The following is a 71,108-nucleotide window of genomic DNA, read 5'->3' on the forward strand; positions in this document are numbered from 1 at the left end:
TTTCACTTCAGCAGTTTTAGGTTGGGAGTGTTGAGTGGTTTCTTCTTCTTCAATTTTTTATTGGAGATTCAAGAAATCTCTCTAGATTAGGAAGATTCAAGAATTAGGTGATTCCGAATTGGCAAATCCTCTTGTCTTTTTTGCATTGTGATTGTGTTCTTTCTTTTCCCATATCAACATTACCCATTTGCTGAAACAGAGGTAAGCAATTATTTTTTTTTGAAGAGTGTTTTTTTTTTATTCAGAACAAAAATCAGTCAAACCAGCACATTGCCCATTTGCTAGATACTTGTTGCAAAACAAAAATTAGAACTCAACAGAAAATTGAAGTAAAACCAACATAACAACTCAATTGTTCTTTGAATGCAACAGTCATAAACCTTAAAGAAAACCATTAGTTTTTTTGACTTAAAGATCAACATTATCCTTTAGGACGGAATTATTATGCATTATAAATAGGAAAAGTCTTAACACCTTCATTCTGCCATTAATTACTAGAAAATCACTTTGCTGATTGTTTGGAAATGGAAATTTCTGTATTGATTGTGATTTTATCTCTGTAAAAAATAATAGAAGATAATTGATTGGAAAGAAGATGGTACATACATACTCGTAACTAAATGGCACAATTGATTCGAAACAATAAAAAAGTCACACGTCAAAGAAAATAAATAACTCTGGCTATTCAAGCTCCTAACCTTTGTTCTAGAACTTCAAATTGATTTGATTCTAGGTTTTCTCTACCTTGGTTCCTAACTTTCTCTCATAGTAACTTATACAGGAAGTCTAATAAAAAAACTTTATTTCAGCAATGGTTAGTTATTATTTGTTTTTTCCATGACTCTAATCATGAAAATATCTTTATACCGTTCCAAGTCTACTATTTTTTGCATTATATATATATATATATATATATATATATATATATATATATTAAGTAGTCACCGATATATATGCTTCATTATAGATAATTTTATTGTCAAGCAATATTTTTCTCTCTAAGTGAATAAATTCTTACAAAAAATGAAAAAGGAAAAAGAAATAGTGTACATTTAGTTGCTATTTCTCTTAATTTGCTCTTGTTGTTAATTTTTCATTTTGAGGTTTGGGAATATTATATTTCTTTTATTTTTGGTAATTTTTGTTTATAGCCTTGAGGTGTTGCACAATAATGGACTCTGTTAGTTCTAATGAAAAATGATTTGACTCAATTTTAGTGACATTTAATATTTAATCTGACAATATCAATATTCTTGATGTTATTTATGTTGTTGATGTTTGCAGATGGAATTTGACAATATCAATATTTCTTTTGAATCAAATGTTTATTTTCTGAAAGAATCTGATGATTGTGTACAGATTGATCAGTTGAGAGCAATAGATGAAAAGAAGCCATGCCAACCCAAAAAACGAAAATTAACTTCAAAGATTTTGACATTCTTTGAACGTTTGCCAAAAAAAAACTCAAGTGATGGAAAATCAAAAGTAAAGTGCAAGTTCTGTGGGTATATTTTGAATTATGAAAGCAAGTATGGGACAGGTAATTTGAAACGTCATAATGATAATTGTGTTAGGAAAGACACACGTGATATAGGTCAAATGATATTTCTAAGGAACATAGTTCAATGTTAATGAGGTCTTCAAAGTTTGATCCCGAAAAGTTTTGTGAATTAGTGGTAGCTGCAATTGTGATGCATAATTTGCCTTTATCTATTGTGGAGTGTATTGGCATTAGGTCTATGTTGTTTTATTTGCGTGAAGATGTTGTTATGATATCTGGAACACTATTAAAGCTAATATAATTAAGATGCATAAAACAGAAATATGTAAGATACAATCCTTGCTTCAAGAATCACCTTATAAGATTTGTTTGACTTCTGATTTGTGGACTTCTATTGTTATTGATGGGTACATGTGTCTTACTGCTCATTTGGTTGACAAAAATTGGATTATACATAAAAGAATCTTGAATTTTTCCTTTATGCCACTTCCACATAATGGTGTTGCTTTGAGTGAAAAGATTTATGCATTGTTAGTTGAATGGGGAATTGAAAGTAAATTGTTTGCAATAACATTGGATAATGCTTCTATAAATGATACTTTTGTTGATTTGTTGAAAGTGCAATTGAATAAAAGAAAGCAACTTTTAGGAGGAGGCAAGTTTTTTCATATAAAATGTTGTGCTCATATACTTAATTTGATTGTGCAAGATGGTTTGAAAGAAGTTGATAGTGTGATCCAAAAAGTGAGGGAAAGTATTATGTGAAAGGTTCTCAAGGGAGAAAACAAAAGCTTTTAGAGTGTGTGAGCCTAGTGAATTTGAATGCAAAAAGAGGCTTAAAACAAGATGTTCCAACTAGGTGGAACTCCACATTTCTCATGCTTGAAAGTGCACTTTATTTTCGCTTGACCTTTTCTCATTTGGAAATTAGTGAATCAAATTTTAAGCATTCTCCATCTAGAGATGAGTGGGATAGAATTGAGAAACATAGCAAGTTCTTAAGTGTATTTTATGAGATTACTTGTGTATTTTCTAGAACAAAGTATCCCACAGCCGACTAGTACTTTCCTTCGATATTCATGGCACGCATGACCTTGGAAGAACATATGAGTGGAGATGATTTGTATTTGAAAAATATGGCTACATAAATGTTTGTTAAGTTTGAGAAGCATTGGTCTGAATTTAGTTTGATTTTAGCTATAGCTGTGATATTTGATTCTCAGTACAAGATTCAATTTGTGGAATGGAGTTACACAAAGCTTTATGGGAGTAATTCAGTTGAATTTAAAAAGGTTAAAGATCATTTATTTGCTCTTTATGATGAATATGGTGTCAAGGTTCTTAATACTCCATCTTATTTAAATGACACACCTTTTGATGGGAAAAAGGTGCAAAAGGGAAAAAATGATTTCTCGAAGGTAATTTTTTTTTATTTTTGAAGTATTATTTGTTATTAAATTTAATTTTCTTTTGTTGTTTTTTATTTTAATATTTTTTAATTGCTTTGTTTTTATTAATTAGGAGTTTGACAATTTTCAACGTGAGTTTAGTACTGTCAAGAACAAGTCTCAACTAGAGCAATATTTGGATGAACGAAGGATTGAAACGACAATTGAATTGGATATTTTACAATTTTGGAAGAAAAATCAATTTCGTTATCCTAAAGTTTCTGCCATGGCTCAAGATATATTGGCCATTCCTGTATCGACAGTGGCTTTCGAGTCTGCTTTTAGTGTTGGCGGTAAAGTTCTTGATCAATATTGGAGCTCACTTAAATCAGATGTTGTGGAGGCAATTTTATGTTGTAAGGACTGGCTATTTGGGGAAATTGGTAATACATTCTTTCATTTATTTTTGGTTATGTTTCTTGTGTTTAAATGCATGATAAGAGCAAGTTTGATTTATGTAACTGTTTTTTATAAATATTTTTTTATGTTGTAGCATATGTAGAAACAGATATAAACAATCTTACCGCGGATGTCATAAATTTAGAAATTAGTAAGGAATAAATGTTATCAGTCGAATGCTCTAATATTGTTGATGTCGATTAATCATCAATGAAAGGGAATGCTTTAAACTAAATTTGACATTTTATTTAACTTTTTCTATATTGATTTAATTTTATTAATATATTGTTTCCATTTTATTATTTGGTTTTGTGACGCTGGAATGATTTGACATTGACGAACGAGTTTTTGATTTTGATTTGTTCATGGTTGATGATGTGGTTAATGATACACATTTAATAACGATTGAAAATTATAAATGACTTTTGATATTATTAGTATTTGAAGGTTAGATGTTAATGATGTATTTTATCATATTATACGATAATAAATTTTATGTATATTATTTATATTAAATTTTACTATATTTGATGTTATTATTATTTTTATTTTGTTATAATTATTTTTATAATTATAGATTTTAAATTTAAATAATAAAATTATATTTAATTATAAATATTTTTATTTAATTGTGTTAAACGTGTTACTAATCGTGTCGTGTCATATATTGACACGTTTAATAAATGTATTAATCGTGTTGTGTCGTGTTACACGTTTATTAAATGTATACGTATACATATTTTAAATTTAAGATACGAATATTAAATGTGTCGTGTTCTTATTTAGCCTTAACGTGTTTCGTGTCTAATCATGTCTAACATATTTAAGACACAAAAATACAAATTGCCAGGTCTAGCCATGAGATGTATGTGTTAAGTATATCATATACAATATGAGCTAAGCAAGTGATTTATGAGGTTATAAAATGTTTGCCACGAGATGTATATGTTGATATAGTCATATACACTATAGGGCAAGTATGTAAGTGATTTATGAGATATACCATAAGATGTATATGTTGAAATAGTCATATACACTATGGGTTAAGCATATAAGTGATTTATAAGGTTATGAAATGTATGCCATGAGATGTATGTGTTTAGATAGTCATGTACACTATGGGCTAAGTATGATGATGATTTATGGAAATATTATTTGTTCATGATGTAAGCTAAGGATGAGAATGATTCTAAAGTTAAAAGATCTTATGATGATCGTGGGTGAGGTTGAAGTGCCACTCATGCAGCTTTGGTGATTGTTCACGCTAGGTGAACTAGACTGTAGTAAGGACTTTGTCCACTACCCACCTGAATGAGGTGGGACCACTCGATAGATCGTGGATAGGGTCGATGTGCCATTCGCAAGAATGCGCTAAGAACCCAAAATAGTGGGGGTTAAACCACTATTCATTGGAATGGGCCAGACCCACTCATAGTTAAAATGTTATGATGAGTTAGAGAAATGATTGAATGAGTATTGCTTTATGATTTATGCTTAAATGCCTAGTTTATGATTAAATGAGTATTTGATGATGTTATTCACATTGTAATGTGGTGATATCAGCTTGGTTAGATAAAACCTTAGCTTAAGGGATGATCCTCAATGCTAGAAAGACTTATGAATGAGTTAAATTTAAGAAAGTGCCTAGAAAGATAAATTCTGTGGTGAAAGTATCGATACATATGAAGTATGTATCAATACATTTTCAACAAAATGCTACAGAAGACATTTTGTGTGAAATGTATCGATATATTACAAAGGGCATCGATAGATTTCTTGCATGTATCAATACATTCTAGAATGTATCAATAGAATTGTTACAGAATTGACCTCTCAAGTGGTTTTAAAGAGGTTTTCATGATTTAAGGGTTTGTAATGATTTATACAAAGATGTTTTCCATGCAATGTTGTTTAGAGGATGATAAAATGTTATGTTTCATGAACATCATGGAAGTGGGAAAGGATTTATTAATCATATGTATTTATGCTTATATGTTTACAAAAAACGTTTATCCCCTGACTTGTCCCATTCCCGTATCCATTCACGGAGTTTTTATGACTCACACATTATTTTTCCTCACTATTTTGTTATAGATCAGTGATAACTCTATTACTAGTAGCTAGTATCACGGAGATGTGATCCGTTCATTTTTTATTGGCAGGTGTTTAGTAGCCTCTTGATGCCTAGTGAATAAGGTCATATTCTTTTGATGAGTCCGTCTATGTCATGTTTATGTTTACAGACTATGAATGTGTTTTTAAAGGATTATGAACATGTTATGTTAATGTAGTCAATATTTAGGCACTTTATATTACAAATGTTATGTTAAAATGTATATAATGGCTCAAGAGCCCATATGAACGCACAAGGGTGTTGAGACACATAAATATTATAGTGCACTAGGAATGTGCCACTCTAATGATGAATGAAATGTTTGCACTTACACTAATATGTTGAGAGTTCCATATAAGTGTAATGTGGCATACGACAGTATGCATGAGTTGATATTGTATGCCTATGGATGTTTATGTATGCGTCCACATTGATGTATGTTTAATAATGTATGTTAATGAGACTTGCTTAAGTCTAGCAGGGTATATTTGCCTAGCTTCATGCGCTAGTCATGTTCCATCACAAATGGGATGTGACACAAATGAAGGACATGTACCATTCTCTTAGCATGTACGACAAATGGTAAAGAATTGCTTGTCTGTTTCATTATACTACCTTTTATTTCTGTTAGACGGTTCTTCTTGGCCTTCTAGATCGATTCTACCACTCATCGATGCCCTAAACATTATCGATGAGGGCATCCTAAACTTTTATAATGATCAGGCGCAAGACATCCTTTTGGTGTGGATGATGTTTGAAACCTTAACCTCTTTTTATGCTTTGAGGCATTTGTCCTCTAACAGATCCCTTAACTGATCTTTGCTACTTTTTGCCATATTTTCTAGACTGTTGAAGTATCCTTAAGGGTTCACGTAAAGACTCCTACATTACAAATATTAATATATTAGTGTTGAAACGAAAATATACATACATACATATGTGTGTGTGTGTGTGTGTGTGTTAAGTTATCCATATGAATGTTAAGTGGGAAAAAGAGTGCTTTAAGCCTAGGTCTAATGCTAGCTAGGATAAGAATGCTTTTGATTTTTCACCTCTCAATGAATGCCAAGTTTTCTCTTTAAGCTTTCTTATGTGTTCATATTTTCAACCTAAAGACATATATTTATAAGCAATTGAGTTAATCCTAACCCTAATAGGAAATTTTCGTAACTTTTATACTATTTATAAAATTACCCTAATCTAATTGAACCTTTAAATTATATTCTTGAAATTCGAAACTTCTTTACAATTAAGTCCAACTTAATTTCCCATTTTAATCTCTCACGTTGTCATTCTTTGTGTATGTGACCCATCAGATTCTTAATATGTTGATAATAAATAAGCATTATATTTCTAACCCAAACAAGATTTTCAAAACTCTTTGACTCTTTTTAATATTTAGATCGTCATGATACATTATTAGATGTCAATCTTGACTTATAAATATGAACTAATCAATTAGAAAATTGGTGATGAATGTTAATTGTTTAATTTTTCTAATTTTTATCAAAGTACGATTATAGTTTTATATTTATTGCTAACATTAAGCATTTAATGGGAGACACATTAAGGATTGCAAGTAAGAATGTAAAATTGAGGATTACGTTAGACTTAATTGAAAAGAAGTATTGACTATAAGGACATAATTGAAAGGGTTCATTTTGTCGAGGCAATTTTTTAAATCCTAAAAGGATGAGGAATAACATGTATGCCAATAAATAAGATGTTTATGCTACACTTTAGAGACATAACTTGAGCACAAAAAACCTTGAGAGGCAATTTGGAACTGTGAGGAGAGATTTTAGCAACCACAAGTCCTCCGCTTGAGTATCGACGACATTTGGTAGTTAACCCTGGTGATCAATTTTAAGAAATCCTAGCCATAAGAACCAACACCTATTCATCTTCCTCTTCCCTTTTTTTGTGTTTTCGATTTTTCTTAGAAAGTAAGAAACCTACAATGCCTCATTCTAGGTAGCACTAGACTTAAACAATAAAAGTAGACCCCAAATCACCATTGGTGTTATTCTAATTGTAGTTTGAGTGGATCACCATTAGAAGTTGGACAATTGGACAGCTTGAGATTTTTGACAACCTAAACTTTATGGGACGAAGATCTTGATGCTATTACTAATCAAGTCTCTTGATTTTGACATCAAATCTTAAAAGTATAAACATCTTCTACAAACTAGCTAGGATTTATCTATATTAAACAATCATTATTGATCTAGTTTGAGAGAAAAGTTTTCAAATTTTTTCTATGCATGTATATATACTAATTTGCATGACTTTTTTCAATAGTTATAATAGTGAAAGATGTCATTGTTTAATAGGCATATGACAATTTTCACAGAAGGTTTTTCTCCAACAACGTTTAAAGGTATGTAAAGTAGGAGCATATATCTTCTAATTATTACATTACAATTAACCAATAACAATCATGAATTGTATAAGATCCATCAAAATTTTAAATAAAGCCCATACTTATAAAAGGTGGACCTCTACATAATTCTTATAAGTAGATATTTGCAATATTGTAGTAAAAAAAAATTGTAAATATTCCCCTTAAAACAAAGTCTTGACTCTTCACTTTTGGGTTGATGGAGTAAAAACCTACATAAAAATATCCCTATGCGCTTGATAATTGCAACATCTATTAGATGCAATATGAAAATGGGAATCTAGGTTTGCACCTACTATCTCCTACTTGAAAGAGAAATTCATGTTCAAAGTACTTTTACTATGGTATTAGTAAGTATATATTTCGAGATTTACTAAGAATTCTCTTCTTCCTAGTACCACACACATAGGACACTGTGTCATCCTTAATATATAGCACCATACCATTGGGAAGAACTGAAAATTTTGATAAGGTGCAATTTAATAAATAATTAATGATATAACATTTAATTGTTTTAATTGAAAGAAGAGGAATTCGAACTGTGTTCTTTAAATCATGTATCAATTATTGAGTTAAATGTTTGGTATAAGTATTTAGTTAATTAGTAAGTTTTTGTATTTTTTTTTTTTTAAAGTTAAGTTGGAAACTTGATTAAAAAAATAATAAAGAAGAAGACAAGGGGTAATGTGGAGAGCCATGTAAATTGTTGAAATAGAAATTTGTTGGCGTGTGGGTTGTGAAAGGTGGCCCATTTTCACTCATCACATGCGGTTGCAGGCTTTGGCTCGCACACACCTCAAGACGGCACCAATTGCGCCCCCTCCCACCCTTTACATCCATGCCACAGCTTTCTCCTCCTTTATTACACCGTTTAAGGACACTAATCTATGCCTTACTTCTTCATTTCATTGCGTTTAATTTATATAATAATGTACCTACTTAAATTAAATATTTTATAATGCTCCTAAAACAATACTTTTAAAAAAATTAAATAATACCTATGATGTTCTACTTAAAAAGAAAGGGTTATTTCATGTTTAGAATCATTAAAAGTTAGGTTGATCTCTCTATTGTTTTACTTCAATAAAAAATTACACCTTTAAGTTTCATAGATTAATACATTTGATGTTATATAAGGATGTAAATCTAACAATTTTTGGTACGAAAGAAACAAATGTTGATCACCCATTCTTTGTTGTTTGTATAGTTGGCAAAATAAGGGATATCAAAGGGTAAAATACTTCTTTTTTAATAAAAATTTGGTACCTTTTTTCAAAATAGTACCTGAACTCTAGAAACATTCGATTAAAATTTTAAATTGTTACTTGAACTCATACCCAAATACCCTAAATACTACCCATTAAATATTCGTACCCGTTAAATACTCAATTAAAATAAATTAAAAATTAATTTATATGTATATTATTAATATAAATTAAATTAATAAATTAAAACTAGTTCATGAAAAATAAATTAAATTAATAAATTAAAACTAGTTCATGAAAAATAAATTAAAATTTAAAATCAAAATTAGCACCATCTTGATCATAAGAAGTAAAATTGAGGAAATGCCTTTTAATGCATCAATATTTGCAATTCCTAACTTCTAGATTTGGTTCCCCCGAGAGAGAAGAAGTCTGTGTTTCTCCAATTGGACTCGGATCAAGGTAAAATTAGCCATGTAAGGCTAAGGCATCCACTCTTTTCTCCACACGTCACGCGTCCCTCACACCGTTTCGTATTCTACTGTCCCTGCTCAGACCCCAAGCGGAGGACCCCTTTCCTCACTTTCCATGCGGGCGTAATTTCAGGAATTTTACATCATTCAATCAATTTCAACACGTCCTCTCCTCGTCCCACGTGGCCAGATCCCAGCGGCTACCGACAACAGACAACCCCTCGGCGCACTCTCTGCTAATTTGCGCCGCCCTCCCTGCTCGCCCTTTAATACGCGCTCTCCATCCCCCCTTCCATTTTCCAGCTCCCTATTTCAGTCAAAATATTTTCCAAGAAAGTTCCCACCCAAAAAAGAAAGAAAGAAATAAAGAAAATCCCCAGCCAGTCCTTGGCTCCAAATCCGAGTTATCTCTTCTATATTTCTACTTCGTTTCGTTGATTAAGTTCATCCAAAAGATCCGTAACCAGATCAAGATAATCTCTCATTTTTGACTCCTTCTGATTCTTGCAGATAAATTCCCTCTCTTCTCTCAACTCTAAATATTCTTTTTTTCCCCTTTTTTTTTAACTATTAGATTCAATTTCATGCCATTTTAGTGTATTTATTAAGTTCTGCAGTTCCAGTCTTTGGGGTTTTTTTGGTGATCTGTTTTCAAGCTTAGGACTTACTGTAGCTTTCATTTTAAGCCGAAGAATCGAGATTTAGGGTTTTGGGGTTTTTAATTTTCTTTTTCATTTGATAGCCTGAAATCAAGTGAGAAAGTTGGGTTTTTTTATGTGTGGGATCTGTTGATTAGCGTTTGATTGAACTCTGATGAGACGCCGCCCAGTGGCGTTGGTTACTTCAGAAGCAATGGAGAAGGGTTCCCCTAAGAATCAACAAACCCGGCTCTGTTTATTAGCTTCTTTATCAGCTTTTTTCTGGATTTTGCTTTTGTATTTCCATTTTGTAGTTCTGGGAGGCAGCACTGCAGTTGAGGAATCAGTTATATCAGAACCAGTCAAATTAGAATCTCCTTTTGTTAATGTTGATTCCATCCCTGCTCGGGTGACCGATGCCCGTATAGAGAAGGAGAAACCACCTGTGGAACCCGTTAGGAATGCAGCTGGTGAAAGGGTGGTGAATTACCCGTTTATGAGAGCTTTGAGGACGGTGGAAAACAAGAGTGATCCATGCGGGGGAAGGTATATTTATGTGCATAATCTTCCTCCGAGGTTTAATGAGAACATGCTTAAGGAGTGTAAGAGTTTGAGTCTTTGGACTAATATGTGTAAGTTTACCAGTAATGAAGGGCTTGGTCCCCCACTTGAGAATGTGGAAGGGGTGTTTGAGAATACCGGGTGGTATGCCACAAATCAGTTTGCAGTGGATGTGATATTCAATAATCGGATGAAGCAGTATGAGTGCTTGACGAATGATTCTTCGATTGCAGCTGCGATTTTTGTGCCCTTTTATGCGGGGTTTGATATAGCAAGGTATCTTTGGGGATACGATATCTCGAGGAGGGATGCTGCTTCACTTGATTTGGTTGATTGGCTGATGAAGAGGCCTGAGTGGGGTATAATGGGAGGGAAGGATCATTTTCTGGTGGCGGGGAGGATTACATGGGATTTCAGGAGATTAACTGATGAGGAATCTGATTGGGGTAATAAGCTTCTGTTTTTACCTGCTGCAAGGAATATGTCGATGCTTGTGGTTGAGTCAAGTCCCTGGAATGCAAATGATTTTGGCATTCCATATCCGACCTACTTCCATCCTGCAAAGGATGAGGAAGTGTTTGTCTGGCAAAATCGGATGAGAAATTTGGAGAGAAAGTGGCTGTTCTCTTTTGCTGGTGCACCACGTCCTGGAAACCCCAAGTCAATAAGAGGGCAGATCATCGATCAATGTAAGAATTCAAAAGTGTGCAAGTTGTTGGAATGTGATTTTGGGGAGAGCAAGTGTCATTCCCCTAGCAGTATAATGCAGATGTTCCAGAGCTCCCTGTTCTGCCTACAACCCCAAGGAGATTCATACACACGGCGATCTGCTTTTGATTCAATGTTGGCTGGTTGTATTCCTGTCTTCTTCCATCCTGGCTCAGCGTACACACAGTATACTTGGCATCTTCCTAAAAACTATACTACATATTCAGTGTTTATCCCAGAGGATGATATTCGTAAAAGGAATGTTAGCATAGAGGAGAGGCTTAATCAAATTTCTCCCGAGCAAGTGAGGATCATGAGAGAGGCGGTCATAAATCTCATTCCAAGGCTGATATATTCAGATCCTCGCTCTAAATTGGAGACTCTTCAAGATGCTTTTGATGTTGCTGTACAGGCAGTCATTGACAAAGTTACAAGGTTGAGGAGGAACATTATCAAAGGTCGTACAGAATATGATAACTTTGTGGAGGAAAATAGTTGGAAATATGACTTGTTAGATGAAGGACAGCGCGAGGTTGGAGCTCATGAATGGGATCCTTTCTTCTCAAAACCAAAGGATGAGCAGAGAGATCAATCTGCAGAAGCTGCAAAAAATTCTTGGAAGAATGAGCAGAGAGATCGATCTGCAGAAGCTGCAAAAAATTCTTGGAAGAATGAGCAGAGAGATCAATCATAATTGGAAGTCATGAAGCAGTATATAAATTGAACTGAAGCTTAATGCACCCTCCGAGTCTCAAAGCAAGAGTTACTGTTTTGAGTTGGGTAGATTGCAGGTATAACCTTGTGAAGGCCTTATTGTGCATCAACTACAGATACTGCCACCAAGCATATCAGGCCCGAATCCTTGTTTCAAACTATAACATAGATAAATATTCTCTGCAGCAAACACAGCCCTTGATAAAGAATTTTCTCCTTTCGAGCTACCATTTGCGTAGTGATTCTTTAAAACGTATTGTTGTAGCTGAGATTTTGTCAGTTTGTCTGTCTATGTTCCTGTCTTATCAATGCATAGAAGAAATAATAACTAATAACTGGTGGTTTTTGCTTCATCGTGGGTATTTGCGAATAAACTTTTCTGTACTGTCAACCATTTTATTGAATTCGTTTTGCTGCAAAGCTATAAAACTAAGCATTGGCTATATGAGTTAATTTTTACAAGATTATTATATTTGTTGACCGTTAAGCTGTTGAAGTACATCAAGTTAATCAGGATAAACTTCCCCATGTTTTCTTGGAGATTGTTCATCGTATACTGTCACTATTTTTGACCTTGGCATTCTACCATGTGGGATATCTTGTTTTGAGTAACTGAATTATATTAACCCGGAAAAAGAACACAAATGAAAAATGCATGTGGTTTAGATGAAGAAATAATTGGAGCCAGCAAATCCACATATGGGCCTTACGCCCCACATCTTCCCCAAGGTTTAGACTTGCTTGAGGTCTTTTGTCTTTTTTCTTTCCTTTATTAAATAAGAGTTTGCTTGCTTGCTTGCTTACAGCCTTGAAGGTTCACTTGGGCGTCCCACCGAAGGAATTATAAAGAACAAAAAAACAAATGAAAAAAATGTGGGTTTAAGCTGTGATTCAACTGTCAATGTCCAAAGCTGACAGCACAGCACACTGCTGAGCCTCCCCGTTGCTTCAACTGATGAATTCACACCCAAGTTTCTTCTCTGGTGTCAATAACCTGGACTTACGTATTTTACTGGTATTCAGTTTGAAGGTAGCATACCTTATTAGGACATTAGAATTTAAAATAAAGGAATTAACCACCCAAATAAAACAAAAGCAATAAAGACAAAGGAATATAAATCCTGGGCAAAAGAGAGGGAGCCATAGATGGCGTCTGCTAGCATTTAATGGCCTTTATCTACGTTTTACTTAAAACTTTCTCACTCTGTTTCTTTATATTTTCCCCTTTCAAGAAGGCTCACTCACTGATGGAATGATGTTGAAGCAATAAGCATATTGAAATGGTTCATAGTTTTAGAATTTAACGGCTATATGCGCAAACTAAATGTATTAAAACGAAGCATAACATCTCGTGAGGCCGAGATCTGGTGCTTCAGCTCCCTCAAAAAACCCAGCAGAGCCATCTCTCCCTGCCACAACAAGGGATCCTCGTGATGAAGAGCTCTTATATTTCACGAGTTTCATATTCTCACCCAGAGCTCAAGCATGTCTCCCAAACCAGGTTTGAACTCTCTTCTGCTCCTTCAAATACCCCCCACCTCCTCTGCAAGATCCTTCATCGAATTCCAAGTAGCATCGTCTCAACTTCTCCATGGAAGCTAAAATACAGCTTTTCTGTTCAACCCTTTTTCTCTACTTGGTTTCTGTCCGTGCAAACACTCTTCAGACTTACATAGTTCAGTTGCATCCGCATGGTGTAACCAGCTCACTGTTTCCTACTAAGCTTCAGTGGCATCTCTCATTTCTTGAGCAAACTCTTTCCTCCGAGGAAGACCCTTCTTCTCGTCTTCTCTACTCTTATGGTTCTGCCATGGATGGTTTTGCAGCTCAGCTAAGTGAAACTGAGCTAGAGTTGTTGCGAAGTTTGCCTGATGTTGTTGCAATCAGACCTGACCGGCTGCTCCAGATTCACACTACTTATTCTTACAAGTTCTTGGGGCTTAGTACGACTAGAGATGGTGCTTGGTTTAAGTCTGGACTGGGTCGGGGAACAATTATTGGAGTGCTTGACACCGGAGTTTGGCCAGAGAGTCCTAGTTTCAATGATCAAGGAATGCCGCCTGTTCCCAAGAAATGGAGAGGGATTTGCCAAGAAGGGCAAAGTTTCAATGCCTTGAATTGTAACCGTAAACTAATCGGTGCTAGGTTCTTTATAAAAGGTCATCATGTGTCCTCCGTGACGCGTTCAGCAAACATGATTCAGGAGTATATATCACCCAGGGACTCCTCTGGACATGGAACTCATACATCATCCACAGCCGGAGGAGTTTCTGTTCCAATGGCAAGTGTGCTTGGTAATGGTGCTGGTGTGGCCCGTGGAATGGCCCCTGGAGCCCACATTGCTGTCTACAAAGTTTGCTGGTTTAATGGCTGTTATAGCTCTGATATCCTAGCTGCGATGGATGTTGCAATTGCGGATGGAGTTGATGTGCTTTCACTCTCACTAGGTGGCTTCCCATTGCCACTTTTTGATGATAGCATAGCCGTTGGCAGTTTTCGCGCAGTAGAACATGGAATATCAGTAATCTGTGCTGCAGGAAACAATGGCCCAATTCAAAGCTCAGTAGCCAATATAGCTCCCTGGATTGCTACCATTGGTGCTAGCACACTTGACCGAAAGTTTCCAGCCATAGTTCGGATGGGTAATGGAGAATTCATTTATGGAGAATCTGTATACCCAGGGAACAGGTTACGGAGCGCCAAAAAGGAACTTGAACTGGTCTACGTCACCGGTGGGGACAGCGGAAGTGAATTTTGTTTCAGAGGGTCTCTCCCAAGGGCTAAAGTAGGAGGCAAAATGGTTATTTGTGACAGAGGTGTAAATGGAAGGGCAGAAAAAGGTATAGCGGTCAAAGAAGCCGGTGGTGCTGCCATGATATTAGCAAATACAGAGATAAACCTCGAGGAAGACTCAGTCGATGCCCATGTCTTGCCAGCAACCGAGATTGGTTATGCAGAGGCAGTACGTCTAAAGGCTTACATAAACACTACCAGTCGTCCTAGAGCTCGAATCATTTTTGGTGGAACTGTTATTGGAAGGTCAAGAGCACCAACCGTAGCACTGTTTTCAGCCAGAGGGCCCAATTTATATGATTCTTCAATCCTCAAACCAGATGTGATTGCTCCAGGAGTTAACATCATTGCTGCCTGGCCTCAGAATTTAGGTCCCACTGGTCTTCCAGAAGATACTAGAAGAGTTAATTTCACAGTCATGTCCGGTACTTCCATGGCATGTCCTCATGTCAGTGGAATTGCAGCTCTGATTCACTCAGCACACCCAACATGGACCCCAGCAGCTATCAAGTCTGCATTAATGACATCTGCCGACGCAAATGACCATAGGGGAAAACCAATAACGGATGGAAACAAACCGGCTGATGTTTTTGCTATTGGAGCTGGACATGTGAACCCTGATAGGGCCATCGATCCAGGATTGATATATGATATCAGGCCAGATGAATATGTTATTCATCTTTGCACACTTGGATACACAAGATCAGAAATTTTTACAATCACGCACAAGAACGTGAGTTGCAGTGAGATTTTACGTATGAACAGGGGTTTCACCCTCAATTACCCCTCCATTACCGTAGCTTTCAAGCAGGGAATGAAGAGTAAGATGATCACAAGGCGACTTACAAATGTGGGAAGTCCTCATTCCGTCTACTCAGTGGAAGTGAAGGCTCCTGAGGGAGTCAAGGTGAAAGTCAAACCTCAGAGGTTAATATTCGAGCATATCAATCAAAGTTTGAGTTACAGAATATGGGTAATATCAAGGAAGAAAACAAAAACAAAGAGGATAAGCTTTGCAGAAGGGCAGTTGACATGGGTGAATGCTCACAATAACTTCTATAGGGTTCGAAGTCCCATTTCAGTCACTTGGAAGTAGCAGCAGCTCAGCAGCTACTTTTACTAGTTCTTATTTTAATTTCTTATTGGGATAGCTTGAAAGAATTGATGTTTTATCAATACTTGAGTTGAGAATATACCATGTTTAAGTGGGTAGAAAATTGGAAAAAAAAATATTGGCAAAAGCCTCTTCATCATCAAAATGAAGAGTGAACTGATAATAATAACTTCCATTTTATAACATACAATTGGAATCTTCCTTAACTAAACATCTTCCATATCATTTTTGTTTCCTGTGAACAGTCATCTATCAAGAACTACTAAGTAACAACATTGTTACTTAGAAACATCCACACAGTGCATTTCTGGCTGTTATTTCCACGTTCATGTACAACAACTAAATCTGTCAATCAATAAGGAGGAAGAGAAATTGTTAAGAAATGCCTGATTGAGCTCCTTGGTGATCTGCAGTTCATCTAACAACAGCACAATATGTAACTGACCCGCAAAACATCTCTTCTGAGATATCCAGCTCTGATAACATAATCCTAGTTAGTTATCAAATGAAGAATTACCAGCAGTCATCTTGACACACATGAAAATGAAGTGTACAAATTGAAGATAGAACAGACCACAAAACTTTGCTGGCTAGAAGGAAGTGATAAGTTATTTTCATGAAACCTACATAGGATCTAACCCATTAAGGCATCCGCATAAAACCTACATTGGATTTAACCCAGGCTTCAAGTTATACTTGACAAAACTTACACAACACCAACGACGAAACTGAGGGAAGCAAAGAGTACGACAAGAGAAGAATATACATTGCCTCATTTTTTGATGAACTGCAAGCCGTTTTCATTAGAATATCGCTCCATGAATCTCATGAACCTGTCCCACTCTGGGGGAGAACGCATTATATACTTTGCTTCAATTCCTGCAGGCTTCCCATTTACAAATTTGGCATTCACATCAACTGACTGAAGAACCCCTTCCTCATCAATCATGTAAAAACCAGTGATGTCACCAACTTCACCTGATGAGTCAAAAACGGACGGTTGCTCAAATCTGAATATAGCAACGCCATTTGTACCATCTCTTGACTTGGTTAGCCTCACATCCGGTATCGTCTGCTCATCAGTTCCTTGAATGAACTGAATTGTTGGTTTAACAATCATTGTTATTGGTCCACATTTCTGAGAGTTCCATCTTGTTGGAGACAGCTGTGAATGGGCCAATTGTAAAGATTGCCCATTGAAGAGCGAATTCGCACTCCGGTGAACAATCCAAGATGGTATTCCTACATAATATTAAAAGGCCTTACACGAGTTACGTTTTCCAGTGCGCTACCAAGCATGTTTAAGAATCTTGCATTCTATACCCTTCAAGGAAATAAACAATTAAAATCTTACATTGTTAAATCTAAATATTCATCCCTTGCCAACTACTTTCTGTTTCTCAACATGAGCGAAAACAGAGTCAATTTGGAATTGGCCTACTTCTTGTCATTTTCACAATGAATCATCCATCTCTCCAGGCTTCAATTCTACTGGTTTGAAAGAATATGTTGCCAGTTGTAAATGTTAAACCCTCATTTTAGGATCTAGCATTCCTCAAATATTTCATTTCAGGTATGATAGAACCTTTTAAAATAACAAAAAATTATTATTTATTTAAGGAAAATTGATAATAAAAGTTCGACAAAATATATACAATAAATAGGATTACCCATTACTACATAAAGATAATTTTTAACAAATATGGATTTGAATCTCTTAATCTTATTAATCCTAATTTACTAAATTTTACCATCAAATTCTCTTAAAAAAATAAAAGAAAAAATGTTGCATTTTGTTCTGACAAAATAATAAGTCGCGGCCTAAGATGAAAAATTTGAGAAACTTGGATTTTAAGACCAGCATTTAACCAAACTTATCCATAAACATATATAACAGATAAATCAGTAAATCAAATTAACTGGCAAACATAACAGTTGAACTCAAAGAATGTATGAAATTTGTAATTGAAAGATAAAAGTTTAAAGGAAACAACGCTCGACAAGTCCTCGAAACGCTCATGCAACCACAAATCAAATTAAAGCATTCCCATATGCCAAGTCATCATTCATTGCATCTAGGAAACAAGAGGATAGTAGGTACCTGAAAGAGAACGCGGTTGGTTGAGCAAGGTGTGAGAGACAGGAGAGGCAAACGCCAGGGAATGAAGAGTTGCCATTGTGGGGAGAAGGGAGAGAGGGAAAGAGGGTATGGAAGATAGTTTAAAGAGATACTAGTTGGTGAGTTGGTGTGGTGAATGGACAGGGATGGTGTGTAGCAAGGAGAGCCATTCACTTGAGAGTTTGGATTAGTGGAAGCGACATCAGGCATAGTGTGTCCATGCAAAGCAATGCCTGGCACTGGCACTGGCACTGGCAGGCAACACAAATATAGCACAGCGCTCAGCCTCGTAGCCCAACTATTCGAAAAATCAGTGGGTCAGGACTTTGGGCTTCTTTTATTACTCAACAAAAGCCCATAAAAATATGCAAGCAATGCCTCCAATTTGTATGCCTCACACTCAAGAAGCCTCCAATTTGTTTGTACCCTTTTTCTTAGGGTTATGGAAACGGTTAATTCGGTAAAATTAATTTTTAAAATTTTAAAATAAAAAATAAACTCTTTTTTTAAAAAAATTGAAATCAAACCAAAACAATTGTAGCAATCGGAAAACCAAACACCAAATTATTTTGATTATTTCAATTTGGTTTTGAAAACGAACTCATGAATATGGTGGGAAAAAATGCAAGGATGTGGCAATTTTTTACCGGATCTCATGTTGAGATTTTTTTTTTGTTTTTTTAATTATTGAGATTTTTTGTTTTATTTTTTAATTGAAAAATAAAAAACGAAGAATGAAGAATTTTATTTTGTATTTTGAACTCAAAGCTCACTTATCTTCATCAAGTAAATATATTAACATAGTATCCGCCCTCAATATAATTGTTTCCTTTAAGTAAAGTATTGCCAATAAAAAATATGGAGTTAATATTATCTTCTTTGATCTTATACTTTAATTATCTAAGTTAAGAAAACCCCAAATTACCCTTCATAATACAAGTATTACTTACTTCAATTAGTTCGATTGGGAAAATTCCAAACCAAAAACCAAATCGATTAAACCGTTTTAACCGAATTTAATTAATCGAAATAATCGAATACCAAATTAACCAAACCGAAATAACCGAATTCATTTCGATTCAGTTTGATTTGAATTTATACATCCCTACCTTCGCCTTTTACACTACAAAATAGTAATACTATTATTATTATCATTGTAATTGCATTTAAGACATTTTAATCCATCATTTCGTTACCACTTAATTTTAAGTTCAAACTATCACTTGTTTAGCCATTTTGCATATATGAATACAAATTATTGAACTTGAAAATTCATTAACTCTTTATAATTGTTAATGAATGTGTATACACAAGAAACTTATATAGTTAAAGTCTCATAAAGTTTGACTACTTACAACTACAGATGCAAAATACTAAGTTTTAAAGTCTTATAAAGAACAAAGAAAAAGAGAAAAACCATTGGAATTGAGAAATTGAAGCAAAGATACCAAAAGATTGAAAACATAATACTTAAAAAAGTTTTTAAATTATTTAAAAAAATTATTTTTTATTATATTTAATTAAGTTTATCTATTTTTATTTTGAGTCAAATAACTCTTTATAACTAACGATTAACTAAATATCATTAATTAAAATGCTATTTGTCATTTTATACGTACCTAATATTAACATAACATTAATGTGAAAGACGAAAGATGTCATATGATCATGTTATCATATCATATCAATATGACACATCATCATCCATTTATAACATATCAACATATTATGTTAATACTTAACACAATATGATATAAAATAACAAGTAATATTTTGATTAATAACAGTAAATCAATCATTAATTATAAAAATTTATTTGATTTAAAATAAAAATATAAAAATTTAATTAATTATAATAAAAGAATATAGATTTATTTAAATTTTGTTATATAATTTAGAATTTTTTTTAAATATTATACCAAAGCTGAAAAGAGTTGTATGTCCTTTGTGTATTGTGTCCCTATCTACCAGTTGTCTACGACATAAGACAGCTGCGAACACGATGTATATTGAACCATATAAAATAGAGTTAATGCTTGAGATTAGAGATACTATTTTCCAACTTTGTCAGGCTAATCCTTGCTAATTAGCCTTAATTTGTTTCATGTTTTGATTGTGCATTGGGTCACTTCATTTTTCCTTTTTCCTTTTCCCTCGTCAATTTGACCACGCAACTCATCGAGCTAGGCTGCTATGTGAACCTTAAAAACAATGCATAACATGGTTTTCATACACCTTTTAAGTAAATCAATTTTTAACAATAATTATTAATTCGTTCTAAGTTTTGATGACGGTTTATTCGTGTTATTTCTAAATTATCATTTTAAGTTGTAAATAAGAATTTCAATTGTATTGAAAGACTTTTATTTAAAAATATTTTATCTTAAATATTAATACAATTTAACAATTTGTAAATAAGAATTCTAATTGCATTCAATACCTTTCATTAAAATTGAATAATTTATAAATTAATATCATTTTAATGATTTATATTTCCAACTTTATATTTAAAAATATATATTATTATTTAGAAATAAATAAAAAATAAGTGTTCACTTGCAAACGCACGGGACAACAAATACTATTATCTTTAAAAGTATATTTGATAAACATTAATATTTATAGCCACATGCATTACACAAGAATACTTATATTTATATTTATTTTAAAATAGCATTTGTTTATCAAATAAAAACATTTCTAAAGTATAAACTTAATTGTGTATAAATATAATATAATTATAATTGAAAGATAATTATATATAAAAGACAATTCATATTTCAATTATATATAATTGAAATTTTGTAATATTAATCTAAATATTATTTAATATTGTTAAAATTAGAAAAATAAATCTTTTTAATGAGAACATCCAATATATTTAGAATTATAACTTACAAATAAAATAAAGCTTATTAATATTTGCTATGAAAAATGTTTTTAATGAAATTATTTTAATGCAATTAGAACTTTTATATATTACTAATTTGACAAATCTTATTAATGTTAATAATAAAAAATATTTAAAATAACAATTTATAAATCTAAAAACAAATATGACAGTTTTATTTAATTAAAAAGTTTTTCCAACATACATATATTTTTATATATTATAGATTAATTACTACTTATATATTTTTTAATTAAATTTCACTCATTAACTAAGCAAAAGATACGTGATAATCTCTCTATTGCCTTTTTTTCCTCTTCTTTTTGCATTAATCAAAACTATCATTTCCTCTTTAAAATTTGAAACCTACCCTCTCCTTTTGTTTCTATTTTCTTTCCTGAACATAGGGTTAGGGGCACTATCTAACCCAAAGAAAATACAAAACTAGGGCCTAAGGTAATGGGACCATATGATACACAATTAAAAGTATGTCATATCATATCACTAGAAGAAGAAAATAAGATATTGAAGCATCCTACTTTGAAATTTTCAAAGAGGAAAAAGTTAATTTAAAATAATAAACACGAGAAATATTAAATAAAAATCAGAGAACCATTTAGTCACGGAAAATGTTCACTCATTCCACATCAACTGTTATGTGGTCACTTCAATTGTTATTTACGTAAACAGAAATATCAACTGATACTGATTGACTATTAATTTTATCTTAAAATTAGACATTTATGTAATGTAAATTAAAGGATGATAGTTTTTTTTAATACAATAAAAAGATGAGAATTTTTTAATCGCAAAATGAAATGATGTAAAAGGTTTCATCTTTAGATTTAGACCTACCTGAAAACAAGAATACATGAAGGCATTATTCATGTACAATTCCTGCACACGCAAGAACCACCGAATAAGACCGTGTTTGTCGCAACAAATCTAGGGAACAAAAATACAAGGCTAATTCTGCCATCTTTTGATATTAGTTGGACTGAAACTTTGAACAAAGTGACAGTTTGAAAGCAAAGCTTTGGCACAATATTTGGAAAGATTTCTGAATTATTTAAAAAAGTTTTTATTATTTTATTAATTTTAATTAATGTTTTATATTTTTATTTTAAATTAAATAAATTTTTATAATTAACGATTGATCAATTTTTATTAATCAAAATATCACTTGTTATTTTATATCCATGTGATAATGATATAAAGGGTTAAGTACGTCATGTCATGTTATCATTCATTATAACAAGTTAGAATATCACATTAATGTCACATGAAATAAAATGATCAGTGATATTTTGAGTATTTTGACTAATAACAGTAAATCAATAATTAGTTATAAAAATTTATTTGAGTGAAAAAAAAATTTTTTTGATTAAATGTTATAAAAGAACAATAACTTATTTAAAATATTTCAAATAATTTAGGAGGCTTTTTTAGGTATTATGTTTTTTTTTCTTTCTTGTTTTACATTATTTTCAGGGCAGTAGGTTAAAACAAGAATTTGATTAAAATAAAATATGATTTTATTTTAATATCCCTATGTTTCATAGGCTATTGATTAAAATCGAGATTAATAATTAACCGTTTGCTTGGTTAATTAAAGTAGGGCATATTTTCTATCTTGGTAATTGTGAAGAGTTGTTATCAATTTATTAATTGAAATATGATTAGTCACTTAATTGAATTTTTATTTTTAATAAAAATTTTAAATTTGAGTTAGGCTCATTAGAAAATGTAGATTCTCATTTACAAAGCAGAGATATTTAGGATTCGAGAACCTACAATTTTTTGAAGAAATTTATTATTGTAATTTTCTTGAAAAATTTTATTATCAATAAGATTCTCATTTATTTTCACTTTTTAAATGCTAGTGATGCAAACAATCATAATGCAATTTTTAAATTATTGAATATATAACTTAACTATGTTTCTTAAGTCATATGTTTCTCAAGTCATATGTTTCTTAAGTATGTTGAGTTATAAATTTTAACTTGACACATTCACAACTTGCTTCATGAATTGCTAAAATTTTTATATTATTAGAAAAAGTAGCAACTATAGTTTGTTTTATATAATGTTATGAAATAGTCGTACCTCCATATGTGAATAAGTAAAATATCTGAGATCGAGCTTTGTGTGGATCAGATAATTATCCTGCATCTGTATAATCAATTAAATTTGATTTTAATGCATTTAAATAATATAAGCCCATATCCATTGTTTTTTAGAGATATTGAAATATATGTTTAATTCCATTCCAATGTCTTCAAGTTGGAGAAAAACTATATATTGCTAATAAATTCACAGCAAATGATATATCAGATTGTGTATTGATAGTAAGATACATTAGTGCTCCAATTGCACTAAGTTATGGTACTTCATGACTAAAAATTTCTTCATTATTCTCACGAGGTCGAAAAGGATTTTTTTTTCACATCTGGTGACCTTACAACCATCAGTGAACTCAATAGATGTACTTTATCCATATAAAATCATTTTAGCACTTTTCTTATATAATTAGATTGATGAACGAAAATTTCATTTGTCAAATGTTCAATTTGAAGACGCAAATAAAACTTTGTTTTTCCAAGATCTTCATCACAGATTCTTTCTTTAAATAATCCATGGCTTTTGATAGCTCTTCAAGAGTTCCAATAATGTTTAGGTTAGAAACATAAACAACATTTATCACAAATTCAAATCTGAATCTTTTTATAAAAACACATGGGTATATATGGGATCATTTTTATAGCCTTCTTTCAACAAATATTTATTAAGGCAATTATACTACATTCATTCGGATTATTTTAATCCATATAAAGATTTATTTAATTTGATCGAATAAATTTCTCGAGAATTTAAATTTTGTACTTTAAGCAACTTAAATCCTTTAGGAATTTTCATATAGATATCATTATCAAGTAAGCCATATAAATAGGCTGTAACTACATCCATCAGATGCATTTCAAGCTTTTCATATATTGTGCCAAATTAATTAAATATCGAATGTAATTGCATCCACCACAAGAGAATATGTCTCTTCATAATCAATACTAGGTTTTTGGGTAAAATCTTATACGACAAGCTACTTTATATCTAATAATCTTATTTTTCTCATTTTGTTTTTGCACAAATACCCATTTATATCTCACTAGTTTTACACCATTTGGTGCATGGACTACATGTTTAAAAATTTCACGTTTTGCAAATAAATTCAATTTCACTTTAATTGCGTTTTTCCACATTGGCCAATCATTTCTATGTCTACATTCTTCAATAAATATAGGTTTAAGATCCTCATTTTTTTTTCATAATATTTAGCGTTATATTATATGTAAAAATATCGTCGACATTTATTTCACTCTGATTCCATATTTTTCCTGTCATGACATAATTTATTGAGATATCTTCATCTTCACTAATTTCAAGTACCTAAATTTCTTTTGAAATTATGTCAAGGGTTTCTTCTAGAGTTTTTATTTTTTCTTCTTGACTATCTTGAATATTTACTCTTTTTTTTGTAGGATTTTTATCTTTGGAATCGATTTGTCTCCCATGCTTCTGACGTGTCTTAGACTCATTACCAATAGTAGATTGTCCTACATCAATTCTGATTAGGGTATTTGCAGCTGGTATATGAAATTTAGTTACTCTCTTTAAGTCGAGAAATGTATCGGGCAACTGATTTGCTATATTTTGCAAATGAATTATTTTTTGAACTTCTTGTTCATATTGATTTGTGTGAGGATCAAAACTAAATAATGATAGTGCATTCCAAGATATTTCCTTTTTTGGTTGCTTATTTTCTTCCTTTAATGTTAGAAAAACTGTTTCATTAAAATGGCAATCAGCAAATCTTGCAGTGCATAAATCTCCTGTTGAGGGTTCTCGATATTTAATTATACATGGAGATTCATATCCAATACATATTCTTAACCTCTTTTGAGGACCTATCTTTGTATGTTGTGGTGGAACAATTGGAACATATAGCTCACATCTCAAAATTCTTAGTTGATAAATATTTGGTTCTTGACCATAAACCAATTGTATAAGGAAGAATTTATGATAACTCGTTGGCTTGATGCATATAAGTGCTACTACATGCAAAATGGCATGCCCTCGAATAAAAATTTGGAGTTTAGATTTCATAAGTAATGGCATTGCAATCAATTTAAAGCTTTAATAAACAATTTTGTTAAACTATTTTTTGTATGAACATGAGTAACAAATTGTTTAACATTTATTCCAATTGACATGCAATATTCATTAAAAGGTTGAGACGTAAATTCACTACTATTGTCAAGACGAATTGTCTTGATTGAATAATTAGAAAAATGTGCTTGCAAACAAATTAATTGTGCAAGTAATCTTACAAATACTAAATTGCGAATTGATAATAAGTACACATGTGACCATCTTGTTGGTACATCGATTAAAACTATAAAATATTTAAATGGATCACATGATGGATGTTTGAGTCCACATATATTACCTTGAATACATTTAAAAAATGTAGGAGATTTAGTCTTAACTTTAGCTGGTGATGGTCTTATACTTAATTTACCTTGAGAGTATACAACACATGAGAATTCGTTAGATTAAAAAATTTTATGGTTTATCTAAGGATGATCATATGAATTTTCAATAATTTTTCACATTATTATTGATCTAGGATGGCCTAACCGGTCATGCAAAATATTAAAATTATCAGTAAACTTTTGGTTTATTATAACATAAGTTTTAATCATTCTAATTTTTGTGTAATATATTCTAAAGGCAAAACGGGTAATTTTTTCAATACACACTTTTTTACTTAAGATAATAGATGTAATATAAAAGTATTCAGTATTTTTTTCATTCGTTGTCTCAATATGATATCCATTTAGAGAAATATCTTTAAAACTTAATAAGTTTCTTTAAGACTTAGTAAAATATAATGCATCTTTTATTATAAACTTTGTTCCTCTAAGTAGTGAAATATTAGCTCTTTTGGAGCTTTTAATTAATCTTGTACTACCAAATATTGTAGTGACATTAGCTTCTTCAATTATGAAGTGGGAAAAATACTTCTTGTCTTTAAACATAGTGTGCATTGTAGTACTATCTATTAGACATATATTTCATCATTGATTTTTGATCCAGCCAAATGAATATCTATATTTTCTTCAAAAAAATAAAAAATATATATAGTGAGAAACTTACAAGTTGACATAAAAGAACATTAAATACAAACTTATTATTAAAACACAAAAAAAATCTTCCTAATAGATATAGTAAAACGCATCAACTTCTTAATAGAGTTATACTAAAACATACTAAGTTCATAATATAGTTATACTAAAATGCATCAACAAAACAACTTAAAAAATTTCATTATTGGGATTTCAATCACCAATTAAATGATCAATTCGTCGTTCAGGGTGGGCAAAAAAATCAGCATCATCTAAAATGTGTTAGATCAACTTGGCTATCATCTTCAACAAATTTTGTTTTGATATGTTTTCCTTTATCTTTGAGTGATCTTGATAAAGTTCAACAAGATGTTTTGACATATGACAAGTATGTGACCAATGGTCTTTCATGCCAAATTGATAATTGACATTTTTTTATATTCTTTTTATTTTTGTCTACTTTTGTCTTTTTTATTTATTTATATTTTTTCACTATTTATCTACTTTTAGTGGGTGCTTTTACTATCACAATAATAATTTGTGTAACTATCACGATTGCATTAATTATGGTGACCTCTTCCATGTCCACGGTTATGACCATGATTACGACCATGACCATACTTTCTAAATAATGTCGCGTTCACTCCAAGGAATGGAGCAGAACCAATTGGGTCGGATTCACGATTTTTCATCAATAGCTCATTATTTTTCATAGCCACAAGAAGACATGAAATCAGTTCAGAGTATTTCTTAAAGCCTTTTTCATAGTATTGCTATTGCAAGAGCACATTTGAGGCATGAAAAGTAGAGAATATTTTTTTCTAACATATCAGCATCAGTCATCTCTTCTTCACACCTTTTCCCATCATGACATAATTTGTTGGAATCTCTTCATTTTCAATGATTTTAGGTACTTGAATTTTTTCTGAAATTTTATCAATTATGTCATGGGTCTTTTCTAGAGTTTTTGTTTCCTTTTTCTAATTATCTTGTATATTTGCTCTTTTTTCTTTTTTGAGGATTTATTTTTGAAACTGATTGGTTTCCCACGTTTCTAGCGTACCTTGTCTTATAGGGACATCAATTCTAATTGGAGTTTTTTGTTGTCAATTTAACACATATAAGTATACGTATCGAACAAGTAATATAAATAGTAAGTCCAAAATCATATATCACAAGGATTTACTCTTAATTCTTCTCTAAGTACTAAAATTATGACAAATTAATCTTATTCAAGTAACTTGATGTTTTAGAAATTAATTAAAACTAAATTAAAGCAAACACTAAATTAATTAACAGAATTAAAAATTCACTTAAGAAAAGTAATATTTTAAAACCTAGGATTATAGGTTCATCAACATTTTATCTGATATTAGCTTCTCTTGTTAATTACATTTATGGGTGGTTTTACTCACCTAGAATCCAAAGTTATGTACAAGTCTCCGTCGAGATGCTTGCGCAAATGCCTAATTTAATTGAGTCACTATATATCTATAGTAATCAATTAAATAAGGTTCATTAAGCTAGTGTTCCAATTTGGCTATATGTGGCAATTGACATATGTCTACTCGAATCACGAGTCAGATCACCTAAGCGACAAGAACATACATTATTTAAATTTTAGTCTAATTTTAAATTTTTTCTATCAAGTCTTAATTAGCTTCATAGATCAGTTAATTGTTGGCTAGACAATCAAAAGCATTAAGAGCAAATTTGAATAAGTAAAACTATACCCATTCAAAGTAAATAAAAAAGAAACAAATATTCAAACTACATGTTGAAATCCACCACAATTCTAGAAAAATAGTTTAACTCATAATAGCTAATAAAAACTTTATCCTAAGAAAATTAGCCATTAATCAAATCAAAGAAAATAAGAAAAATACAAAAGTAAAGAAAGAAAACCAATAGTTGAAGTTTTGTGATCTTGTTTCTCTCTCAAATTCTCTTACTTTCTTCCTTTGTTTTTGGCTCTTTTTCTTCAAAGAAATTGCTTGTTGCCTCCACTAAGATTCTCTAAAAAAATCCTTTAAATAGGCACAAGTTAACCTAATTTCCAAATTTTCGTCAAAATTTTTTTTATGGAAATAAGCCCCAAAGCTGCGACTCTCAATTATTTTGTTTTAAAAATTTGCTCCATATGCCTTTCAGCACTGCGACTTTCATTTTGAGAGCTGCAACTATCAAGTGTTCTATTTCACATTGCTTCCCTATTGCAGTACTCTTTTTTTTACACGAATTTGGATCACCTTTCACTCTGAATTGGGCAAAATGATGAACAACAAAGTTGTAGCTTTTTCTCTTAGCTTTCATTTAAAGTTTAGTAGAAAAATTTATAGTAAAAAGACCACAACATGCTCAACAAATTCTACACCTAACCATCTTGCATATGTCACTTCCATGAAGTTCTTAACACTTGAGAACCTTCAAAATTGAGACTAAATTAGAAATTTCTTAAATTAAAATTATTGATATGAAAATGAACTCAAATTAAAAATAATTCCAATGTGTTAAACTAAATAAAGGAAAATATAAAAATTACCTAAAATTAACTTGAAAATACAAGAACTTATTTATTTTTATAACCAAAATGTGGTAAAATAACTATATATCATAGAGTTATCACTTTTGCAGCCAATATATGAGATTTAGTTATTCTTTTTAGGTCAGTAAGTACATTTAGTAACTGATTTGCTATATTTTGCATATGAATTATATTTTAAATTTCAAATTCACATTGATTTGTGTAATGATTAAAACTAGATAATGATAATGCATTTCAAGAAATTTACTTTTTCAGTTACTTTTTTTTCCTTAATTTTGGCAAAACTATTTCATCAAAATGACAATCGACAAACCTTTCCATGAATAAATCTCTTGTAAATAGTTCTAGATATTTAATTATAGATGGAGATTCGTATTCAACATATATTCTTAACCTCCTTTGAGGATCCATTTTTGTGTATTGTGGTAGAACAATTGGGATATACAGCGTACATTCAAAAAATTTAAAATTAAAAATATTTAGTTCCTAACTATAAATCAATTGTATATGAGAGAATTTATGATTACTCGTTAGCCTGATGCGTATAATTGCTGCCGCATGCAAAATGGTATGCCCCCAAGCAAAAAAGGGGATTTAGTTTTCATAAGCAATAGCTTTGCAATTAGTTAGAAGTGTTTAATAAACAATTTTGTTAGACCGTTTGTGTATGAACATGAGCAATAGGTTATTCAATAGTTATTTTAACTAATATACAATATTCATTAAATGCTTGAGATGTAAATTCACCAACATTGTCAAGATGAATAGTCTTGATGCATAATCAGTAAAATAAGCTTGCAAACGAATGATTTGGGTAAGTAATCTTGCAAATGCCAAATTGAATTTGATAATAAGCACACGTGACCATTTTAGTTGATGCATCGATTAAAATTATAAAATATTTAAATGGTCCATATGACAGATGCATGGATCCATATTTATTACCCTGAATACGTTTAAAAAATGTAAAGGATTCAATCTCAACTTTAGATGATGATAATGGCCTTATAATTAATTTACCTTTAGAGCAAGCAACAAATAAGAATTCATTAGATTAAAAAATTTTCTGATTTTTCAATATATGACTACATGAATTTTCAATAATTTTTCATCATTAGTGATTTGAGATGACCCAATTGATCATGCTAAACATTAAAATTATTAGTAAACTTCTGGTTTACTATAGTATGAATTTCAATCATTTTAATATTTGTATAGTACAATCTAGATAAATATCCATATATTTTTTCAATAAAATATGATACATATATAATAAGAAACTTGTAAGTTAACATAAGATAACATTAAATATATAATTTATTATTAAAACACATAATAAAAATATATCATTTAAATATAATGAGAACATATAAAAACATCTTCATGATAAATTATACTAAAACATACCAACAAATCATTTAAGAAATTTTATTCTTGTATATTTTAATCACTAATCACATGATCAATTCCTCGTTTAGGGTAGACAAGAAAATAAATAACATCTAATATGTTATATCAATTTGGCGATGGTTAAAATCTCTTGAATAAAATTTGTTTCGGTATTTTTTTTCTTTTAACTTTTAGTAATGCTTGATAAAATTCAACAAGATGTTTCGACATATGATAAATACGTGACCAATGACTTTTCATGCCACATCGATGACACACATTTTTTATATTTTTTTTTATTCTGTCCACTGTTGTCTTTTTCTTCTACTTTTTGCTACTCATCCATTTTTAATGGGTAAAAATATCTATCCATTCTTGGTGAGTAAAGGTAAGATATCCACCTACTCCTAGTAGGTATGAGTAAAGGTATCTATCCACTCTTAGTGGGTAAAGGTTTTTGACGGGTAAAATTATCCATCCACTTCTGGTGGGTGAATTAATTCTTCGAATAGTGATCAGTGTAACCACCATGATTGCAATTATTATAGCGACCTCTTCCACATCTATGACTATAATTATTAAATTATGTCGTATTCACTTTAAGGAATTGATGAATTTCCTAATTTTTCATTAGTAGCTCATTATTTTGTTCAATCGCAAAAAGATATGAAATCTAAAACAAAATGTATTTCAAATTACCAAAATATAGTATTTTCCACTTGTTAAAGATATCATACAAAGTTTTCATATGTTTAACTCAAGATGTCATATGCAAAATCTTTTAGTATCAAAGATAGATTTATATATGTTGGGTAAAATCGTAGTTGGAATTGAACAAATAAATCATATAATATTATATATATTTTCATATTTAACCTAATTTAATAAATCAAAGGACAAAATATGATAAATACTATATAAGATAGCAAAATTCACATTGAAGTTGATTTTTAGGGAATGAAAACACCAAAAGATATTAAGCCACTTACTTGATTTGTTAAAATCAAAAATTAAAAAATCAAAAATTAAAAAATTTAAAATCCTTTTGAATTTGTGATGAAAACTAAATAATACCAAAACTTGAGAGATTAGAAAATCGTGTTGATAATATGTTGTGAAATATAACCTAAAAGTATATCTATGAGAAAAAAATATTAATTATTCAAGAGTGTATATTTACAAATAAAGGAAGATGCCTATTTATAGGCTAATAATTCTTATATAGATACAATTTACAAGATAAAGATAATGCTAAGGGTGTTGATTTGGATAGATTAAATTTAAATTTTAATCTAATGTAATTTAATCCAATTCTAGATACACATAATCAAATATAAGAGTTTAAATCAAATTACACTCATATATCAAGCTTATTAGACTATTTAGCTTGTTTAACTGTTTGATCCAATCTGAACTCTTGGATCGTGATATAATATACATCCACATATATATTCATAATAAAAATTTTCGTTTAACTAATTATTACAAATGTTTTAATATTTAATTTTTGATCCTTAAAGATTTTTTATTTTACTTGATTAATGAGGTAGCACACTTGCAACCCTTTCATTCTAAAAAAAGAAAAAGCAATCTTGGAATAATTGGGGTCGGGAAAGATGGTCAAAGAGCCGTGTCCTTTAATTTGATTGATTAAATAAGACCTGGCCGACGTGCCACAGATTAAGCAAGCTGCAATGCATTCCCCACACGGAGACGAGGGAGGACGTGTATGGGGGATGAATGGATCCCACATTTCTCTTCCATTCTTAATTTTTATTTATCCTACGTGGCATTGTTAAAATTGAGGACGTGGCATACTTTTACCCCTTTTCTCCCGTCCCTCCCGAGGAAACACAGTGTTACGGAGAAGAAGTAGAGAAAGAAATTAGACCAGACTCAGTCTCTCTCTCTCTCTCTCTCTCACGAGGCCTCCATGTTTTCTTCCCGTTGACCGCCGGCCTCTAATCAAATTCTTCTCTTTCCGCTCTTTCAGACTTTTTTTATTTTGGCCTTTTTCTTTTAAAAAAATAAAATATTATATTTCCAAATAAACAATAAAAATCAAACGTATAAATTAATCAATTTACCAACTCTACTCCTTTCATTTGTTGGGTTTCTATTTGTTACTTAGTCGAAATCTCGAAACATTCTTTACTTCGAAACCATCTCCTCCGATCCGATCAACCGTATTTCATCGAAACGACAGCGTGGCGGACGAAGGAATGGGAGGGATGGACGTTGAAGGAGGAATCGCGAGGAAGTTATGGAACAAGTTTAGGAGCGAATCGGTTTTTGTTAACTACACTCCTTTCTTCGTTTGCTTAGCCGCCGGCAATTTAAACGCCGACGCTTTTCTGCACTATCTATCTCAAGATGTTCATTTGCTCAATGCCTTTGCTAACGCGTGAGAATCCTTTGAATCAGTCTTTTCTAATTTACAAAGCTTAATGGATTCGCTATATGTCTTCAGACCGTTTATCTTTTTTTTCTTTCCCTAATTTGTTTTTTTGGGAATTTTCAGGTACGAGTTAGCGGAGGAGTGTGCTGATGATGAGGAAGACAAGAAGGCAATACGAAAGTTAAGGAAACACGTTAAGGACAAGCTTAAATCACACGATTCTCGTGTCCGAGTAAGCTCTATTTTTCTCTTCTTTATTTAGTATTTTAGTGCTTTTTTCTGTAAAAATAAACAGGCATTAGAAACGTCATCAGTTTTTTTTTTTCCTTAAAATTGTGGTCCTCATTATTAGCAGAGCTCATGATTATTAATATTTGAATTGGATTCACAATGGCAACAAAAACAGCAACAAGTGAAGAGGATATGAATTAGTGTGAATTGTGACAAACAAATACTTTCTTTGTTTCCTATTGATTATTGATTTGTTGTTGTTGTTTTTTTTAATACATATGATAATGTTTTAAATCTTCAAATCTCATCCCAAGGAGTGATTTCGGGTTTATTAATCTTAACCTGCCATGTTGGCCATATTTCATGGTATGCAAGTTTATGACTTGCTAAAAGATTATTGCCTTATACATCGGTTGTGAAGTTTAGAAGCTCCACAAGTGGGTTTGATTAATTGTCACAGTTTCTTTAATTAATAATTATATATGCTAACATAAGTAATTCAATCTTGATTTCCTTATTTGTAGTATAATGGACATGTGACAAGCATATAAATTTGCTTGTCGAGTCGTTAAACTCTAGAACCAGTGCGCAAGATAATAATGCTTTCTCTAAATTCTATACTTTCTCAGCTGAGATCCTCCCTTATAGGATTTAGTATATTTCAAGAATAGATTTTGAACTGGCTTCCTCTTGTTCAATCCGGTAACCATTTGGACTAGACAGATATGTAACTGCAATGTCTGTGTCTTCTTTCTTCATTTCGTGTTCATAGTGGTGGTTGCTTTAAGTATCTACTCTGATGAAGACCTTGCTGCAGGAATGGGGCTTTGAACTCCCAGAAGAGAGTAGCTCAACAAATGCAACAGCCAAGTATACAGATTTTTTGTTGGCAACAGCCTCGGGTAGAATTGAAGGAGAAAAAGTTCCTGGTAAAATTGCAACCCCTTTTGAGAAGACAAAAGTTGCCGCTTATACACTTGGCGCTATTGCACCTTGCATGAGGCTCTTTGCCTTTATAAATAAAGAGATCCAAGCTCTTCTAGACCCTAATGATAGCAGTCACATTTACAAGAAGTGGATTGATCATTATTGCTCTCAAAATTTTGAGGTTCACCAGATTATTGATTACTAAGTTTCTTCCGTGGTGTTTTTTTGATACTTTGCTGATCAAACAAGAATACTTGTTTTGGTTGTTAGGAAAAGAATGTCACTTTGCTCAGTTCTGATTTCAGGCTTATGCTTTTCGAATTGAAGAGTTGCTGGATACACTAAGCATATCTTTGACAGGCGAAGAGCTGGATGTCATAGAAAAGCTCTACCATCAATCTATGAGACTGGAAGTAGATTTTTTCTCTTCTCAACTGATTATACAGGAAGCAGTGGTCCCTTTGTCTCGGATGCTAGACCCTGCTGCGGGTGGCCAACTCACCATATTTTGTGACTTTGACTTGACATGCACTGCTTTGGATTCCTCTGCTATTTTAGCAGAGCTTGCAATTATAACTATGCAGAAGGCTGAACCTGATGGACCTGAAACCCAACTTGCTCAGATGTCATTAGCTGATTTGAGGAGCACATGGGATGCTCTTTCTGCCCAGTATACTGAAGAGTTTGAGCAGTGTGTAGAAAGCATCACACCAACTGAGACAGGTTTGATAAATGATTGGTAGTCTTCTTGATTTTTATACCCTGTTAGTACAAATGTTTGTGGGAGTAACTGGTAATGACTTAATGCTGTTGAGTGGAAATATTACTAAAAGTAATGCACCTTTCATCCCCCTACTTGTGCAGTGAAAAGTTTCAGTTATGAAGGTCTCTGTGAAGCCCTACAGCAATTTGCAGATTTTGAGAAGAAGGCAAATTCAAGAGTGGTGCAGTCAGGAGTACTTAAGGGTTTAAATCAAGAGGATATAAAAAGGGCTGGCCAAAGTCTGATCCTTCAAGATGGTTGTAAATGGTTTTTTCAGAAAATCATGAAAGTTGAAAATCCGACTGCTGCTGTACATATACTTTCTTATTGTTGGTGTGGGGATCTCATTCGTTCAGCTTTTTCATCAGGTAATCCCTGGAACACAGACAAGTCATGCTAGTTATATAAATACACACACACACACACACACACAAGTTGATAGTAATTTTGAAGATGCGGATAAAAGATCTAGAGTCTAGACATAACATATAGGATGACTAGATCTGTTCTTCACCCAATTGTTAGAGAAATTTCTATTAGAAGACAAACTTGGATTTTAGATGTTGTAGCATATAATGTAATATCATTTATCAGGAAGTATATCCAAAGTATGCCGATTGTTTATTATGCCTTCATGCTCTCTATAATAGTTAGAACCTAGGATTACTTCAATACAAAGACCATCAGTTGCTGAAGTAATAATTTTTTGAAATTTAATGCTTTTACCTCTTCCTATTTTACTTAGCAGGGGATCTAAAAGCTCTGAATGTGCACTCCAATGAGTTAGCTTGTGAAGAGTCCATCACCACAGGGGAGATCACTAAGAAGTTAGAGTCTCCCATGGAAAAGCTTCAAGCATTCAATAACATATTAAACAGCAGAGGCAATGATTGCCAGCACTTGACGGTTTATATTGGAGGTTCAGTTGGTGACTTACTCTGCTTGCTTGAAGCAGACATAGGTATTGTGATGGGTTCAAGTCCCACCCTGAGAAGATTGGGAGAACAGTTTGGCGTTTCTTTTATGCCGTTGTTCTCTGGTTTGGTGGTGAAACAGAGAGAAGTGGTTGAAGTTGGCTCTTCTACTTGGAAAAAGCTTTCAGGCACTTTATATACAGTCTCTAGCTGGGATGAGATACATGCATTTATTCTGGGTTCATGATCATAAAACCCTCTCTATGCTTCCAATGGTAATTAAAGGAAGCAATTTACTGTAGGATATATAGAATCTCAACTGTGGCTAATTTTTCTGAAGGGCCACAGGTCAGCCCTGATTCTTTTTTTCTTTATATAGGGACTGTCATACAGAAATTAATATACAGAGCCCGCCTGCTATCACAGGTGCAATTGTGTAGTTACTGAAACATGGCCTAGCGCCATTTTCAGTTTTCTTTCGACCTTTCTATTTGGTTGCATTTAAGCAAAGTAATTTCAAAATTTGTTGTAATATCGAGATAAAATTTCATTTACAACAGTGGATGGAAATGTATGATTGTTATGCTATCGGTTCTTTTTGGTCGTTGGTTTGCATATTTAGTGTTTATCAGTTTCATCCAAGCAATTCATTCTAGTTCATAGCAGGAGTTTTTACTATTCAGCCTGTGGTTTTCTTTGATTTATGTAGGTTGCCTTTTTCCTTATTTTAGCAATTCAGAGTTGAGAGCTTGTCAAAAATTGGCACCAAGCAATTGAGAAAATAGGCTAAAAACAGAAAATTCAGAACAGCAAAAGCTGTCAAAATGAATGGGGAGACTTGGCAAGTAACGGGCGTAACAAGATGCGTCACTGGCTAAATACTTTAATCTGAATTTGATTATTTGATAGAATATTCCAATAAATTTCTAAATTATTGTTTGAATTTGTTTTTTAATAACTTAGATACTACATATTAAATACATGATTAAAATAAATTTAACATTATTTATATATATTATTAATAAAAATTAAATTAATATATTAAATTTAGTTTATATAAAAATAAATTAAAATTTTAAAATTATATTTATAACAATTAATGAATTTTATTAAGTTTTACACTAATTATAAAAAATTTATACATAAAAAATATTATGTATAAAATTAAAATTTATTATTTATAATCACGTTCAATAATAGGTATTCTAAAACAATTACTCAAATCTTATCTGAATCTATAACGACTGGTAATTTTATTACTAGACTCTTATCTGAATTCAATTATAAAATATCTTAATCTTATTTAATCAATTTAAATAATATAAAAATATCCTACTATAAGGTACTTATAGCATGTTTGGTTGGGGGAATGGCTAAGCCATTCCCCCTTTATTCCCAAGGAATTTTTATTCCTTTGTTTGGTTGGAAAATGATTCAAGGAATAGCCATTCCTATGGAATGGCTATTCTTCAAAATCCTTTAAAACCAAGGAATAGCTAATACCACCCTCCCCCATGGTATTAGCTATTCCATGGTTGAGGAATAAATTTAAAAATTAATAAAGACAAAAATACCCCTTACAAGTTTGAAAATTTACAACTTTATTAGTATAAAATATTATTTTTCTCTCTCTCCTCTTTCTCTCACTTGATTCCAATTTTTAATAAAATATTAATATTAAATTATAAATAAAATATTAATATTTAAATTATCAATTATTAATAAAATAAATTATAAATTATTTCTATTTAAAAACAAAATAAATTAAAAATAAATAAACATAATATCATTTAAATTAGATAAACAATATTAATAATTAAATCATCAATTATTAATATTTAAATAAATTACCAATTATTAATATTTAAAAAATAAAATAAAAAATTAATCATAATAAAATTTAAATTAAATAAAATATTAATATTTAAATTATCTATTATTAATATTTTAAATAAATAATCAATTATTAATTTTCAAAAATAAAATAAAATAAAATAATTGATCATCATAATATTTAAATTAAATAAAATATTAATATTTTAAAAAATAAATAAATATTAATATTGAAATTATCAATTATTAATATTTTAAATAAATTATCAATTATGAATATTTTAAAAATAAAATAAAATAAAAATTAATCATAATAATATTTAAATTAAATAAATGTTAATATTTAAATGATTTATTATTAATATTTTAATTAAATTCTAGATTATTAATATTTAAAAAATCTAATAAAAATAAAATATCACATAAATAATAAAGGGTATTTTTGTCTTTTTATTTTCTATTCCTTTCTTATTCCAAAATTATTGTTACCAACCAAACACTACAATAAGTCATAATAATTATTCCTGTTCTATTCCCTTTGTCATACCAAACTAAGTAATAACTATTCTATTCTATTCCCACCTCATTCTATTCCCACATAATAACTATTCTATTCCATTCCTGTCTATTCCGCCAACCAAACGTACCATTATTGACATCATTAACATGGCCAGCTTGAATGTACATGCTTTATTTTATTTTTGAACTGTTAAAACCACTCTATTAAGAGAAAAGCTTTTAAAGTTCTTATGTATATGTTGAAATATAAATGTTGAATTGATCACTAATTAGCATCTTGATTGATATATTATTAATAAATTTTATATTGAAAATTGTGAATATAGAAATGGGGAGACAAACAACTAAATAAGAAAGAAAAATTAAAATAGCATCCTTCCTCTGTTCCCTTTTTTCCTCTCTTTCTTGCTATTTTTTTTGTCCTCTGTTTTATAAGCAGAAGTGAACTCCATGTGTCACGCCTAGCACTTTAAGAAGAAAGATTTCAAGAAGAAAATAGGCAGTGTATCCAAAAATCTCACATTGAAAGAATTTTGAGAAGCTTATAAACAGTGACCGTTGTATACTCCATCAAGTTAGTTTTTTAAGAGAGGGTAATGGATCGTAACAAGTAGTATCAGAACAAACCTAACCTTGACTCGATTCCACACTAAGTAATATCGAAGTGGGTAGGTGAAGATGTCACGTCTAACGCTTCAAGAAAAAAAAAAGTAGAATGCATCTAAAAATTTTATATCAAATAAATAAAAGAATTTTGAAAAATTTATAAACGGTGACGTTGTACACTCTATCATATTAACTTTTTAAAGAGAAAGTAATGACCCATGACACCATAGTTGGACCAATAAGATTTGGTAGCAGTTTAATACAAGTACAGCTCAAGCATGTGCCACATGTCCGTATTGCATGAACTTGAATGGTTCTTAGACATGCTTTTCTCTCTTTCTCTCCGATCTAATTCCATCTGTGAAAGGCTGGTTTAGGTGTAGTTTCAGGGCATGAAACCATGTGGGCAGCACGTCAGCCTTCATTTCCTCATAAATTCCCTCAGATACAACACCAGTAATCAAATTGAACTATATTATATCCATATTTGTTCATAATCTCAATTCTCTCTCTAATAATGGGAAAGGAAGGAAGGAAATACTTCTCCCTAGGAATCTGCTGCTGCCTTCTAGTTCACATGGCATCCATCTACTTTAGCAATCACCCAATAGGATAACAAAAAAAAAAAACAAATGCACCGTTTCAGCCCACATGTCAGCATGTGGGGATCAGTGCCTTTTATTGATAGTTTAATGGTTTTTTTCTAAAGAGGAAATGGCGGTTAGTGGACTGCACTCAGACCATGATTGATGGTATGTGCAAACACTTCCTCCCATTTTCTTTTGCTTCCCCCCCCCCCCCCCCCCTTTTTTTTTTTCTCCTTATAATGTCTTTTGGTATTTATTAATGATGCAATTGGGAGCTTCCTCTCTCTAAAAGGACAAACCTATCCACATGCAAAAGCTTTTCCCCTTACTCTTTAAAAGTTTTTAATCGTCATGTACTTAGGATTCTAAGTTTTTGTTTACGACCTTTTAAGATATCCATTAATCAAGAAGGTGGCCTTTAATCAATGATTAAATCTACAATTTTGAGTCGCTTAAACAATTTTTAGCTTGAGATTATGATCATTTGGCCAGAAGGGTAAATTTGATTTTTCATTGCCAATGCCTATAAGAACATTTGGTACTGAAAGAAGAAAAAAAGGGCAAAAGCAAAAAGTTGGCTATTTTAATCTTGTCTTTGTTTCTCTGTTTACTTAGCCCATAACATGGAAAGATTCCATGGTATTCAATCATAACAAATAACTAACCTACTCACACTGTTTAATTTATTAGGACATGATGGGGGCTGATCTGTGTGTCTTTAAAATAAACCCAAAAACAATGTGGATTGTTAGATCAAATGGAGGTTTACCATAATTGAGTTTTTGTTTGGATTTATTAGAGCTTAATAACACAAGAGTAAGGGTTGTGTGTTAAGTATTAAAATAATGGGATTCAAATTCCCACTATCATTTTGGTTTGATGCTGGGAGGAGTCACATGTACATCAGCATCATGATTCCTAAATCCTTGTCATACTTAGAAGTTACCCTATCGCTTCTCTTCATCTGTGCCAAAGTAGGGGTTTGAACCTGAAATGATTTGAGCATATGCAGCAGCTTTTCAATTATTAAGGCTACTGAAAGTAGCTTTTGACAATATTGTACACAAGGTTTACCAGGTGGAAAGCTTTTTGGGCTCTTTGCTAGGGGGAAGAATAGATGCAAATCCCAACTGCCCCTCTGGATTGGTGCATATTCTTGCTACAACCGTGAAAATAGTAACTAAATTTAATTGGGTCTTACTCGGATTTTGATCAATTAATAAATGCTAAAATTCTCCAAATGAGCAGAGAGATATGGGGTTTTACCAAGAATGCATTGAATAAATGCTGTCTATAACAGTAGAATATTGTACTTAGCTGTAATTTTCATCACAGATGAGAATATGAGATAAAAATATCAATCATTACTTGCTTTAGTTGACTATCAAATACAAGAAATAGAAGAAAGAAACACATTCTTTCCCCACGTTTACTGTCGGAGAAACTTCCAATAACTCCAAAAGCTTCCCCGTCAGTACTAGCTGATTAACAGCTGTTGCAGAACCCAAGATCTCACGAGCTCTCCCTAAATTAAACTAATCGCCATTTCCTTAATATTTATATACCAACACTTTTACATCAATCAGTCTTCTTTCCCCATCGCTTCTCATCAAAATTCAACACATATGCACAAGTTTGCTCCACACTAATCACCCCACTTTGCCCAACTTCTCCCTAGTAGTGCCTGACGGTGGAAATGGTGGAGTACTAAGAGACTGATGGCAGTTAAGGAGAAGAATATGCAGTTGAAAATCCATTTCTTGTTGCTGTTCTTCTGCTACTGCATCGGTTCTTGTTCTTTTGGTCTTGCCAATGTGGTTGAAAAAACCAAATTGAATGAGGAAGTATCGGCTTTATTATCCATAAAGGCTAGTCTTATTGATCCATTGAATAGCCTTCAGGATTGGAAATTGCCTGACAGTTTAGCTCTCAAGTATTCAGCTCACTGTAACTGGACTGGAGTATGGTGCAATTCTGACGGTACAGTTGAAAAGCTTGATCTCTCCCGTATGAATCTCAGTGGACGAGTTTCAGATGATATCCAACAGCTGAAAAGCCTTACTGCTCTCAACTTGTGCTGCAACGAACTGTCTTCTACTTTGCCAAAATCCGTATCCAATCTCACATCACTCAACAGCATTGATGTGAGCCAGAATTTCTTCACTGGCAGCTTTCCTGTGGGTTTTGGAAGAGCTTCAGCACTAACTTTGCTGAATGCTTCCAGCAACAATTTCTCAGGAGTTCTCCCTGAGGATCTTGGCAATGCAACTTCATTGGATACTCTAGACCTGAGAGGAAGTTTCTTCCAGGGTTCAGTTCCAAAATCTTTCAAGAACTTGCGAAAGTTGAAATTTCTTGGCCTTTCTGGAAATAATCTCACTGGTCAGATACCAGGAGAGCTGGGGCAGCTTTCATCGCTGGAGACTATAATTCTGGGGTACAATGTATTTGAAGGTGGAATACCGGTTGAGTTTGGTAACCTCTCCAGTCTAAAGTACCTTGATATGGCAGTAGGCAGTCTTAGTGGTGAGATTCCAGCTGAACTAGGGAGGCTCAAGTTACTAGAAACAGTTTTCTTGTACAAGAACAATTTTAAAGGCAAGATTCCACCATCAATTGGCAACCTTACTTCGTTGCAGCTGCTGGATTTGTCTGATAACGATTTATCTGGAGAGATTCCTGCTGAGATTGCCGAGCTGAAGAACTTACAACTCTTGAATCTAATGCGCAATCAATTATCAGGCTCAGTCCCTGCGGGACTCGGAGGTTTGGCACAATTGGAGGTGCTTGAGCTGTGGAACAATTCCTTGTCAGGCCCACTGCCGATTGATCTGGGCAAGAATTCGCCATTACAGTGGTTGGACATATCGTCCAATTCCTTCTCTGGTGAAATCCCGGCAACCTTGTGCAATGGGGGCAATCTCACCAAGCTCATTCTATTCAACAACTCTCTTTCAGGTCCAGTGCCAGTCAGCTTGTCAACTTGTCTGTCACTTGTTCGTGTTCGAATGCAGAATAATAAGCTCTCCGGAACAATTCCAGTTGGACTAGGCAAACTTGGGAAGCTACAGAGGCTAGAATTGGCAAATAACAGTCTCACTGGGGAAATCCCGAATGATATTGCTTCTTCTACATCACTTTCCTTTATTGATCTTTCTAGTAATCACCTCCGATCTTCTCTTCCGTCTACCATTCTTTCCATCCCAAGTCTGCAAACATTTATTGCTTCAAACAATAACTTGATTGGTGAAATCCCAGATCAATTTCAGGATTGCCCTTCACTTTCTGTGCTTGATCTCTCAACAAACCATTTTACAGGAAGTATTCCAAAGAGCATTGCTTCGTGTGTGAAATTAGTTACATTGAATCTGAGGAATAACCAATTGACTGGAGATATTCCGAAATCAATTGCCATGATGCCCACTTTGGCTGTTCTTGATTTATCTAACAACTCTCTAACAGGTGGGATACCTGATAATTTTGGAACTTCGCCAGCTTTAGAAATGCTCAATGTCTCATACAACAAACTAGAGGGTCCAGTTCCTGCAAATGGTGTGCTAAGAACAATCAACACAGATGACCTCGCGGGCAATGCTGGTCTCTGTGGCGGTGTTCTCCGTCCATGTGACCGATATTCACCAACTTCATCGAGGCAGAGAAGCTTGCGCGCAAAGCATATTGTTGCTGAATGGCTCATTGGGATTTCATCAGTTTTAGCAGCTGGAATCTTACTCATCGGTGGGCGGTTGCTATATAAAAAGTGGTATTCAAGTGGCGGTTGCTTCGAGGAAAGGTTTGAAGCAGGCAGTGGAGAATGGCCGTGGAGATTAATGGCATTCCAGAGACTTGGTTTCACAGCTGCTGACATCCTAGCCTGTATTAAAGAGTCAAACGTGGTTGGAATGGGAGCCACTGGGGTTGTATACAAGGCTGAGTTGCCACAATCAAATGCAGTTGTGGCTGTTAAAAAGTTGTGGAGATCAGGAACTGACATTGAAACAGGAAACAGTGGAGATTTTGTTGGAGAGGTGAATCTCCTAGGGAAGCTAAGGCATCGAAATATAGTTCGGTTACTAGGATTTCTTCATAATGATAATAGCATGATGATAGTATATGAGTTCATGCAAAATGGTAGCTTAGGAGAAGCCTTGCATGGCAAACAAGCAGGTAGGTTGCTGCTAGATTGGGTTTCACGGTATAACATAGCACTCGGAGTTGCACAAGGGCTTGCATATCTCCACCATGATTGTCATCCACCTGTCATACATCGAGACATCAAGTCGAATAACATACTGCTTGATGCAAATCTTGAGGCAAGAATTGCTGATTTTGGTTTGGCAAGGATGATGGTCAGAAAGAATGAAACAGTTTCAATGGTGGCAGGGTCTTACGGGTACATAGCTCCTGGTAAGTTACAATTAACATCTCACTTCTATAGATTTGATTCTCTGTTTAATATGATAATGCTAATTTATAGATTGTGGCTCATTTTATTTGATAATGACTGTGTGACAGAGTATGGTTACACCTTGAAGGTTGATGAAAAGACTGACATATACAGCTTTGGAGTGGTTTTACTGGAACTTCTAACCGGAAAGCGGCCTTTAGATCCCGAGTTTGGAGAATCTGTAGACATTGTGGAATGGATTAGAAGAAAGGTTGGAGACAACAAAGCTCTAGAAGAGGTATTAGATCCCAATTTAGGAAACTGTAAGCATATTCAAGAAGAGATGCTGTTAGTTGTTAGGATAGCACTTCTTTGCACTGCCAAGCTCCCCAGGGACAGACCATCCATGAGGGATGTGATTACGATGCTTGGTGAGGCAAAGCCTCGGAGAAAAAGCATTAGCAACAATGACGGTAATGCGTCTAGCAAAGAGAAGCCAGTGCCAGTCTTCAGCACATCACCTGTAAATGGCCTCGTGTAGGAACAGAGAAGCGTTCCCTCTCCGGCCCCCTTATTTTGTCAAAATTAGAAATACTTGTTTGTATGTAGCATTGTTTTTGTTAATGCTTGTAATCACTGAATCATATGGTTGTCCACAAAATTAACGGGTATATCAGCTGGATTTCTCCTGCAAATAAAGTTCCATGGGGGAGTCAGGCAAGCAGATAAATCCCTTGTACCTGAAATTGTTACCTCTCATTGTCCAATGTATTTTTTTTTTTTGTAATAGTACAGATCTACAGATCAATTCTTGGAAACCTCTCCTCTTCTTTTGCTATTAGAAATTCTACACAAGCCTAATCAATTTTCCTGCTGCTAGTATACTTCTTTAAGAAGAACCTAAAGATGACACAAAGGCCAATCCTGGTTAAAATTGACTTGTTCCACACAGTTTTTGAGATTATCTTCAAAACCCCTTCAGAAACCACTTGATATAGATGAGCCACCATGACATACATACCATAATCTAAGATGACCCGATGGCTGTATTGACATACATGTCAATCACGCTCCCAATTAGCACACTTCTTATGCTATATGCAATGGATGAGATTTCAGTTTGGTATAAAGAAGAATACACCAGCAGAAAATTATAAGTGCAGAAGTTTCAAGACACAAACAATAAACTTTGCCATTGACAAGGAAAGCACTCTCATTCTGAGGTTCCAAAAATAAAAAAATACAGTAAAATGGCTCTGTTATTTACAGCAACAAAAAAAATATATATATATATAGCAGTTACTAGGTATTTTGTATATATTACATTAAAAACTAAGATATCGGTGCCTTTCAAAACGTGTGGTGACTATTCCCTGGAACTGTAATCGAGATTTAAGAAAAGTAGAAAACATGTGAGAAAATAACAGCAAATGGAAACAAACAGAGAGCCACAAAGGATCAAACTTTACTCAGTCAAAATGCTTTAACTATTCTGTATTTCTTTTTTGCATTGTATGTTGCTAGCATGCCCTTTTCATCTTATGGTGGGCTTGAGAGAGATATATTCTAGATGGGCTTGCTTCGTTGTCTCTGGTTCCTTTCTTGTAACCTTGGAGCTGTAAATTATGAATTGAAGTAACCTAAGATATGAATGGAAAAAGCAATTTAAACAAGAATCAGACGAGAATATGAATATGCGTACCCAATCCAGTAGCCTCAGATGTCCTCATGATTCTAAGCCTCTTCACAGAACTAACGAACATCCTGAATCAAATCAGAGAACATTCATAATGAGTGTTAAAAGGAGACAGCTTTAATCCATAATACATCTTCACATCTAGTTCTTTCCTACTCCACAAATAAGCTTAGCTTTAGCCTCTTCAAGTTGTTCACCTTATTGTCATAAAGTTCTATGTCAACCCCCTTCTGTGTATATTTAAAACAGACACACACACACAAGACAAGATGTCCATACATAGCATTATATTATGGTGTCCCCTAAGTGATGTCCTCCCTTAGAAACCCAGTCAAGATGACCACTGAGATATATGCAATCAATTCTTCAAGGGAATATATTAAATTCAGGGGCAGTAGGGGAAAGGCACATGCAATAAAGATGTTAAGCTTTTCCTTTAACTCTCCCCAGCTTTTATTCCGAAATAATTGACAGTTTGTCCAAAAAATTGATTAATACATAAGATAAATGCAATTGCCTATAAGGCTAAAAGGAGAATGCGCACTTTGATAGTTTAAAAAAGTTTTATACATATATACACTGAGAAACTCCCCAAGGATCTACTTTTTTTTCACTCCAGGCAGTAAAAACAGAAGTTCATTTTAGAAACGTCATGTGAGACACTGAGACTTTAGAAAAAAATTAAAAAGTAAAGTGATATATAAAAATGAAATTATACATACTCCCAAGGAACATCTCCAACAAGCATCCAGTCTCCCTCCTTGTCCTCGTAAGTAAGCACAAAATCAGATGATCCATCCAGCAGTTTTGAAGGTCTTGCCACTTCATGCTCCCGCACCCTTGATCCTAATCACAAAAATCATGACAAGATTAGGAGAAGAGAAACAAGCTTTGATGATCATCAAAGAGAAAAATGTAGTCTTTCACCTTGTTTGAATCAGGACCTTCTTTACAGTGGAATTTCAAAGGCTTTCAATCTCAGCTCCTCCTATAATTCTATTGGTTTAACATTTCTTTACTTAAAAAGTTCTAAATCTTTCCAGTCTAATGTTTCCTATTTTGACACAAAGCTTGAAAAGACACATAGGATGCTTGTCAAATTTTCTTGCATGACAACTCAAGTTCACATTCTGATTTTGCATAAATTAAGACATCCCTATGATCAGTAATTAAATGGGCACTTAACTCATCTTTTGAAGATCAAAACAAAACAAATTAGGAAACCTCACCTACTGGATTGACACTTGTGGTGTTTTTGAGAAACATATCTTCCAAGGTTTTTGCTAACTTCTCATAGGATTCATGGGCATTCAGATCAACCTTCCTTCCAATTGGAATTCCATCCATATTCACCTTCACAAACAGGGATTTCCTGAGTTTAGAATTACCACTGTTTTGGTAGCTGCCAATGGTCCTCTTCTCAAGCATAGAGGTCTCATTTTTATGGTTCTCCATTGTTGAGTTAAATCCTTCAGTGGCCACTGCTTTTGCTTGGTTAACCATGCTATTCATTCTATAAGCTCTGATAGGAGGCCACCCCACGACTTGACTGTTACAAATTCAAGGACAAATAACAGATGTTAACAGGGGGAAAAACAGCAAAGAAAAGGTTCAAAAGCTGCCAATAAGTAATTAACACCCGGCCACCGCAACTCAAAATTATGTTAACGATATCAGCTGCTTATGGAAATACCAGAAAAGTTATACCAAAAGAATACTTGTACACATCAAAACTGTCTTGATTGCATGGATTTGTGCCTTTGACTCAGATGGAGCCTATTCATTCTATAAACTGGTGTATGGAATCATGTCACTTTTTCAGCCCAAAGAATTATCCTTTTTTGGTTGGGAGCTTTGGAGTTTGATCAATTATATAACACTGGGACGATCTCCTATTTACTGCTTTACATAGTTAACAGATAGAGTGGCAAAGAAAGATAACCAATCATCTGATTCAAAGATAATTATTAAAATTAGCAAGCAAACAGGAATATATATTGAATTTGTTATTGAAGATCAGGACCATTTGATGTTACATCTTCGAAATAAGCAGAAGCACTAAATAGTTTGTTTCCCGCCAGCATGACCCATTGTAATGAGAGTGGAAGCATCCTTAATTCATACCTAATCCTCAACAACCTAAGAATAAAGTTGTCTCCCTTGCCAATCCCTTTCTGCATGATTAATCATGCAAGCAATATCTTTGTAATTGTAAACATAAGTACATCCTGCTAAATTTTCTTTCGAGCCTAATTGGAGGATTCTAGTTTTCTTTTCTTCCTTAAATCTCTTTCTCCTGATCTTGTGAATTTGGCAGCTGGCTGTTTATTGTACCAAAGTTTTGTAATCGATTATAACATATCTAATGAAGGTAACCAAGTACTATAACAGAATTACAGAAAGCAGATAAAATTCAGAAATAAAAAAGAAGCACAATCAGGACATAAAACTCATAGCAGGGACCCAAAAACGCAATTACATGGACTCACAAATCAGGCTGAAATTAGAGCATACCTAGAGCCATTAGCAGCAGCCACAGAATCAGCAGACCTCTTGGTCCCAGCAGTGACATTAGCTCTACTTAAAGAAGATGAAGAAGAAGATGACGAAGATGATGGAGAAGGAGATGAAGAAGCATCAGCAGAAACCACAGAAGGGAAATCCTTAGCAGTCAAAATCCTAGCATATTGACCACCCCTCGAAACTTGTTGTATCTTAAAACCACCACCAAGGCTCAAGCCAAGACCCAGCTCTAACTCAGACTCATCTGGGTATGAAGAATCCTCCGAGGACACCACCATGTTGTCCTCCCTTGACACTGTAGACATTGACCCACTTTCAGAACCACCACCACTACCAACACGAATAACAACACCTCCTTGCATTGAAAATTAAACCCCTTGGGTTGGACCACAGTTTCAAACTTTACAGTCAAGAACAGGAGATTAATTACACGTAAAGGTTGTAACTTGGTAGGCAGAGAGAAATGGTAAAAAGAAAAGAAAAGGAACAAGGAAGGAGATTTTAGGAGGGTGTGAAGCAAATGTTTGGTGTGTATTGGGAAACTGGAAATGATAGTAATAATAAAAGAAAAAGAAAACCAGGAGGAGGGAGAAAAGGAAGGGTTAGGTTGGGAAGGTGCGGGTGTTGGGCAATGGTGCTGGTGCTGGTGCTGGTGTTTGTAGTGATGAGTTGGGGCCTACCTTGTCTGCTTTTATGCGCCTCCATCAATGATTTTTTTTTCCCTAAAACCTTCTTTTTTGCTTTGCTTTCTAGACCTTCACTTCTCTTTTCATTTACCATTAACATTAATATATCTTCAATTTCTCGGCAACACACAAACAGAGAAATTGCTTTGCTTGTAGCAAAAATATAACCAAAATGCTAATAAATGATTCACCCTTTTGTTTTTATTGTTCTTATTATGTGTGGGATATCTTCTTGGAAAATGGGAATCTCTCTATGCTTTGTTATATACATTATTCAATGTTTGGATAAGGTTAGCAAAATGCCAAGCCAACCTTCCTTTTCCTTCTCTTATTTATTTCCTTTCTTATACCATTAGTGACAGTGTTGAGAAAAAAATCAAAAAATGGATCAGAATAAAAAGGTAATTTTGGTAATAGGTATGCATTGGCCACAAAATATGACTCTTCTAACTTTTTAGGGTGGCACGAGCCTTTTAGTTACAAGGATATAACTTTAATATTTTGAGTAATTCATCTTCCTTGCTCAACCCTATCAATACTAATATTTAGATGTCTTTGAGAACAAATCTTTTTTCGATGCATAGGGTTCATTAAAAATGACAAGTGTAGAGCATACTCAAGGATCTAAACTCACGCGAGATCTATTCTTACATTTTCCTTAAGAATTATTAGGAAAAAAAAAGGTTTAAAAAGTCATGTTGGAAGAAACACTCGATTTTTATTACTCTAGGGTGTTTTGCCCTTCAATACAAGAGGTCATCTCCTTTTATGGACAAAGGAATAGGAAACAACAAACCTTCTATAGTGAAAAGATAAAGACACATGTTTTACACAATACACTGACCATAATGAAAAAATTGACACTTTTATCTGGCATACTTAAAGTAAAAGACAAGATAAAAGACATTTAGTGCAAGCTTATTTAATAAAGGAAAATTATTGCCTTCTTTAGTCATAGTCTGTGTTAGGGTCTGAAGTGAGGTTGAGTTCCACAATCTTCTGTTGTTTTCTTTCCTTGCATATGTACATGTGCAAAGGGAATGCCTCAGGGTTTGTATCATAGTGTCTTTTGCATGTTTCACATAATGACTTTATAGAAAGTTATGCAAGCTTATCTTCATTTATCTTTCCTTATTCTCAAGGGTCTTAGGACCATTTATGAGGATTAGGGATTCTTTCATTGTATTTTTTTAATGTTGCTTTTATTTGATAATGATATGGTCCAAGTGTCTTGAGGACGTAATCCCAAGACATTTCTATTTCCAATAAAGGCTAAATATGATTTAGAATAGTCTTGTTATGTTGGCAGATACGTCTTTGAAATGTTCTGTATTCTTGATCAAAGTTCCTTCATATTGCAATGGAATGATCTATATGCCCATGCAGAGGGGAATGCACCAAGCTGGGTGGCTTTTCCATGTGTGACAAAATACTGAGGCTTGTAGAAGATAAATATGACAACCTTTTTTCTTTTTCCTACTTCTGATGTGACTAATTCTTTTCAGTATGGAAGTGGATAAAACCATGTGAGAAAATCTACAAAGTTCTTTCTCCATGTTTTTATTTCTCCCTTAATTGCCTTTTCTATGAATTTCAAGAAATCCATAATGTGGAGTTGGATACCAATGTGATACTTATGGGTCAAGTACTAGAACATCCACTTTAATTCCTTTAGAAACTCCATGAATTCATATTTTAAGATTTGAATACTTGCATCTTTTTTTCTGAGAGCATGATTCCATATTTTAAGACCAATTTTGTGAAGTGCTGAGGTAGTTGAATGTGGGCTTCTTCATCTGGGTTGAATAAAAAGATATCATCTATATAAATGAGGGTCTAGTCCTTTATGGGATGAAAGATTTTTATCATTATCTTTTGGAATGGTGATAGCACCATTTTGAACACCCAAATGGTAATATAGTCCATTGGTAGTGATGGTTGGGTATGTAAAACCCTATTTTTGGCCTATCTTCAACATAAATACCCAATTGCTAGAAACCAACCTTGAGATCAAATTTTGATAAGACTCTTGCATTGGCAAAACTTGAGAAAATGGAGTTTTTGTTGGGCAATGAAAATTTGTCATCAAGGAAGAAGTGATTAAGAGGCTGGTAGTTGACGACTAATCTCAATTTACCTCTAACTTGTTTAACTCTCTTGTTAACATAGAAAGCCCGGTATGCCCATTGAGAATTAAATGACTCAATTAACCCCTGTTACTATAATTGTTTACATTTTTTTTTTCAAGTAGCTTTTAGTGATCTGGGTTCATTCTTGAATAATTGGCCTTGGTAGGATTAATGTCTTCATTAAACTTGAATGATAACTTAATAAAGAATTCTTAGTTCTTTAATAAATGATTGTTACATCTGAGAAGGAACTCTAAGTGAGAATTAGCACATGCTTTCTCTTTAAGCATATCAACTATCATTTAGCCTTGATCTGATGGCTACTAGCAAGAATATAATTTAGGGACTTGCACCTATGCTTGGAAAAAATTTGTACTTTATCCCCTCAGAAAGAATCCACAAATGCTAGCATTGATAATAAATGTCAAAACCTATGATGATATCTTTGCCAAGTAGTTCGACCCAAAAACCTAGGTGGTGATAGAGCACTAGGGAAAAAACTTGATAGTAACAGACTTACTGATCAAATGTGCAGTGAATATTTGATCTGAAGCAATTTTAAAGTTTCTTTCATTAGGTATCTTGAATTATGGGAAAAGTATCTGAGGATTCATTATTGTTTCTGTTGCTCTAGTGTCGAAGAAGGCTATTGTTGAAATAAATTGGCTATATTTTGAAAGGTAGACTAAAACAAGTATTGAGGGTATTGGTGGTTCAGAAAGTTTTTGGATTTTCAGTTGAGGAAGGAATTTGTCTTGAGATTCAATCATGTAGAATTTTTCTAGTTTTGTTTCTTTATTTGAATGTAGGATAAAGGTTTGAAAAGCAAATAGGGTCTTGTTTGTGGGTTCTTCTTCGAGCGAGAAAATCGACTCGAGGTCATTATTCTTTAAATCGACTCTTGTTTTTTGCTGGATTTCTTGGAACATCTTTGCTTCTTTCTTTTTATTGGTAGGACATTATTTGGTAAAGTGTCCTTGCTGATTGCAGATAAAGCATTTGGTTGTTTTGGCTTTACAGCTTGGTCTTTTTTTCTTGAGGTATCTCTTCTTTGTTTCGTACTTCTATTGGAGAAAAAATCTCCTGAAAAACTTAAATTTTCTAAAATGTTTCTATTTTTTGGTTATACAATCACAAATTTAAGTTTTGGGGCACTTAATTTACCATTCAGGTTTATCACAGACTTTGTCCAATTCTTTATTTCCCACAAGGTAATCTTGTACCACTTTTCTTCTGTGACAAATATCTTCAAAAGCAATGTGGATTTTTTGTTATATTTCTCTAAGGGTTAATGACAAAATTTCCTTCCTCTGTTTCTGGAGAGCCTTTATAACTGCTGTTTGAATAGGATGGAGCAACTCAGAAAGGAAAACTTGTTTAAGACTTGGAGAGGCTCTAATAACATAAAAGAGTTTCAACATCTTTTGAAAGTGTCTATCAAGATCTAACCTTTTGTATGAGTAACATAATCTTTAAAAAAACTCATTCCGTTGTAAAGCTTTGACATCTTTAGGATTCCCGAGAAAATACATGTGGAGAATCTGAATGACTTGTTCGAAGTCTTGTAGAACTGAGAATTGCATTTGGTCTGTTTGGCTGATAGTATTCCACTAATTTCTTAGGGCTCTAGTGAATTTGGATTCGAATTCCATCAAAATGGTGTGGTGGCTTTTTTTAGATAACCTTTTGGTTTCTAACCATATATGGAACTCTTGAAACCTTTCTGGCCATTTTGTCGGTGGAATGTCATCAATGGTGAATGTTAATTTTGATACTGTTGGTGCTACTAAATGTTTAATAACATAATTTGGTCCTCCAATATCATCATCTACATCCATCTTTTCAACTTTTATTCCCGAATTGCTTGCCATGAATTGAGCCTTTTCTAGTGTTGACATTGATTCTACTTTAAAATGTGTTTCATCATCAGTGTTTAATAAGGATTCTGAGGTTTCAAAAGAAGTTGAGGATGGAGAAGTTGACTCATCATCTGGAATTGCCTAAGCTAAGAAGATCTTTGGGATTGAATTTTCTTTGTGTTTTTTAAGAAAAAAAGTTAGAGAATTTTCATGTTTGCTCATCAACGCTTTGGGCTCTTCTTGGTCTTTGATTATTATCCCTAATCATTATTTTGATTATGGGACCTTTGCTTCTTCTTGTACTAGCTTGCTTTCCCATGCCTTTTATATCAACTTCTCAAAAGTTTCTTCGTTTTTTTTTTCTTTTCCTTTTTTTTTCCTCTTTTTTCTAAGTTTTAAGCTTTTTGTAGAGGTCGAAAAAAGTTACTTCCTTAGATGAAGGTGAAAATTCGAGGAGTGACCTTGGGGGTTCATTTGAGACTACTATTAGATACCATATTTAAGTTGATAATCAAATGGCTCATTTCTTTTTGGAGATGGGATTCGCTTGTCTTCTTGGAAGAGTTTAATTTGAGCTTTAAGTTTTTGAATCTCTGCCTCATTTTGTTCCATATACAGTTGAAGTGGAACAACTTGTTCTCGAACTTCTCTTGAGACTTGTTTGAGTTCATTTTGGAGAAGTTTGATCATACCATCTGCAACCTTGGTATTCTCATCAACTTTATCTTTGACCTTTATGATGTTGTCTTGTATAATAGTGACCTTATGGTTAATTCCTTTAAGTAAGGAATTCTAAGCTAGAGAATTTTCTATTTACCAATTTAGTGTGGCTTCTGTTGCACTAAGCTTGGTTGGTCTTCCCATAACCTCTGCTAGGAATGGAGTAGGAATTTTGAGTGCATGTCTGTATTTCTTTTTTGGGAATTCCTCTAGTGGAGGAAATTCATGGTCATAGGAAAGATCTGATGGTTGGAACATACAAACCTTAGGAACCAATAAGGTTTTTGAAGTTGATGATAGGTTTAAGAGAAACCTTGTTTTTGGACCCACTTTTGGATATTTTTATAGCAAGGTAACATTGGCTTTGGAGAATTTAGAGGTAGTTGCTTTGGAGAAAAGGGTTCTGATAGGTTTTGCTTTGGTTGTGCCCATTCTTGAAGAGAATATTTGACCAAATATTAGTACATTCCTCCGTTTTCCCTTAGAGTTTCTATTAAAGGATCTTGATCTTGGTATCTTTTATACATTTTTTTGTTAGAACAACTTTGCTTCTTTTTTCTTGACCTTTAAGTTGAGTCACAATCTAGTTCGTAATCTATTTCTATGCTTTCTTTCAGCATCCTTCACAGTTACAATTAATATCCAAAGGACAATGTCTAGATACATCTGTAAAGTGGAAAATAGGTTTTCTTTCATGGTCAAAGCTTTCTTAAAAAACAACAAGTTCTATCTAATCCACTGAAACCTATTTCACCATAAAAGTAGTTGGGACCATAAAGATCAAATTTGACCATTCCCACTTGAAGGAACCTTCAGCACCACTCTTTTTCACCACAATGTTTATGCTTGGAACAGTAAAATATGAGCCTGGTCCAGAACAAGCCCTCATCAAAAGCTTTGACCATGAAAGAAAACCTATTTTTCATTTTACAGATGTATTTGAACATTGTCCATGGGACATCAATTGTAACTGTGAAAGATGCTTGAAAGAAAGCTTAAAAACAGGCTATGAACCAGATCGTGAGTCAGTTAAAAGGTCAAAAAAGAAAAAGCAAAGTTGTTCTAATAGAGAAATGTATAGAAGATACCAAGAAAGAGATATTTCAATAGAAACTTTAGGGGAAAATGGAGGAAAGTACCAATATTTAGTCAAATATTTTCTTCCAAAATGGACACAACCAAAACAAAACTTATTAGAACCCTCTTTTTAAAAGCAACTACCTCCAAATTCTCCAAAACCTATGCTACTTTGCTATAAAAAGATCCGAAAGTGGGTAAGGTTGCTTTCAGACCTATCAACAACTTTAAAAACGGCCTTTGGTTCCTAAGGTTTGCATGTTCCAACCGTAAGATTTTTCCTATGATCATGAATTTCCTCCACTAGAGGAAAAAAAGAATACAGACATGCACCTAAAACTCCTACTCCATTTCAAGCAGATGCTATGGAAAGACCAACCAAGCTTAATGCAGCAAAAGCCACATTGAATTAGCAAACAGAAAATTCTCTTGCTTAGAATTCCTTACTTAAAGGAATTAACCATAAAGTCATTATTGTACAAGATAGAATCAGAAAGGTCGAAGATAAAGTTGATGAGCATACCAAGGTTGTAGATGATATGATCAAACTTCTCTAAAATAGACTCAAACAAGTCACAAAAGAAGTTATAGAACAAGGTGTTCCACGTCAGCTGTATATGGAACAAAAAAGGTAGAGATTCATAAACTTAAAGCTCAAATTAAGCTTCTCCAAGAAAACAAGCGAATCTTATCTCCAAACAAAAATGACCCATTTCGATTATCAACTAGAATATGATCTCTAATATTAATCTCAAAAGAACCACCAAGGCCATGCCTCGAATTTCCACCTCAATCTAAAAAAGTAACTCTTTTCGCCCTTTACAAAATGCTTAAAGCTCAAAAAGAAAAAAAAAAAGAAGAAAAACAAAGGAAAAGAAAAAAGGCAAAAAAACTTCTGAGAAGTTGACAAAAAAGGCACAGAAAAAAAAAGCCAATACAAGAAGAAGTAGAAGTCCCACAATCAAAACAATGATCAGGGATAATGATCAAAGTCCAAGAAGAGCCTAAAGTGATGATGATCAAACATGAAAATTCTCTGACTTCTTTTCTTAAAGAATACAGAGAAAATTCAATCCCAAAGATCTTCTCAACTCAAGCAATTCCAAATCATGAGTCATGCTCTCCATCCTCAACTTCTTTTGAAACTTCAGAATATTTATCAAACACCTATGATGAAACACATTCTGAAATAGAATCATTGTCAAAACCAGAAAAGCCTCAATTCATGGCAAACAGTTTGGGAATAAAACTTGAAAAGATGGATATAGATGATGATATTGAAGGACCAAATTATGCTCCTAGACATTCAGCAGCACCAATAGTATCAAAATTAACATTCACCATTGATGACAATTCACTAACAAAATGGTCAGAAAGGTTCAAAGAGTTCCATGCATGGCTAGAAAATAGAAGGTTATCTGAAGAAAGCCATCACACCATTTTGGTGAAATTCAAATCCAGATTCACTAGAGTCTTGAGAAATTGGTGGAATACTATTAGCCAAATGGACCAAATGCGGTTCTTAGTTCTACAAAACTATGGTCAAGTCATTCAAATTCTCGACAAGTATTTTCTTGAAAATCTTAAAAATATCAAATCTTTACATCGGAAGGAGTTTTTCCAAAGAAAATGTTGCTCATACAAAAAGTCGAATTGTGATAGACACTTCCAAAAGATGTTCAAACTCTTTTATGTTATTAGAGCCTCTCCAAGTCTTAAACAAGTTTTCCTTTCTTTATTGCCCAATCCTATTCAAACAGCAGTTACAAGGGCTCTCTAGCAATAGAGTAAGGAAATTTTGTCATTAACCCTTGGAGAAATACAACAAGAAATCCACATTACTCTTGAAGATATCTATCACAGAAGAAAAGTGGTATAAGGTTACCTTGTAGGAAATAAAGAATTAGACAAAGCCTGTGATAAACCTGATTGGCAAATAAAGTGTCCAAAAGCTCAAATTTGTGATTGTAGAACCAAAAAGAAAAAACATTTTAGAAAATTTAAGTTTTCCAAGAGATTACCTCCCCGACAGAAGTACGGAACAAAGTGGAGATACCTCAAGAAAAAAAGACCAGGCCGTAGAGCCAAAACAACCAAGTCTTTTATCTGCAATCAGCAAAGACACTTTACCAAACAATGTCTTGCTAATAAAAATAAAGAAGCAAAGATGTTCCAAGAAATCCAATAGAAAACAAGAGTCGATCTAGAGATGATGACCTCGAGTCAATTTTCTTGCTCGAAGAAGAACCCACAAATAAGACTTTATTTACTTTTCAAACCTTCGTCTTAAATTCAGATAAAGAAATAGAACCATAAGAATTCTACATGATTGAACCTCAAGACAAATTCCCTCATCAGCTAAAAATCCAAAAAATTATTGAACCATTAGTACCTTTAATACCTGTTTTAGTTTACCTTTCAAAATATAGCCAACCTATTCTAGCAATAGCCTTCTTCGACACCAGAGCAACAAAAACAGTAATGGATTCTCAAATATTTCTCCCAAAATTCTGGATACCTAATGAAAGACACTTCAAAACTACTTTAGATCAAACATTCACTACACATCTGATCAGTAAGCTTGTTACTATCCAGTTTTTTCTCCAATGCTTTATCACTACCCAGGTTCATAGGTCGGAACTACCTAGTAAAGTTATCATCATAGGTTTTGACATTTATTATTAGTGTCAGCATTTACAGATTCTTCTTGAAAGGATAAGGTACAAATATTTTTTCAAACCATTTGTACAAATTCTTAGATTTTATTATTTCCAGCAACCATCAGATCAAGGCCAAATGATAGTTGATATGCTCTAAGGGAAAACATGTGCTAATTCTCACTCAAAGTTCCTTCTCAAATGCATTAATTGTTTATGAAAGAACGAAGAATTCTTTATTAAGCTATCATTCAAACTTAATAAAGACATTAATCCTACCAAAGCCAGTTATTCAAGAATGAACCCAGATCACTAGAAGCTAGCTGAAAAAGAATGTAAACAATTATAGTAGCAAGGGTTAATTGAGCTGTCTAATTCTCAATGGCATGCCAGGCTTTGTATGTTAACGAGAGAGCTAAACAAGTTAGACGTAAATTGAAATTAGTCATCAAGTACCAGCCTTTTAATCAATTCCTCCTTGATGACAAATTTTCATTGCATAATAGAAACTCCATTTTCTCAAGTTTTGCCAATGCAAGAGTTTTCTCAAAATTTGATCTCAAGGTTGGTTTCTAGCAATTAGGTATTTGTCTTGAAGAAAGGCCAAAAATAGGGTCTTCATACCTAGCCATCACTACTAATGGATTGTATTACCATTTTGAGCTCAAAACGGCGTTATCACTGTTTCAAAAGATAATGATAAAAATCTTTCATCCCATAATGGACTAGGCTCTTATTTATATAGATGATATCCTTTTATTCAGCCTAGAGGAAGAACCCTACATTCAATTCCTTTAGCATTTCACAAATTGGTCTTAAAATATGGAATCATGCCCTTAAAAAAAAAGATGCAAGTATTCAAGTAAGAGATCGACTTCCTTAGAATGCATATTAACCAAGGAAAATACCAGCCAAACCCTCACATTGCTCAAGAACTAATCAAATTTTTAGACCAAGACCTCACAAAAAAGTAAGTTCAACAATTCCTTCGAATTGTTACCTATCTCAGAGATTTTGTTCAAAATCTTTTGAAATACATTAACCCTCTAAGAAAAATGCCAAAGAAAAACTCTATAGAATGGGGAATCTCCCAAATCAAGGCCATTCAAAAACTCAAAAGTAGGCTACAGAATTTGAAACCTCTCCAAATTCCTTCCAATGGTAAAGAATCTTTCAAACAGATGCCAATGATAAGTATTAAGGAGTAGTACTTTTTTAAGAAAAGGAAGGAAAGCGATAGATATGTGCATACAAAAGTGAAAGATTTTCAAATTCTGAAATGCACTATCATTTGACCTTCAGAGAAATCTTGGCAGTTATAAGGGCAATCTCTAAATTCAAGTTCCATTTAACTGGACACCATTTTGTGGTTGAAATGGATATGTATTCATTTCCACAAAATATGCTCAAGTGCAAACAGAAGGCAGTTCCACATTCTCAATTGTTAAGATGGGCAAAATGGTTCTCAAAGTACTCTTTTGATACCAAACATATCAAAGCAGACAAAAATAAACTTACAAATTTTCTGTCCAGACTATCTTAAGACCTTAAAATCCTAATGTTCAGGCTAAAACCTTTCAAGTTTACACCTAAACCAGGCACTTATATCACTGAGTCATCCTTATCTTCCTCATCCTCTACCATAGTGGCACCAAATCTCTATCTAGAATACCCACATGAAGTACTTAAACAAGTACAAGTAGGAACATTCCACCAAAAGATTGAACAACTAATTTTTGAATACCAAATTTAAATCTTTCATAAGTATGGTGGTCTTATCCTCAAACTTTATGGTCTTCACCCAAAATATCCCTTTATCCATCCTTTTTACTATGAATTCATGAAGCTTTTAGAAATATTAAAATGGATATTCTAGTACTTGACCCATAAATATCACATTGGTATCCAACTCCACATTATGGATTTTTTGAAATTCATAGAACAATCAATTAAAGAAGAAATAGAAACATAGAGAAAGGACTTTGTAGATTTCCTCACATGGTTTTATCTGCTCCCATATTGGAAGGAATTAGTCACATCAGAGGCAGGAAAAAGAAAATATGTTGTCATATTTATCCTCTACAAGCCTTGGTATTTTGTCACACATGGAAAAACCACCCAGCTTGGCACATTCCCCTCTGCATGGGCATACAGATCATTCCATTGCAATATCAGGGAACTTGATCAAGAATACAGAACATTTCAAAGTGTATATGCCAACATAACAATACTATTCTAGATCATATCGAGCCTTCATTGGAAGCATAAATGTCTTGGGATTATTTCCCCAAGACACTTAGACCATATCATGATTAAATAAAAGCAGCATTAAAAGAATACAATGAAAAAATCTCTAATCCTCATGAGTGGTTCCCATTGGGAATATGGAGAGATAAATGAAGATAAACTTGCACAACTCTCTATAAAGCCACCATGTGAAACATGCAAAAGACACTGTGATACAGACCTCGAGGCACTCTCTCTAGACATGTACATATGCAGGGAAAGAAAAAAGCAGAAGATTGTGGAACTCAACCTCACTTCAGAACTTACCACAGACTCTGACTAAAGAAGGCCAGACAAGCCGTGTTTTGTGGTCAGTGCATACCTATTACCAAGATCACTTTTTTATTATGATCACTTTCTCAACACTACCTTTATTGGTATAAGAAGAAATGGTCATCATAGACTTTGCTTAACCTTAAATAGCCATACAAAATGATAGCTCTTCATTAATCACACCACATTCTCACCCCAATTTTGGGTTTATTTTTTTTAGTCAAATTACCTAAAACATTAAAGCATGTATTCTACTTGCTCAAATTACTTGCATTTATTTTGATGTAAAATAAAACTCAAGTAGCCCAAACAAAAATTATTTATAAATATAAAATTGCAATTTGATATGTGAATATTCAAGTCAATGCATGTATTTCTTAGTAAAAGAGTTGCGTTAAATCTCTTTTTCTCAATAAAAGAAATAAAAACATAATGCTTGAAAAAATTATTAAATTTTTAAAGAAAATTTAAATAAATTATTATTATTTTATTACATTTAATTAAATTTTTATATTTTTATTTTAAATCAAATAAGTATTTATAATTAAAAGTTAACTAATTACTATTTGGCAAAATATCTTTTATTACTTTATACTGATGTGGTACTAATATGACGTTGATATGAAGAGTGAATATCAAAATATTATATTAACGTGCTACGTCATTATCTATTATAATAAATCAATATGTCAAGTGATATTTTGATTAATAATGGTTAATAAATCATTAATTGTAAACATTTATTTAATTAAAAATAAAAAAATAATAACTTGATGAATGATAATAAAAAAATAATAATTTATTTAAAATTTTCAAAATAATTTAGAGATTTATTTAGATATTAAATGTAAATATTATCACATATGATCACCTATAAGATAAAAATTTTAAATATTTTAAAGAAATAACTGTACAATCTATTGTATCGGAAAGAATAAATTCCTTATTCAAAGGTATTATTTTTTTATTTTTAAAATCAATAATGATTATATTATATACCCAAGAAATGCATATCTCATATCGCGAGAAATGAAAAAGAGAATACTGTAGAGTAGAGTCCGTGGATGGGCATCGAGAAGATGGGGCCATGTCCTACAAGCACCGAACGACAAGCCGACAAGGTGGGACCAAACATCAGAAGGCTCGACACGTTGGAAGGGTGGGACCCCCCCCGTATTTATCACAAGTAAGGGACCACACCGAAAAAGGGCCAACCCTGAGAAGCTCAAACTCAAAGCAAAGCACACGGGTTTTGAATGAAAAATACAGGGACAGCTCGACACAGACATAGACCACATCAAACGTCCTTACAGACCTTTCTTTCTTTTTATAAACCAGGTTTGAGTTCCGATTTATAGATGGTTTTCAGGTCCGAAAATAACATAAAAATAAGAATGAAAGATCGAACACTGGCTTTTCTTCTGATTGGAGTCAGTAGTTTTTGTCTGATATTGACGGCGTACGGTCGTGTCTGGAGGCCAGGAGACAGAGTCCACGCTGGCCCAGATTTTCATTTTACTTTTTTATGTTAGATAGGCGGTTCGAAAGGGTGGGACCCGGGGGGGAAAAATGGCGGAGAGAGTTAAGCCAGCCATGATTGAATACATTCGAATCATTATATGTTTCCACGCCTTTCCTGCTGGTTCTCTGCCACGTGACAGCTTTAGTTCTCTGATTGTGACACCTGTCTTGGGTTTGGTATTTGTTAGCATCAGATTTAATTGGAAAGCGAAGGCGGTTTTCTGTCATTATGGAAATTAATATGAACGGGGAATTTATGTTCACAAATCAACAGATATGGTCCCTACTTATGACAAAATTTTGGTAATTACAAATATTAAGAAAAATACATATATTATTATTATTATTATTATTATTATTTTTTAAGAATCTTATCTTATGAACAAAATAAATATCTAGCTCTACATATTAAATTAATACTCATTCTGTTTCATTTTGTTTTTCATTTGATTTTTGTGAAATTTAAAACAAAAACTTCGATTTTATTTTATTTAATATAAAAAATATTATTTTTTATACAATTGAAAATCATAAAAAATAAGAAAATTAAGTATTAAAAAAAAAGCACAATTATGAAACTTCCAATAAAAAAATAAACAAAATAAAATAGGATTAGATATTTCCTATACAACTACAAGGAACATTTACATTTATTTATATTTAACATTTTTTTTTAAAAAAAAATCATGTCATATAATCTCAATACTATTTTATATTAGAACATGATTAACTTGCATAGAATTTAAAATTAAAGGATAATACATACCCACCATTTTATTTTATTTTATTTTAATGATTCTGTGAGAGAAACAAAATGTTCTCAATAGAAAGAAAAGAGCGAATTCGTTACAGAGGGTAACAGTCGCTGCATTCAAACATTATTTATATAAGCTTCCCAGAAAATGAAAAATGGAGGAATATGGAAAATTGCAAATATAGTTTAAAAAATGGATTTTCATATTCAAATATCACAAGGGACTCAACATTTTGCCTTTCAGGATTGTGTGACCCCGGCACTAGCACTGCACCTTCAACAGACAAATGAATCCCTCTCAAAAGAATGTTAATGAATTCTGCCTGTCTGAAGATGAAAATCAATTGGTCTTTCTCTTACCATATTTTTTATGCTACAAAAAGAATGCCAAAATTTTAACAAATTTTATTTTTTCCAGGGACACATGAGATATGGATGTCTTCTTATGATATCTCATCAACTGATGATACCAGCATGACAATGAGAGGGGACTCCAAAGGGAAGAAAAAAGTTCACTACTTCCTTGCTATTGGTTCTCATTTCTTCTCAGATTGCTGAGGCCTGCATTCAGTGCATGCTATGCAAGCTGGAGAAGGGGTTTTTTCTAAGAGACTAATTCGTAATGTTTGCTGCTTCTCTTCATTTCCAGGAACATGAAGGAGAGCTTCCATGATTAGGATTTCCCAGTCCCGAGGCAGAATATAGGAATACCAATTATCATCTGCAAAACAACCCCATTTCAAAATGGCATCAGGTTCAAACAGAATAGTATTCCGACTAATGAATTATTTGGACTAAGAGAGTTTAAACTGACAATTTGCTCAGAAAAACACAAACTGCTAATATAGCACTTTCCAGTTGGAAGCTATTTTACAAGGCTTCCTCTAAGAATTTGAGTAAATCCAATTAGACTTGCAAGCCAACCAATAAATGATACATCAAAGGTGAGTGATTTTTAGGGATTAGGCTTTTAGGCATGTAATTAATGAGTGGGATTTGAGAGCTTAAACAAGAAAAAAAAGACAGAAGATGTACTCAAGTTCATGAAGCAGATGATACTAACCTCCATTGCGAACTGCCTTCAATTGTAATACTCCAGTGCCTTGTGGTCCAGAGACGGGAAATGTGCAAGATACAGAATGTCTTTTATGAGCTACTGCAAGCGAAGCATTGTACCATGGTCCCTTCTCAATCGGCTCCCCAATAGCATCTATAATTGCCTGATTCTTACTGGCTTTCTCCATGGCCTTGCTGAAAAATTATTAGGCAAAATGGAAAGTGAGAATGTGAAGAAAATCTAATATAAGACATCAATTTACTGATAGTTAATAATAAAACATGCACCCTTTGAGGTTGCTAAACAAAGACAAAGAGGTGTCACACTAGGGAAAAAGGACTTGTTATTACTACAAAAAGAAAAAGGAACAAAGTCATTATTTCATTAGAAACTAGAAATAATAAGAAAATAGAAACTATCCCTTTGTCCAATCTTGTAACAATATCTTATGTCCACCAAACCTATGTTGCAGGGGCTCAAGTACAACATTATGCAGAACAAGGCCATAAAACAAGAAGATAAGCAACAATACTATCTAATTCAAAGAATGTACTGATGCCTTGTTCTGCAAAAAAAAGTAATATAATTATATGCAGGCATCTCTATCAAAGCCATCTGGATAGTTTCATCACTTAATTTAAGACACAGAACAGCATTCAAGTACTTAAGCATTCAGCGTATATTTTCTAAGCCCACAATAGATCCAAGGTACACTTAATTTTGCAGGTGCACCATTGACACTTCCTTTCATATCATAAAATCTGTGTGATAAGACACAAATGAATTTCCTCTCTTCTTCTGTTTACATCCAGAAGAGAATAAAAAATTAGCATGTTGAACACAATCCTCCATCATAAGTACATAAGGCATTTCTAATCCTCCTGCATTATGGAATCAATACCACCATTATTATAAATCTCTGGTTATTTTAACTTTATTACAGTAGGAAATTGAACTGAGAAATTTGACACTTTTCAAGATCATGCAACCATAATATGACAGATTCTGCTAGTCTCAAGGAAAAAATTCTGTATAAACCTAATGTACAAGTCTATTGCTGCAAGTTATGGTTCACAACCTATGTTCAGTGTGGGAGTTCAAAACCTAAATGAGAATACGGTTGAAGGAAATCTTAAGATATACCTCCATTCATCAACTGATTCTCTGCCACAAATGACTCAACAGCATATTATGTTATCCAAAACTATATTGTAGAACCTCATAGGGAAAAAGCTTCAATAAAACCAAGTCATCCACAATGAAGGAATAACAAGGTGTAACAAGAATTACAGAGGCTGTATAAGGCTTAGAGTGTTGCTATAACCAATCACTAGAAAATATGACTATTACAACATGCTGTCCTAAGTCTTCTAAATGTATTAATGTAAATGAATACCTAGGAGAAGCATGTAGGGCAAGTATACTCATTACTCAACACTCATAATTAGAAAAACACAAACACACACACACATGCCACCAGCACAAATCATGAGAGTTTTTGAGCATCTAAACCCTAATATGCACCATCAAGTTTCAGTTTCACAACAAAGATGGTATCAAGGGAGAAAACACAAGGCAAAATTAAAAAGAAAATGCAGTAACATCTCATCATGGCCACTAAAAGATCATTGATAGGTCTTGCAAGGATTAACTCTCACTGTAGCAATTCATATTTGATTAATCTACATATTAAAATTACCACAAATACAGTAAGCACTAACCAAGAAAACATAGTGAAAGCTACATTGTTTCATGCTCAGCCAAATGCGACAATCTTGTTTTCCACCTTTGAAAAGGAAAAATCCTTAATAAAACTAAATAGCAGTTCCAGATGCAATGGAACATACCTGCTACAACCATGGTAGATGGCAAGGTCATCAAGAGCACTCAAGGCGACACCACCCGTTACAGTAATCAAGACAAAAGACACTGCTTTACGAACAAAAGACTTGCTCTTTTCTTCATTCACCGAATTTCCAGTGCTGCAGTCACCAACGATCAAGTTTAACTTATCTCTTACATAAAATGTTAAGGTTACTTGAACAAAAAGTTCAACTTGTATGGACCGAAAACCAGTGTGACAACACAAAATTCAAAAGGAACTATATGAACATTGAATTTCTAGTTCTCAGTCTTGGATATGAAACTGAGACTAAAAAGCAACTTTGGGCAAGCTTTTTATCAACAAACCAATGTGTAAATAAATTAAAGTTTCTCGATTTCCCCCGTTTTGTGTACTAATGCAATTTCAATATCAGACAAAAACTCGATGAAGATTAATGGGTACTTAACATTAATGGCTAACTCAATCCAAAAAACGAAATGCTAAAACTTGAAACTCAAAACGAAAGAAAGTGAGTGAAAAAGCTAAGGCGAAAAGGGTACCTTGAGACCTTCGAAGATGGAGAATTCTTGAAGAAAGAAACCAACCTTCTTGCCATCATATCCCTCTTTGTTATGCCCCCAAAATGGGTCAGCAACCCTTCTCAAAAGCTTGTCCTTCGTTTCTGTTTCTGTTTTGGGTGTGACCGTGTGGAATGTTGCTTGGAGTCAACTCGAATGGATAGCTCGACTCGGTACAAACTCAGAGAAGGAAGCTTGGGCTCCCGACTTGTCGTTGTTTGCTCAATGGGCTTGTGAAATTAGTTGCAACAGGCTGAGTTAGGACCCAATCTTTGTTTATTGTCCACCAATTTTTCGTTGTAGGATTTTTGGTTTGGAGTTTTGACGATACATATCATTTAAGAAATTTGGCTGTTAGCACCTCCCATCCAATTCATTTGGCCAGTGTCGGAGACACCACTGTTAATTCTAATTATATTTGCATAGTTGATTAATCAAGTGCAGCATCAGATGAACCCAACTACCACGTAAAGAATAACTTGAAAGATAATTTCTCCCAATTACATGACATAAATCAACCCAATAAAAAGGCTTCTCGATCCTAAGTTGTAACACTCTTTAAGGTTGAACTTGTTCCAGCACGGGCTTCCCTCTATACACTGATATGAGAAAACAAAATAACATTTGCTGCACTGTAGAAAGAAAAAGTAAACAATATTAAGACAAGAACGAGGAAATCACTTGGAGCAATCCTGTAGAATTTCAAAGTCCATATATATATACTTTTCTTAGCCCTTGTTGGCTATCATACAAGAGTGGTAGATACATTTTGGAATAGTATTTTGGAACATTCTAATAATTCTATTTCTATGTGATTCAAACAAAATCTCCAGAACTCCAATCCATATCCATCATCATACTCAAAATACAGAAACCCACAGCAACCCGCAATCTCTTTCCTCCATCTGGATTACTAGTACACATAGAGAAGCCCTACACTATCATCTCAAATACGTATAAAAGAAGACAAATATACAAAATCATAGTACCTGCTATGAACATAATTTACTATTGGTTGTAGTGTGACCGCAACAGCAGCAGATGAATAACAACAATATTTCATCAAGATTGGAGGCCACCACAAAACTAGCCTCTCTCATCGCCTACCCAATTGTTCTTCTCCTTAGGCCCAGTAGGGCCTTCCTCCCCATACAGCTCAACCGGAAGCTTATAAAAAATATTCTCCACTGAATATCGAAGCATCACAGGCAAAATATTAATAAATTTATCCAACTCAGTTCTAGAATCATAGACAATAGTTGGACCCCATTCTCTCATAAATTGCAACCAGCCAGGCTCAGCTATAACCCCATCTCCGAGATACTCAGCTGCAACAAGTTCGTAATGAGTACTTGAATCTACGTAGAAATTACTACTAACAGCATCGTTTCTAATACCAATTCCTAGTTTTGAAGAACCCTGAATGTAAGCCCCAGGATGAGGATAGCTTGCATGTCCGCTTTTTGATGAGTAAACAATAGCTGTATTCCCTTGTACGTACTCCAAATCATAAGCATTCACCCATACACCACCACTGTGCTGAGAGAAGTATATGCTCCAGAGCTCTCCAGTAAAGTTGCATAGGCGGAGAGTAAAATGCTCCCAATCACCCACATGCTGTCCAATCTTGCTAAGTGCAATATCCATAATACCAATTTTAAGTGTTGCAGGTCCATTAAAGGGACAGAAAATCCACATAGCAATATCAGTGAAAGTCCCACCAAGTGCTGGCTTCACATGAACATAAAGTTTAGCACTTCCCAAGTTCCCTAGTTTGACATTATTTTTCCTATCACCACTTGGCAAGTCTATCCAAAATTCCCCATCATTTCTTCCGCCACTTGGTAGATTTGAGCCATTAACATCAATGCACTCACCTTCCAAGTCCCCCTTTTTGAACAGAAGTGCTCCATTCTTAAAAAACCATGAAACAGAAGATGGCAAGTAGATCTCATCAGGATGAAAGAAGACAGTAGGTCCGTAGTGGTTGATTAGTGCATGAATCTGATCACAGTTTGGCATTGCATGTAGTGTAGGATCTGAATTCTTCAAGCATGCAATAGACAGTTCTTGCCCAGGCGTCCAAAAGCTACCACAAGAAAAAGTCCCCACAGAAACACCTCTCCCCAGCATCCCTCGATGAGAAGGTCTTGTGCTCCAAACTTGAAATGGAAATTCTGAAAATCTCATATGGCCATTATGTACAACTTGATAATTTTCACATCTATCTGTCAGGTCAGCTCGAACACATCTCACTTTATCTAATTTGGGTTTCTTAGGAGTGTTAGTGACCAGATAGCCCATGGACTTGTAACCCTCGGGAGGCTGGGGCAACCAGAAAAAGCCACATCCTTCAAGACTTTCCTCACTCCTGCCATTTGAACTCCAAACTAAAGAACAATCAAGGGGCTCCCTAAGGGCTGGTGAGGAAACACAGGCAGAGAAATGAGCAGCTTCTGATTTGAAAGGCTTTTCCCGAGCAACAAGAACATAACCTCTTAAAGGCTGGTCATTAGATTGACAATAGTGCCCAAGGCTATAAAATCCATCAGGTATTCCAACTGGTTCATAAAATGTCACACCTTTTTTCTTGTCCCGTAATAGGTTGCTGCTCCAGATGAACTCAAATCTTGAGATTTTAACAACTTCAAGTTCTCCAAGATTTATTTTTCCAGAAGCAAATCCTTGACCTGAAAATGGAGGCAGGCAATTAAGACATTTACATGATAAATCAAATTCAAAAGGATAACAAAAGACTAAACCACATCAGCCCAAGTGAATTTTTGATTTGAAAAGCAAAAGTCTTCTAACATTTCATTTTATCAGCCTCTACTCTGCAGCATATAAACATCACATCAACACTGAAGTTTCAATAATGTACCCTAATATATGTAGCTGACATGCTAAGGGAAGGAGAGTCAAGTCAAAAATGATGAAACAAAGAAACGCTACTCAAACATAAGAGGAAAGTCCAAAAATAATTGTGGAAAAACACTTGACATATCATATTTGTTTACTTTGAATGCAATAAAAAAAAAAGAAAGAAAAGCCACTGAAGTAACAATCATACAATGAAAAATGTTCTTTGAAAAAAAAGAAGACCATAATACAGGATTGAAGAAGTCAACAATATTTCATAGACAGACACGATTTATTAAAGCTTAGCTTATTAAAATATAAATAAACAAAATAGAAAATAGAAGCAACAGATAAAGAGAAGGAAAAGAAAACAAAATAACAAATGAAACAGTTCTAGGAAATTAGATTTGCTATTGTTCAACCAAAATACGAAAGAATAATCAGAGTACACTTTTGGTGGTCTTTTCAGCATAAGCTACAAAGAATTCACAGGAAAAAACTGATTTGTTTCCAGCACCAAATCATCAAATGTTTTTTTTATACTGTCCAACCATATTAGATAGACTTCCTACACTGCACAGGTTTTATATCTGAGTTGTTTCTGTCACAAGCACTGCTTACTTTTTCTGCAGCAATTTTAAAGAGACTAGGAACCAGCCATTTATGATTTTCCCACCCTTGCTCAAAAGAGGTAAAGTTTAGGACTATTTCAGCCTCTCGGATACAAAGATCAGCAGGGGATTAGGAAGCAGAGTTCTACGGGGATAAAATTTTTTCAAAAGGGAGATCTTTCAAAGCTGTAGCTCTCAAGATTTCTTGGTCCTTAAACTTATATCATTGAAAGGAGAAGCCTAATAGCATATGCCTGTATGGTAAGATTCCATCGCTGATACCATTAGAGTAAAACGCAATTGCTTTTCAAATGTGGCAAATTAGCCAAACAGACTTCTTTGGTAGAGCTAGGTTCTAAATCTTAGCAGGCAAATGGTTGTTGTTCTTTGAGAAGTTTCTCTGACTTTGTCATTTGTTTAGGCATTTCAATCTTGTTGTTGGCTGTATTTTCCAGTTTCTGCTTCTACTTTTGCTGCTCCTTTTACGTACTATAGCAAAGTTTCTCCTGCTTTCTTTTAAATAAATCAAATCATTCAAGTATTGGAGGGAAAAAAAAAACTTATAACTCAGCTCCAAACTATACTCAAATTCCGAAGTACAAGCTGAATTTTGCAATTCATTCTACAAGGGTAAACAGTATCCCACCTTTCCAGCACCCAAACTGATCACGAATGCCATCTACTCACACATCAATTTGCATCTTTAACGAAACAAATGCAAGGGCCCCGTTGCAGGTCAAATTTTCTTTCTTTTTAGTTATAATTTCTTCATTCTGGTAATAAGTAAAAAATCAATGCCTGAATCACCCATCAATCACAGAAAAATGCAACAAAAACTTGAGCCCAGAAATCCAATCAACCAAAAAGAAACCCAGAAAGGAAAAAAGAAGAAGCGAAGTCATCAGCAAAATAACTGGAAACAAATAAAACTCGAAATTCAAAAACGCAAAACTGTTTTAGAAATGGAAAATTGAGTACCTTGAGGCCACTGGGGAAGCGGGGCTGGAAGCGAGAAGGTTTCAGGCTCACAAGGCAACAACTGGTCCATTTTATTCCAGTAGAAACATTTGCACCCAAACATCTCTCTTTTGATCTCAACAAGCTCTGCAAACTGAAAATTGTTGATGATATTATGCTGCTGCTGATGATGATCTCCAAACTGGGTGGCATTATTTGATAGATATTCCGAAATTCCTTTGAGAAGAGAGATCGAATGTCAAATTTCGTGGGTCCCCGTTTTTTGTGATCTGCAACGCAATCAATTTTTGCACATTATTTTGGAGCATCATTAGAATTTGAACATGTGTCGGTGTCCGTGTTTCGTTCCCTCTTTCGAAGTCTTCACGCTTCTGACCTCTCTCTCCACTCTGGACCCACCCCTTCATTCGTTTTTTTAGTATAATATATGTTCATTGTGGTTTCGCTTTTTCATTTTATTTTTTATTCAAATTTATATTTGTTTTATGATATTCAACATTTATTTATTTTAAGTCAAATCATGCAATTTTTAATCTTTGTGCTTTATCAAAGCAATAGGTTTAATTCCTAAATAATAATTATTACATCATTCTTGGATGTTATGCCATCAAATTTAATGTTATGTTAATATAGACAAATATTATGTCAATATAAATAATGGAGAAATTTTAACACCATTAATGATTAGATTGGTATTGTCAATTTTTAAAAATAATAAAGATTTAATTTTAATAAATTATTGCATAAAGATTAAATTTATCATTTTAACAGAGTACATAGACTAAATGTATTATTTAATTTTTTTTATTATTGTCAGTTAAAATCTTACTACGCAAGTATACGTATCGAATAGATAATATATTAGTAAGTAAGGTATCGATCCAACAAAGAATTAATCTAAAACTTTACTAAGTATTAAAATTAGAACAATTTAATCTTATCCAAATAATCAAAATTAAATAATTAATTAAAACTAAAATTAAAACGAACAAGAAAAATCAAAATAATAACTTGAGATAATATCAAATCAAACAAGCCTAGGATTATAATATTCCTCACACTTCATCTAATTCTTACCTCTCTTACTTAACTTATTTCAATGGGTTGAATTGCTAACCTAGAGTCCTAAATTATTTATAAGGGTCTCCCGACTCAACCTATAAAAATATCTATTTTATCCAAAACGTTATATCCCTATGTGATTTGAAATTAAAACAGACTCTTTAAGTTCAGGCTCTAATCTGGCTACATACGGCCTATAAGTATATCCCTATTCTATACTCAAATCAATTAATTTGATCATATATTATCTCAATTTTAGTCTACTCTAAACTCCATTTTCCAAGTTTGTTTAGGTTCCTAGATCAATTTAATTGGTGATCAGGCAATTAAAAGCAGTAATAACAAATTGAAATAAACAATTCAAATCTCATTAAAATAAGCAAGAAAGAGGTTAAAAACTTAGACTACATGTGAGTTCAATTGCAATCATAGAAAAAGAAAATTAACTACTCATACTTGCAAAATAAAATAACATTGTATAAAATTCAACAATTGAAAGTATCAAGAAAGATAAAAGCTAAGGAAGAAAACAAAACAACATTTTTCCACCTTGATCTCTAAGTTTTAGCCTCAACTTGTAACTTCTTGAATCTCTCAA

At 33.2% G+C, this 71,108-nt stretch overlaps 8 protein-coding genes across 15 annotated transcripts; 4 read left to right on the forward strand and 4 right to left on the reverse strand.

Annotated features, from left to right (window-relative positions):
• The first annotated feature begins 9,821 nt into the window (after positions 1–9,821).
• On the forward strand, positions 9,822–12,606 carry MUR3 (Exostosin family protein). The gene has a single exon (XM_018113988.2). The coding sequence runs from the start codon at positions 10,354–10,356 to the stop codon at positions 12,139–12,141; it is 1,788 nt and encodes a 595-aa protein (XP_017969477.2). The 5' UTR covers positions 9,822–10,353; the 3' UTR covers positions 12,142–12,606.
• A 663-nt stretch (positions 12,607–13,269) lies between these two features.
• On the forward strand, positions 13,270–16,050 carry SDD1 (Subtilase family protein). The gene has a single exon (XM_018113884.2). It carries the CDS (start codon positions 13,753–13,755, stop codon positions 16,048–16,050), a length of 2,298 nt encoding a protein of 765 aa, XP_017969373.2. The 5' UTR covers positions 13,270–13,752.
• Positions 16,051–16,225: 175 nt separating this feature from the next.
• On the reverse strand, positions 16,226–18,408 carry PSB28 (photosystem II reaction center PSB28 protein). 6 transcript variants are annotated; one of them, XM_088803135.1, is made up of 4 exons: positions 18,170–18,408; positions 16,840–17,310; positions 16,514–16,544; positions 16,226–16,413 (listed from the first exon to the last, which is right to left on the reverse strand). In XM_088803135.1, the coding sequence occupies exons 1-2, from the start codon at positions 18,243–18,245 to the stop codon at positions 16,841–16,843; spliced, it is 546 nt and encodes a 181-aa protein (XP_088659261.1). In that variant the 5' UTR covers positions 18,246–18,408; the 3' UTR covers positions 16,226–16,413; positions 16,514–16,544; position 16,840. The 6 variants fall into 6 exon arrangements, with proteins under 6 accessions (XP_088659261.1, XP_088659264.1, XP_088659246.1 ...); XM_088803138.1 differs by having other exon boundaries at positions 16,835–17,310; XM_088803120.1 differs by lacking the exon at positions 16,514–16,544.
• A 13,656-nt stretch (positions 18,409–32,064) lies between these two features.
• Positions 32,065–36,042, forward strand: LOC18613060 (bifunctional TH2 protein, mitochondrial-like). Of its 2 annotated transcripts, none has more exons than XM_088803414.1 (6): positions 32,065–32,598; positions 32,716–32,824; positions 33,641–33,931; positions 34,056–34,473; positions 34,615–34,881; positions 35,259–36,042. In XM_088803414.1, exons 1-6 carry the CDS (start codon positions 32,417–32,419, stop codon positions 35,672–35,674), a joined length of 1,683 nt encoding a protein of 560 aa, XP_088659540.1. In that variant the 5' UTR covers positions 32,065–32,416; the 3' UTR covers positions 35,675–36,042. The 2 variants fall into 2 exon arrangements, with proteins under 2 accessions (XP_088659540.1, XP_017969917.2); XM_018114428.2 differs by having other exon boundaries at positions 35,262–36,042.
• Positions 36,043–40,554: 4,512 nt separating this feature from the next.
• LOC108663797 (Leucine-rich repeat transmembrane protein kinase family protein) lies at positions 40,555–44,204 on the forward strand. The gene is made up of 2 exons (XM_018129248.2): positions 40,555–43,379; positions 43,488–44,204. The coding sequence occupies exons 1-2, from the start codon at positions 40,691–40,693 to the stop codon at positions 43,898–43,900; spliced, it is 3,102 nt and encodes a 1,033-aa protein (XP_017984737.2). The 5' UTR covers positions 40,555–40,690; the 3' UTR covers positions 43,901–44,204.
• Positions 44,205–44,525: 321 nt separating this feature from the next.
• IAA11 (indole-3-acetic acid inducible 11) lies at positions 44,526–48,273 on the reverse strand. Its single transcript, XM_007050096.3, has 5 exons — positions 47,570–48,273; positions 46,285–46,604; positions 45,778–45,901; positions 45,062–45,123; positions 44,526–44,975 (listed from the first exon to the last, which is right to left on the reverse strand). The coding sequence occupies exons 1-5, from the start codon at positions 47,938–47,940 to the stop codon at positions 44,926–44,928; spliced, it is 927 nt and encodes a 308-aa protein (XP_007050158.3). The 5' UTR covers positions 47,941–48,273; the 3' UTR covers positions 44,526–44,925.
• A 13,452-nt stretch (positions 48,274–61,725) lies between these two features.
• Positions 61,726–65,122, reverse strand: LOC18613064 (cytochrome oxidase complex assembly protein). Its single transcript, XM_018114079.2, has 4 exons — positions 64,983–65,122; positions 64,445–64,579; positions 62,604–62,791; positions 61,726–62,261 (listed from the first exon to the last, which is right to left on the reverse strand). The coding sequence occupies exons 1-4, from the start codon at positions 65,039–65,041 to the stop codon at positions 62,077–62,079; spliced, it is 567 nt and encodes a 188-aa protein (XP_017969568.2). The 5' UTR covers positions 65,042–65,122; the 3' UTR covers positions 61,726–62,076.
• On the reverse strand, positions 64,983–69,792 carry LOC18613065 (hypothetical protein At1g04090-like). 2 transcript variants are annotated; one of them, XR_016027616.1, is made up of 3 exons: positions 69,449–69,792; positions 65,990–67,690; positions 64,983–65,632 (listed from the first exon to the last, which is right to left on the reverse strand). XR_016027616.1 is itself a non-coding variant. In XM_018114078.2 (2 exons), exons 1-2 carry the CDS (start codon positions 69,549–69,551, stop codon positions 66,087–66,089), a joined length of 1,707 nt encoding a protein of 568 aa, XP_017969567.2. In that variant the 5' UTR covers positions 69,552–69,792; the 3' UTR covers positions 65,696–66,086. The 2 variants fall into 2 exon arrangements, 1 of the variants encoding a protein (XP_017969567.2); XM_018114078.2 differs by lacking the exon at positions 64,983–65,632 and having other exon boundaries at positions 65,696–67,690.
• Positions 69,793–71,108: the final 1,316 nt, after the last annotated feature.

Source organism: Theobroma cacao, chromosome 1 (genome assembly GCF_053813885.1).
Source record: "Theobroma cacao isolate CCN51 chromosome 1, ASM5381388v1, whole genome shotgun sequence".
NCBI lineage: Eukaryota > Viridiplantae > Streptophyta > Magnoliopsida > Malvales > Malvaceae > Theobroma > Theobroma cacao.

Excerpts from the sequence above, each read along its gene's own strand:
- IAA11 (XM_007050096.3), bottom strand. The coding sequence starts at position 47,940 with ATGCAAGGAGGTGTTGTTATTCGTGTTGGTAGTGGTGGTGGTTCTGAA. Across the intron at positions 45,124-45,777 it reads GTTGGAGATGTTCCTTGGGA|GATGTTCGTTAGTTCTGTGA; the intron begins GTATGTATAATT and ends GATTTGATTCAG. Across the intron at positions 44,976-45,061 it reads ATCTGAGGCTACTGGATTGG|CTCCAAGGTTACAAGAAAGG; the intron begins GTACGCATATTC and ends CATAATTTACAG.
- PSB28 (XM_088803120.1), bottom strand. The coding sequence starts at position 18,245 with ATGGCAACTCTTCATTCCCTGGCGTTTGCCTCTCCTGTCTCTCACACC. Across the intron at positions 17,311-18,169 it reads CCAACCGCGTTCTCTTTCAG|GAATACCATCTTGGATTGTT; the intron begins GTACCTACTATC and ends AATATTATGTAG.
- MUR3 (XM_018113988.2), top strand. The coding sequence starts at position 10,354 with ATGAGACGCCGCCCAGTGGCGTTGGTTACTTCAGAAGCAATGGAGAAG.
- LOC18613064 (XM_018114079.2), bottom strand. The coding sequence starts at position 65,041 with ATGATGGCAAGAAGGTTGGTTTCTTTCTTCAAGAATTCTCCATCTTCG. Across the intron at positions 62,792-64,444 it reads ATCTACCATGGTTGTAGCAG|CAAGGCCATGGAGAAAGCCA; the intron begins GTATGTTCCATT and ends ATAATTTTTCAG. Across the intron at positions 62,262-62,603 it reads GAAGGCAGTTCGCAATGGAG|ATGATAATTGGTATTCCTAT; the intron begins GTTAGTATCATC and ends GTTGTTTTGCAG.
- LOC18613065 (XM_018114078.2), bottom strand. The coding sequence starts at position 69,551 with ATGTTTGGGTGCAAATGTTTCTACTGGAATAAAATGGACCAGTTGTTG. Across the intron at positions 67,691-69,448 it reads GCTTCCCCAGTGGCCTCAAG|GTCAAGGATTTGCTTCTGGA; the intron begins GTACTCAATTTT and ends CTCCATTTTCAG.
- SDD1 (XM_018113884.2), top strand. The coding sequence starts at position 13,753 with ATGGAAGCTAAAATACAGCTTTTCTGTTCAACCCTTTTTCTCTACTTG.
- LOC18613060 (XM_088803414.1), top strand. The coding sequence starts at position 32,417 with ATGGGAGGGATGGACGTTGAAGGAGGAATCGCGAGGAAGTTATGGAAC. Across the intron at positions 33,932-34,055 it reads ATTGCTCTCAAAATTTTGAG|GCTTATGCTTTTCGAATTGA; the intron begins GTTCACCAGATT and ends TTCTGATTTCAG. Across the intron at positions 34,882-35,258 it reads TCGTTCAGCTTTTTCATCAG|CAGGGGATCTAAAAGCTCTG; the intron begins GTAATCCCTGGA and ends TATTTTACTTAG.
- LOC108663797 (XM_018129248.2), top strand. The coding sequence starts at position 40,691 with ATGGCAGTTAAGGAGAAGAATATGCAGTTGAAAATCCATTTCTTGTTG. Across the intron at positions 43,380-43,487 it reads TTACGGGTACATAGCTCCTG|AGTATGGTTACACCTTGAAG; the intron begins GTAAGTTACAAT and ends ACTGTGTGACAG.